This window comes from Dioscorea cayenensis, chromosome 12 (assembly GCF_009730915.1).
Source record: "Dioscorea cayenensis subsp. rotundata cultivar TDr96_F1 chromosome 12, TDr96_F1_v2_PseudoChromosome.rev07_lg8_w22 25.fasta, whole genome shotgun sequence".
In the NCBI taxonomy this organism is placed as follows: Eukaryota; Viridiplantae; Streptophyta; class Magnoliopsida; order Dioscoreales; family Dioscoreaceae; genus Dioscorea; species Dioscorea cayenensis.
Genome location: NC_052482.1, coordinates 10,337,436 through 10,409,524, shown reverse-complemented (window position 1 = coordinate 10,409,524; position 72,089 = coordinate 10,337,436). Strand labels below are relative to the sequence as shown.

The 72,089-nt window shown below is 34.4% G+C and overlaps 2 protein-coding genes and 1 pseudogene across 2 annotated transcripts; 2 read left to right on the top strand and 1 right to left on the bottom strand.

Annotated features, from left to right (window-relative positions):
• Positions 1-17,837: 17,837 nt before the first annotated feature.
• Positions 17,838-18,134, bottom strand: LOC120273149 (probable calcium-binding protein CML46). Its single transcript, XM_039279791.1, has one exon. It carries the CDS (start codon positions 18,132-18,134, stop codon positions 17,838-17,840), a length of 297 nt encoding a protein of 98 aa, XP_039135725.1.
• A 4,948-nt stretch (positions 18,135-23,082) lies between these two features.
• Positions 23,083-31,562, top strand: LOC120273148 (annotated as a pseudogene).
• A 1,317-nt stretch (positions 31,563-32,879) lies between these two features.
• Positions 32,880-60,419, top strand: LOC120273552 (RRP12-like protein). The gene is made up of 18 exons (XM_039280184.1): positions 32,880-33,561; positions 34,074-34,617; positions 44,178-44,426; positions 46,611-46,702; positions 48,007-48,217; positions 48,297-48,478; positions 48,652-48,894; positions 51,747-51,940; positions 52,308-52,401; positions 52,484-52,540; positions 52,630-52,764; positions 54,402-54,467; positions 56,443-56,556; positions 57,747-57,908; positions 57,995-58,123; positions 58,218-58,319; positions 59,489-59,568; positions 59,658-60,419. Exons 1-18 carry the CDS (start codon positions 33,004-33,006, stop codon positions 60,070-60,072), a joined length of 3,627 nt encoding a protein of 1,208 aa, XP_039136118.1. The 5' UTR covers positions 32,880-33,003; the 3' UTR covers positions 60,073-60,419.
• The last annotated feature ends 11,670 nt before the right edge of the window (positions 60,420-72,089 follow it).

The window sequence follows — 72,089 nt, the reverse complement described above, 5'->3', positions numbered from 1 at the left end:
GCATAATATTGTTAGTAATGGTGCCACCCGGAAGAACTATTGAAGGGAGTGGAGATAACATACTAGAGGAAGACTGAAAAAAGGAAAAATTTAGAGTAGGGAAAGAAAAATAAGGTGTGTCTTTAAGAAAGGTAACATGACATGAAATTTAAAGATGATGGGATAAAGAATCATAGCAGTGATAGCCCTTGTGTTCAGAACTATAGCCTAGAAAAATGCACATGGTGGAATTAGGAAAGAGTTTGGTTCACTCAACAACGGACAAAAGGACCAAACAAGTATAGCTAAAAGTGTGAAGATGACCATAAGAAGGAGAATGAGAGTAAAGACATTTATAAGAAGTGATGCGAGAAAGAGTTGGGGAAGGAGTTCTATTAATGAGATGGATAGAGGTAAGAATAGCCTCATCCGATAAATTTTGATTAACAGAAGAGGTAAAGAGAAGAGCACGAGCAGTTTCCAAGATGTGATGATGCTTGCGCTCAGCAATACCATTATGAGCAAGTGTGTAAGGACAGGATTGTTGAGAGAGAGAGAGAGTGTTGTGAGTAGAGAGTAACATTGAAAAGATGTAGGAGATACTTGCGTGCATCATCAGAACAAAAGACCTTAATGCTTTTACTGAACTGAGTATATACCATTTGTGCAAATTGAGAATAAATGGCAATGACATCAGTTCAAGAACACATCAGGTAAAGCCAGGTATAACATGAGAAATTATCAATAAAGCATATATAGTAGAAGAAACTATTAAGAGATGAAAGTGGGATAAGGGCCCCATATATTGGAGTGAATAAGATCAAAGGTAGATTCTGAAAAAGAGTCAAGTGAAGAGAATTTAAGAGTGGTGGGTTTAGCTAGCTCACAACCCATACATGGATGTAAAGAAGTAGAAAAAAATAGAATCAAGACTACCTGAACTTGTTAAGAGTGTCAGGCAAGCACCAGACAAGTGACCAAGGTGATTATGCTAACAATCGAGAGAACATATAGAGGCAACAATGTCAGAAGACTGAAGAGCTGAAAGATGAAGATGGTCTAGGTGATAAAGTCCTCAAGCTCTTTGCCCAGTCCCAATCCTCTGGTCTATAAGATGGTTCTACATAGAACAAGCAGAGAATAAAACATAACTATGAGACCATGATCAATGAGTTGGCTAACAGAGAGAAGATTTAGAGTTAATCTAGGAACATGATGGACGTCAGGAATGTCAAATGAAGTGGATTGAATATGACTGCACTGCGTGATAGGATGAAGGCTCAGATCAGCAGTGCGAATACTGGAGAATGAGTGAGGAGTAGAAATAGAAACTAGGCTAGAGGTATTGACAATCATATGATGAGTGACATCAAAATATAAAATCCAAGAGAAGGAAGACATTCTAGAGGCTCCAGACATAGCAGAGGAAGTACTGGACTACATAACACGCTGCATGGCATGAAGCTGCTCAGTAAGCTGAGCAACCTAAGATAGTAGATCAGCAAATAAAGCAAAAGCTGAAGCACAAACAACATGAGGGAATAAATGATGGTTGAAGAACTAGGCGGAGGGTGAGACTACGACTGTTGCCATTGTTGAAGGTTAGGACACTGACTCTTCACATGTCTAGAACACTTGCAGTAATGGCACATGATAAAAGATCAAGTTGGAGGGGATAACGAAGCAAAATCTGGTAGAATAGAAGAGCTAATAGATACCCAATAAGAGCATGGAGAAGACACAATGAAGACTATATCAGTAGATATAAGTCGGGGGGAGAATGAGCATAACCGGGTCTCTCAGCAATGATATTGCAAATAATATCATCAAATGAAGGAAGAGGGTCCTGATTGAGCAACTGACTATGAACAGCCTTAAAGTCAGGATGAAGACGCATCAATAACTCAAAAGTGCGCTGTGTTTGATGAGACTGAGTGTGAGTTTTTCAACATTTACATGTCAAGCAGGTAGATGCCTCCAAAGAATCAATTTGCCTCCATAGAGAATGCAACTCGGTGACATACTCCTTGACAGAGCGCTCACGTTGCTCTATGTGAGTAATATCCTGCAAAATGGCATACTGTCAAGCATAGCTGGAAAGCTAAAATTTATGACTGAAGTGTTCCCACATCACATGAGTGGTAGGAAGATGCCCAATTTTTATATGAACATCAACCTCGTAAGACTGACAAATAAGTGTCATGGTACGATGATCAGCTAGAGTCCATGAGGGGTTGGGTTCAGATGGCTGGGAAGAAGTGCCATCAACATGGTCAAGCAGCTCCAAGCCAAGTAAGATAATGAGAATGGTAGTAAACCATTCTTTATAATTGAAGCCATTGAGTTTGGCGTCCACAGGAGCAAGGAAATTTGGAGAAGATAAAAAGGAGGCTATTTTTTTTAATAAATAGTGATGGATGTCTACCACAACGTAAAAAATTAAGAGTATTGATAGATGTCTGCCACTTAGGGCCACGGGTGTCACCTAGATTAATGACACCACTGCTTGTCATCTAGCTTGTCACGGGTGCCCAGATACACTGTTTTATTTTATTTTATTTTAAAATCTTTGTCACTATGTAACAGAGAATATAATAAGAATGACTTTAATCTTCAGATCCATGGAGGGTTTTACGGATCTGGTTGGGTGGTTTTGTGGATCTAAGGTTTGGATTTATTTTTAAATCTCTGTCACTGTGTAACAAAAAATATAATAAGAATTACTTTAATTTGGGATCTGGTCGGGTAGGAAAAAATTTGTGGATTGGTGGCACCTCGGGATTGGATCGTAGGGAAAGATCATCAACCGGATCTAACATGCAGGCGGTGATAAAGTTCTTGGCATTGGATCTCGTGATGTGATCCTCACCAGGAGATGATGGAAGAAGGGATAGCACTGGAGGTTACTGTAAGGGAGAAGGTTTATCACCAACTTGATGCTGAAGAAGCATGTTATCAAGGAAAAGAGATTTGGTGAAGCCTATCATCGTCAGGGACGAGGTTAAGGATGTGGACGATGGGAAGAAGAAAATTACTATCTTCTTCAGCACTAAGACCGGACCACCAAGGGATTAACCAAGGTGTTGGCGGAGAAAGCGAGAGCTGACGAGGTTTAAGATGGTGAGGAAGATAGTGAAGTCATCGAAGCTTGTACATAAGGGGACAAGAGGGATTTTCTCATCAACAACAAAGAAGATACGGTAATCCAGATTGAAATCCATCGAGAAGGCTGCGAGGTCACCTGGCGCATGATACCATGTAAGATAATATAAGAGAAGTATATGATGTTCTTTAGGGCAGAATCCTAATAAATAGATACAAGTGTACATAGGTCAATATGTATGAAAATGATATATACAAAGTCTATATACATATATTCTATATGTATACTCTAACAGGTCATATGATATTGATATTTGTTTTTGTATTTTAAGGTTTTTGTTTTTCATTGCATTTTGTATTACATTAATGCATTATTTGTTACTTTCTTTTGAAAATTTAATACTAAATCATAATGGCATGAATTTAATATGCAAGTTAACATTTTTCATAACTAGAAAGTTACAAACATAGGTTGAAGTTTTTCAGTGGGCAAAACATGTCTATAATGTTGTTCATAATTATATCTTTATATCTACGTAGAAATTTCATTGATCTGGGAGTGTCTGAGTTGCTCAGAGTTCTAATTTAGTCTCAGTGCAACTTCTTTATAACATGGATAGTAGTCCTAATTTGCATTAGAATACTAAACAATCAACAATAACTGCCAAGAAATTAACATTTAGTAAATATTATCAAAAAATTTGTAAACATTACTTCAAGTGTCTCATTTAGCTCCTTTGCATTTGAAGTGGAGATAATGATATGAAGTGCACTTAGCTTGATGAAACCTTCCTCTACAGCTTGTTCAATGAAAGTAAGCAATGAGTTATAATAGCAATCAATGTTCATCAATCTGACCTGAAACAAAGAATAAGTTAGTCATGTTATTTTTATAATTTTAGTTGTGTATGTGTAAAATTGGAATCAAATTACCTGCTTGTTATGTATGCCTAATTGTGCCCAAGTAATCACTTCAAAAAGTTCTTCAAGAGTGCCATAACCTCATGTATAACAATCAATATTCAAATGGGTTAGTTTTTGGGTGTTTTTAGTTATTTACTTCAAGAAAGTAAAAATATAGTGATTAGTGAGAGGATTTGTGATTTTGTACATAAGGAGTGATAAAAGAGTGATAATAAAATAAAACGATGCTAAATGGGTAAAGGTCTAGTGGGGGGCATATAATAAATAATGGAAAGAAGTTAGTTTTTGTGCATTTTAAGTGATGCAAATGAGGAAAGGAGGTTGATATTTATGCAATATTGAGTGATAGGAAATAAAGGTTATACACTAACCAAGCATAACAATAAAGGCATCAAAATGTCTACTCATCCCTGTTTTCCTCTGGTGCATATTTACAATTGGTTTTACTTCTCCTATAGTGATAAAGGTGATCTGACAATAAAAATAAAAAAACAAATAATAAATAAAAATATTGTACCAAAGAATAACCATGATATATGTGGTTTAAATTTTTGTTTCTCAAGAGTTTGTAATAAAAAAAATGAATTATTTCCATGGCTCTTTACCCATTATAGTCTTGGCAATCACATTGAGTAGATGGATAAAAGATTTTATTAATATCTTAAGAAGTTTTTTATTAAATGAATGGACTTTAAATAAGTTTTTTTTTTTTTTTATAAATCTAGTAGCTCTATTTTTCTTCCCTAGCCTACTACCACAACAAACATAAATTTTCTTGAATTTGGATACACTTATTCCCTCCTTTTTCTTTTGTCTTACTAACACCACAAATTGCAGTAAATATATATCATAAATTAAGTGGGACAAATGAACATAATAATAAGAAAGGTTAACTTAAAATTGCAAGAATGATATGCATTTTCACCGCAAAAAAAAAAGTTTGACAATTAAACAATAATAATAAGGAAGGATGAGCAAAAGAAGATCTTGGATGGATTAAAATTTACAAAGATTAGAAGGATTATATGCCACATTAGATCTAGGAGAGTGATGATGGAGTGTTGTTCAGGAAGATTACTCTAGTTCTATCAGGTGTTTGTTTTTGTTGGGTGGCACACCCTTGCGTGTACGCAAGTGCACGGGTCATTGAAGTAATAAAATACCTCGGTGATTGGGTAGTCGAATCCACAGAGAATAGTTGTTCAGAAGCTAAAGTATTGCTATTTAGCTAGAGTGGAAACCAAGTTATTAATGCAAAGAAAAGTAAAAGAGAAAAAAGGACAAGCAAGAGGAGTAAGGAGAGGTAATCAATGGTAAAATGGGGTACCCGGACAATGCTCACCTTAGGACTATTGTTTCAAGTGCAAGATTAATATTATGCCTCCTAATTGACGTTTAATGAGTCGTGGAAATCCAAAGACACACGGTCCCAAATCTAAGGTCAACCGTGACTAGCCCTCTATACTATGCCCCGGTGAAAAGGGATACTCTCAAAACCTCACACTTTGTGGGACTGCTTAAGGTTCTAGGGACTCCAAGTGATTAACCTTATTCTCTAATATAGATCTAACCCTTTGGTGCAGGTGAAAAACCCCTAATCACATTTAAGCCCAGTACTAAGGATTACTTCAACACTTAACTCTGTTGCTCGCGCAACTAAGCCCCAATGGAGTTTGTCTCTTAGCACTGCACTCTATCATGATCGCAAAGAACTCTTGGAACGTGGAGGTAGGATAATTCACGTCGGAGGAGAAAGGGGGCGTTCTACTACCTCTCGACTCATCCTCTCAACCCTATTCAATCACGCTAAGTCTAATACTAATGAAGTTGTCACCCCTTCAATGGATTACCTAGATAGATTCTCAACCCTAGTGTCACTCTAAGAGAAAATCAAATCAACAAGTGCAAAAGATTGAGACTCAATTAAAACATCAATTAAAGGAAACATAATAGAAGTCAATGAAACAAAATCATTCTAGGGTTTACAAGTCCAAGTACTCACTAGGGGTTTAGCTCTACATGGAGCAATAGAAAATTAACAATGAAATCAAAAGTAAGTGCAAGCAATCCATAGAGATAACCCATTTTCTTCTGTGTCGATGGTCTTGAGGAGCCGTCTTGTCTTCTCCAAGGATTCCTTTGTCAAGCTTAGGGTACATCTCGCCGAATCAATGCCGATGAATGCTCCTCCAATAGCTCTCCTCCAAAGGAACTCAATGTCGAATGCCGTAGGAACACTCCAAAATCTCAACAAAAACCTGTACAAACCCTAGCCGCGCTCGCCCTAAAAGATAGGTCAAAGATAGGGAGAAGATCCCAAATAAAACTCTCAAATTGGTATTTATAGGGCTGAAATAGGGCATCCACATGGGCGTGTGGAATTTCCACATGGCAGTGTGGATTTTCAGGTTTTGTTTTCCTACGCGCTGTGAACAGTAATTGCTATAGTGATTTTGCCACAATGTTTTGCTACGGTAAATTGCTATAGTACTTTGCCAAAAATACTCCTGAATTCATTTTCTTTGTCGAGGCCACATGATTGGGCACACATCCATGCGGTAGATCATGTGGAATCTTCAATTAAACCACATTGATGAAGCTCTTAGAAATGTTACACAAGTTGGAACACATGAATGTGACTGCTTTTGTGGCCTTCCAATTTGTATATTCATTTGAGCATTTTGGAGGTCGGCACACACTCACATGTCTATGATCATAACCTGTGCCTTGACCCTTGTTGGATAGAAGAATTCCATCAACAATCGCGTCCACGATCTACTTTTGCTTCCTTTCTTCCAAACTTGTCTTCACAACCCTAAATGCACAAAAGAACACAAATACACACAATTGAGCTATTAAATCTGATAAAAGTGATGCTCAATGTAAGAAAAGTATACTTCGTAATACTTATACACAAACACTTATCATTGGTTTAGCTACAATTACCACACAAATGCATATATATATATATATAGATGGTTCGTTTGGGTTGTTCTTCTATGGTTATTGATATAATTCTTCAAATGACATTTTTCATATAATATTTTTTCCATCTTTAATCAGAGATATCAATGATGTTTTTGTCGGATCTTCTTTAAAGAAGAGCATATTTGGGTTAGATTTGTACAATTTTTAATAAATAAATATCTTTTAAAATGTTTATCAATTTGGGTAAATTTTTTGTGTGGTCATTAAATGGTTGTTATTAATGATTATCTATAATGTAATGATGACAGGGACGCGGTATAGTGGGGGAATAATGACGGGACGCGGTTTGGGAGGGGGGGTTGGAATTACTAAAAAAAGAGGGAATACGGGTTTTTTAAGTATTAATTCCATGAACTTTGATTAATTATTTTGTTATATATTTATTTTTTAAATGCATCTTGTTCAATTATTGTACAATAATAGCAAGCTGATATCATACCAACTATAAAAAAAAATGTGGAGTCAACATTTGTTAGTGTCACTCAAATAATGTATAGATCATCATGTATATTATACTAAAAAAGAAGAAAAAGATTTCTTATGTCAATTATAGTTTTTTAGCGTGTGAGAAAACAGGGTTTATTTTGGATTCGTATGTCTTTATGGAAAAAATTGTGAAGAAGGCATCCCATATTAATTGATTTGTATTCACTTGTGGGTTTATGTGGATCTCAAAAAAATTTTAATTTTCAATCTTATAACAGAACATCTTATATATATATATATATATATATGAAAACCAATAGAAAAAATTAGAATTGAAAAGGAAATATTTATTTATTTATTTATTAAAAATCAATAAAAAGAAATAACAAAAACCAAATTAAAATACACAAACATATAGACTACAAATAACTAAGATGACTTCTAGTGTCCAAGTAACACCATCTTCATACTCTTCACATCATATGACTACAAATAACTAAGGAAAAGTTATAAGTATATATATTGAATAAATTTAATTATATATTAAATTTCACAAAATTTTGCCTACATTTTAGCTGTCAAAAAAGAAATTATTTTTACCAACATAAAAGTCTTTCATATATGATTAGATGTAAACATTTATATTTATTTATTTTTCTAAAAATTTTATTATTATTTGAACCGAGATTAAGGAGTTATGAGAAACGTTAAGTTTTTCATGTGTGAAAACAAATTTGTAATTTACTACAAAAGAGGAAATAAAGTTTGAAATATAATTTTTTTCAAGTATTAATTCAATGAACTTTTATTAATTATTTTGATGTACGATAATTTTTTAAAATATATTTTCTTCACTTATTATACAACAATTGCATGGTGATCTCATACCAACTTTAACAAAATAGTGTGGGTATAAAGAATGTTATACAAAACTACAAAAAAATATTTATTTTTTGTATTTTTTTTCCAAAAGCATAATAAGTTTGTTGCCATCCAAATGATCTAACATTCTCAACATTGGTTAATGTCTCTAACATCAATCCGATTTCATGAATTTATACGTAAGCTTGTTCATATATTTTAAAAGACTACAAAAATTTATATATAGCAACTTAAATATTTATTGATGTAAATGAAGAAATTCCTAAATATTTTTTATGCGAGTCAGAAAATTAAGAATGTGTTTATTGCATGTTGGCCTTCATTCTTAGTAAATTACATTTTAAAAAATTTAATCTAAAACTTATTTATTATAATGACTCATAGCGTATCAGATATGAGCAAAAATGATAAATTTTTCAGGGGAATATATATTAACAGGAAGCGCAGAATTCATATTATATCTTAAATACACAATCTCCTCCAACTCAATCCCAAGGCTAGGGATTTTTTTTCTACAAACCCAGCAAACGTTAATGATCTCTTGTGTAATGATAATCCAATCATCTTACTTATAAGCATGCAACAGAATATATAATGCATTGGGTGTTGATTGATTCTCAGCAAGTGTACAGGGTCGCCAAGTAATACCTCATGTAAAGACACAATGATCGTCTTCGGGGTTAAGGATCTACTATTACTCCTTCACCACCTACTTTCTAGCCTAACTCTTAAGTGAGAGAATCTACTTAACTAGATATAAGAAAGCAAATAAAAGATAGCCACACAAATTGAAGATTTAAGCAAGCGATTGCAAAGACAACAATGATGTCCAAAAGGCCATGGATGTGGATCCCCTTAGGGGTTCATCATGATACAAGGATGAAGAACAAAAGATGCAAGGGTGATTTGGACATAGTGATTTCTAGATTAGATAGACCCCAATCTCTTGGTGGTTGAACCCTAATCCCATATAAGTGTTGAATGGAATATCTTACAAATCAACACTCCTATGATTGCATTAAGAACAAGGAAATCCCAAAATAAGTATAAACTCCTTCTAGGTTTACTCTTTAAAGTTGGAGGGCTACCAATATCTAATCTCTCTGCATGTCGATACAAACAACCCTTTTTAATCCATTCAAGATCTAATACATGTGAGTAGGTCACATCGACGTATACAACTCATAAAAAATTGCAGATATCTCCATATGCAATTCTAACATGAAGGCACTATGGATTAAATCACAAATCAAACCCAAGCAATATAATTAAGTAGTAATCATCCAAAATACATAATGAACCCCCCAAGGTTCACCGACATCCGGTGGTCTTGGCGGTCTACTGTGCCATCAAACAAATTCAAACAACAATATAAATCAAAATACAAGAGAAGTTCAAAAATGACACCCCGTAGATGAAAAGGTGATGAAGATGAGGTAGATAGGGCTAAATGAATCTTCCCTCTCCCAAGGATCGTAGAATGATGCTTCCCCTAGCCGAAGGTTACTTCCTGGTTCTAAGACTCTGACAACGCCCCTTGCTTGTGACCCACAAGTGCACGAGTTTGTCAAAGTAATAAATCCCAGGTGAGTGGGTTATCGTATCCACAGGGAATAGTGAATAGAAAAACAACGATTGCTACTTAACTAAGTGAAGATGAAACAATAATAGTGTGGATAAAATCAATGTGAACAAGACTAAAGAAAATAAGAAAGAGAGGTATGATAAAATGAGAGGAAAGGCAATCGATAGAAAGTGGAGCACTCGGACATTGCTCCCCCTAGGACTATTGCTTCAAGTGCAAGACCAACTATTATTTCTCCTAACTGATGCTTAACAAGTCGTGGAGATCCTAAAACACACGGTCCCAAACCTAAGGTCAACAGTAACTAACTCTACACTATGCCCCAACGGAGAAATCGCTCAGTCTCAACACCTCACTCTGTGTACAGTTGCAAGAAATTCTAGGGATTTCAAGTGATAGACCCTTTTCCTATATATAGATCTAACCCTTTGGTCCAGGAGAAAGATCTCTAGTCACAATTAAGCCCCAGATACTAAGAATTACTTCAACACTTCACTCTGTTGCTCGCGCAATTAAGCCCAGCAGAGTTCCTCTCTTAGCACTTCACTCTATTGTGACCGCAAAGAACTCTAGGAACATGGAGGTAGGATAAATCACACAAGAGGGGAAAGGGGACGCTCTGCTACTTCTCGACTCACCCTCTCAACCCTTTCCAATCTAGCATTGTCTAACTCTCATGGTGTGTAACTCATCCACAAAGGCTACCAAGATGAAAACTCAACCCTAGTGTCACTCTAAGCGAGAAATCATTCAACAAGCATTCAAGATTAGAACTTAATTAAAGACATCAATTAAGGAAAGCATAATAAAATGTCAATGAAACAATAACATCCTAGGGTTTACAAGTCCAAGTACCCACTTGGGGGTTTAGCTCTTCATGGAGCAAGATACAATCAATAATGAAATCGAAAGTAAAAACATGTAATCCATAAGGAAACCCCCTCGGTATTCATGTCGATGGTCTTGTGGAGTAGCCTCGTGCTCTCCAAAGGTCCTCTTGTCAAGCCTAGGGCACACCTCGCCGGATCGGTGCCGACAAAAGCTCCCCTAATAACTATCTTTGAAGAGAAACGCGGTGTCAAAGCCGTAGAACCACTCCAAAACCCCCCTCTAAACCCTAGCCGTAGGCCTCCCAAAAGTTGTAGAAAAGATCGAAAGAAGGATGAAAGATGGATCCCCAAATCAGTACAAGTTGCAGCTTTATAAAGGGCTGGAATTGGGCATCCACACGGGCATGGGTAATTTCCACACGCCCGTGTGGATTTCTGGAATTCTGATTTTCTGCTGGCTGTGAACAGTAATTGCTATTGTAAATTGCTATAGTGATTTGCTACAGTACTCCGCCAAAATACTCCCGAATCCATATTTTTCATCGAGGCAACATAAACGGGCACACGTTTATGCCGTAGATCGCATCTCTTCTTCAATAAAATGCCATATTGGTGAAGATCTTGCTAACATTGCACAAGTCGGAATATGCAAATGTGACTGTCTTTGTGCCCCTCCAAACCATGTAATTGCTTGAGCACATGGAGATTAGCACACAATCACGTATCTTCGATCATAACTTGTGTCTTCATATTTGTTTACTCCAAGACTTCATCAACACAGTACAAATACAATCTACTTTGGCTTCTTTCTTTCATTATTTGGCTCCCCAACCCTTCATGCACGAAAGTTCACAAAGACACATGTATTAGCGCTAAAATCTGATAAAAGTAATGCTCATCGTAAGAAAAGAATACTTCATATTACTAATACACAAACACTTATCAGACTCCTTTCTTCCTTGGTGGTGGATCTCCCCTTTGAAGGATGATGCTTTGTAGCCTCAAAGCCCTTGGAATCGTCTTGAAAGATTGCTGTCATTTCTAGCTTTTCTCCTCTTCTAATGGTGGCCAAGAACTCTTTTTCAACCCTAAAAGACTCCTTTTATACCCCCAAGCCATATGGGCCGTATGGAGGCCGTATGAAGACTGTACGAAGCCCAAAATGATGAATTTTCTCTGTATACCAGGTCAATACTGGGGGCATAAGGGTCATATAAGGACCCTATGGGGTCGTATGAGTTAGGCAAAAGTTTTTGTCTTGAAAAATCTCCATGTGCTACAGTAACTCTACTACAGTACTACACAGCTTGGTTTCTTCCTTTTTCCGTAATTGTATCCTCATGTTCTCCATGGCTTCTTTGTACCCTACAAAGAAAATAACATACAATTAAGCACAAAACGGACATCAGTTTTTGACAAAATATATGCTAAGTGTATAAAATACATATGAGTTTTGTAATACCCTGAACCTTTGGATACCTGTTGGAAAATATATTCAGGGTATTACTACAGTTGCAGTAAGATTTTTCTACGGAGTAATCTTGTTGAAAAACCCCAAGTGGAAAGAATAAGGACCTAAGTGTAAAAGTTTTTAAAAGATTTTGGGTTAAAGAGTAAAAGGAAAAGGATTGATATAAAATGTTTCTGGCAACCAAGGACTGAAAGGTAAGATGAAGGGATCTTTTTGAAATATTGTGCTATAATCCAGGGAGCATTGGATAATTTTAAAGGACCTTTTGAGAATACTATTTTATAATTCAGGGACCATTTATGAGTTTTTCAGAGACTGTTTTGTAAGAAATTAAGTTTTGAGGAACTAAATGTAAATTTCGGCTGAATCATAAGATTGGAGAAAAATCTAGAATTTGTTCATCTTCTTCTCTTCATCCTTCTTACGCTACAGTAACCCGTGAGAGAAAAATAAAATAAAAATGAAATTGAAAAGGAAAATGGGAGGCTTGAAGGAGTTTGGAGCTTGGAGAATGCCGGAGAAAGTTCACCGGAGTGTTTGTTTGCTTGGTAAGGATTTCTTGGTGTTGTATTTTCATGTATGTATGCATGTATGTATTTTGGGTGATTTTGGAGGAAATAATGAATTTGTTTTGAGGAAATAATGATGGAGTTGATGAGGGTGTTGTTGTGAAATAATTTTTGTGTTGAAAAACCTTGTATTTGTGATGAAATTGCTTGGATTGGTGGAGTTTCTTGCCGGATTTACTGTAGCATTACTGTAGCACCGAGATTAGGGTTTGGTTTGGTTAATTAAGTTGATGATGATGATGATTAAGGTGTTAATGATGATGGTTAGATTGAAATGGGTTGAGTTAGCCAAGTTGATTTGGTTGGATCAAACCAAGTTGAAATTGAGTTGGTTGAGTTGAATTGATTTGGTTGAGTTGGGCTTGATCAAATCAAGTTGAGATGGTTTGGGTTTGGTTCAGTGATTTGGGCTAGGGTTTTGGGCTGAACCAAGTTGGTTCAATGGATTTTTGAATAAGAATTGAGTTGGTTCAAGCTGGTTCAGTGAAATTGAGTTTGGTTCAGTGCAATTAAGCTTGGTTCAGTGGAATTAAGGTTGGTTGAGATTGATTCAGCAGTGTTTACCCTAAATTGAGCTGGTTTAAATACAATTGAAAGTCAGTTGGATTATGCAAGGTCGGATTTTAACCGATTGGAGTGAGTGGGCCCAATAGAGAGTTGATTATTATTTTTGTATTTTATTTTGGGTTTAAATGTGTTATTTATTTTTATTATATTATTCTTGTTAGGTGTTGTTCAGTCTTGGGAGGGAGTTCCAGGTCTAGCAAGGAACCCAAGGACACCAGGTGAGTTGGTAGTGGCTATTATTTTAAATAATTGATTAATTATTATTATTTTGAAATAATTATTTAATGGCTAGTATTTTTGAAAAATAATTGTTTAAGTATTTCTTTTTTTATCATGTTTAATTGGCGTATAATGTTGAGGTATACGTATATTTATTTGCCGTTGATGTTCCCCGACAATCGTATTGATACATCAATTTTTGTATAATTATATGTATTTATAAATAGTATAAAAATACATGTATATGTGATTTTAATTATTCGGTTCATGAATTTATTTTTTTGAATGGTTATATATGCTTTTGATTTGGAATGATTTGTGAAATCATATGCGTGTATTAAAAATGTTTTACCGACAATATTTGTGGGACTGGTTTTCATACTTGGCATAGGAATGGTATTTTGTATTTGGACTTTTACTTGGTATTATGCATGTATCATCACGTGAATGTCCCCGGATAAGGACCATGTGATATGATTTATACTGATTTGTATTATTCACGCATCTACATGTTGGTTTTGGATGGTGACGGCGGGCTAAGGCCCGACCATCTGCGATAGTGGGTTCCCACGGGCCGACCCTTTAGAGATGGCGCGGTGGACTCGAGTGTTGATTTGTCCGGATCGGTGGGAGCGTAGAGCCCTAATGGATTATACATCGGGATCCCGGAGTCACCACATGGGGACCGATGGGCCAACGTCAAGGGTGCGAAGACCTTGACGGCTCCCAACCTAGTCGCGACGCGGCTAAGTCGGGGAGAGTTTTCAAGCTATGGATTTGAGAATGGTTTTATATTATCGATTATTTTGACATTGATTTATGATGAATTTATGTTTCAAAAAGTTCTTTAAAAAAATATTTTGCTAGAATTCTAGTATTTTTGGAAAAGTTGGAAAATTATTTAAGCAGTTGGTATTTATATACTTTATATACACTATATTTAAGTATTTGGAATTATTAAGCCACTACCGACCAACTCGAATGTCTTTGTAGTGCAGGAGGCGGGAACCCTAGATTACTCGATCGGGTTTAGAACGAGTCAGGGTTCAGTCCAGGACTGCAGTGGGTCCCTCATTTCTTTCTTTCTTGTTATTGGTGTCATGACCTTGTAGCGGTTGTACCCGTAAATTAGAGTAATTATATTTATTGTATTTATGTATTTGAACCTGTACTTGGTGAAAAATTGTAAATTGTGATTTGTAGGTCTGCTTTTGTTTAAAACAGGGTGTCAGTTTCCAGTTAAAAGGGAATTTTAACTGATGGGTGCCACATTTACCTCGGTAGAAGGGGTGGGTGTGACAAGTTTAGACACTTATTAGGTGTGTATGTTTGTATGCAAATTAGTCAAAGACATATCACATATGATCTGATGTGAATAGTATGCAATCAATCAAAGATTCTTCATGTTTTTTTAGTTTGTTTTTTCAAACAACTTTTTACATCCATATTAAAAGTAGGGAATTTGATTTGTCTCTATCTTTTAAAGAAAAATTATATATGATAATTGCATTTTTAAAATAAATAGCCAATAAGTTTTGAAAAAAATATATTTGCTATTATTATCATATAATTTTTAATTTCAAATTAAAGTATTATGTTAAGAAGAAAAGGAAAATAACAAAACCAATCTAGTAACTAAGTATTGTTAGGCAAATTTTCAATCTATAAAATAGAAAAATAATAAAAAAAATTAATAGCTTACATATATATATATATATATATATAATACAAACAGACACCCCAATATATATATATATATATATATAATTTTTAAAAACTCAAACAATGTTAGAAATTAAAAAAAAAAAAACAAAAAGAATAAAACAAACAACAAAAAAATTAAAAATAAAAATATACAAAAATTATTTTTTTATATCTATACATGTATGAACAACAATAAGAACTATTAAAATCAAATCAAAACAAAAACATAAAATGGAGGAAGAAAGAAAAGAAAAAATAGAAGCAAAATATAATATAATAGTTTACAAATGAATTATAATTTTTTTTTTAAAAAAATTCCTCAATGGACTCCCAAACTCAAACTTGGTTTCCTTCACTAATTTCCAAAATTTTCAATACCTTTTAAATAAAAAAACCAAGCATAAAAAAGAAGAAACTAATAAAAATAAATAAATCTGTTCTCCAACCTCCCAAAAACCAGTAAAACCTAGAAATTTTGATCCCGATGGAGATTGACGGTAATCATGTTCCAATCAGTGTCCTTCGGATCGGCATCCCCTTGGTGATCATCTTCTAAAAGACAAACGAAAATCTTGTCGTCATTGCCAAGGATGATGTTGTGGTGCTGGAGGCCACGAAGCTTGCATCATTGGCGAATGGAAGCTGGTGGTTGACGCCTAAAACAAATATTAATAAATGAAAAAAAAATGCTAATTTCATTGTAACATTGCAACTCATAATTAATAAAATTCAGTAATTTTATAAATAGGAAATTTAAAAAAAAACTACAAATGAATAGCAAGTTCAAAAAATTTCTGAATGGACTCCCAAGCTTGGTTTCCATTACAAATTTCTAAAATTTTAATACCTTTAAAATAATAAAAAAAAACATCTTGCATGTCCTCATGAACAGCCTCCCTGAGTCGCTTGAGATGCATGTTGCAAGTATTGCCGTCATTCCACACAGAAGACATACCCACATTACAAATTTCTAAAATTTTAATACCTTTAAAATAATAAAAAAAAACATCTTGCATGTCCTCATGAACAGCCTCCCTGAGTCACTTGAGATGCATGTTGCAAGTATTGCCGTCATTCCACACAGAAGACATACCCACTTGGGGCTTCTTCATGTCCTCATCCGATAAACCTAATCCATAGAGGGTGCATTGATATTGGCCTTGCGATATCGGTTTCGTGATGTTGGAGCTGTAGGGATTGAGCATGAGAGGTGATGCCGCGAGCGGTGGAGATGACTTGACCTTTGGTGTGGAGACTGAGACGCGGATGGAGGAAGGACGGTAGAAAAAACAGTGGCCGCCAGGTTGGATTGTGAGGCGGCAAGGGTTAAAGCCAAAGAAGTAAAGCTTATCAAATAATTATTCATTTCATTTACCTTTTTTTAAAAAATTAAAATTTAAAAAAAGGCCAAATTAAAGGACATAACTTGATTATGATCCTAAAAACTTAGAATGAACTAATAGACATGTAATATTTGTTATAGTTATAATGATACTTTCAATATATTGTGTTTCTGTAAACTTTGTTTGCTGTGTTTCTTAGTTATTATATAACTTAAGATTAAGATTTAAAAATAATCAAATGATTAAAAAGAAACATATCGGGAATGGCACACTTGCTCCATTTTTATATTTTATAATCCAACTTCTTTTGCTTATTGAATCTTTTTGTGAAATTCACTATTAATAAATTAGTTATAAGAAATAGATTTAGGCTCACATCCCTTCAATCATGGCTCATCAATCAATTTCAATGCAATACATAAAATAAATAAAAAACCAATCAACTTGTAGCAAATGCCAGTTGGAAAAGGCTTCATGAACTATTAATCAAGATTAATATTATATATATATATGATATAATACCTATAATGGTTAGTATATATACATATGATATAATACCAGAATAGTTCCTTTATTTTTATCACTCTTATCTTTTCCTTTGTCCTAAAAATTTAATAAAATAAGTTCCTCTGTTTTTTAAAGTGGGAAAATCAAATCCAAAAATCTTACTGGAGTTAAATCTACCATTTATTTTTTGTGACATGGCATTTTCTCAATTTAAATATTATTTAAAATTTTTAAAATAAAATAATAAAATAATAAAATTTATAAAGAACTTGAAGTCACCTTCATCCTCCTCATTTTCATCCTTGTCCCCTATACACAATAGCCGCCCAAACCCAAATCCTTGCCATCATATTCCAAGAACCCACCATTGGAACGTCCATCCACCATCACCACCTCTTTCACACCCTCCACAGTCCTCTTGTGGCGTCGGTCATAACGAAAGTAGTGGCCCTACCCTACCGTACATACGCTAGAAATTTTTTTTAGTTATATTACTTTTTTTTTCAGGTATGTATTTGTTATAAATCAAATTCTTGCAACACCTAGCTCAAAGCAGAGATCATCACTATGCTCAAGAAAATTTAAACCAAAAATATATTATTAGAAGATTGAGCATCTCTTGTCATGGTTCTATGGATACAAAGTTTCAATTGTTTCTATAATATGTGCTAGACATATGTATGATCTTTCCCTTGAACATGAGTTATCTTTTACATGAAAAAATATGAGGTGCTTTCTTCTTTACATGAACTTTAGAAAACCATTGAAATCAATGTGCCCAACACAAACACCGATCATTTTCTTGCATTCATCCAAATCCATCTCTTCCATGAGACCCAGCTTGAAAAGAACCCTTTGAAGATCCCTTGAATCAATGAACCCATCCTTGTTCTCATCAAACATAGAGAAAGCCATCTTCACTTCATCTAAGCTTGCCTCGTCCTTCTTAAACATAACAGAGAATTCTTCAAAACCACTGAACTCAATCAATTGCTTTCTCTCTTGGTTGCAATGTAATCCCATCCTCTCCATAACCATCTCCACATCCTCTCTACCAACTTGAATTTGAAGTCCTCATCTGCTATATTACTTATTTTTTTTAATGGAGATGCCTGAAGCTTTTCACAGTGACAATAAAATTAGCAATCTAAGTGAGAACTTTTGCGCTCTAAACAATAAGTTGACTATTGCTATGACTAGCACCGCAAAAGGAGGGAGGAGGGGGAGAAAGGCGAGGTTGTGATACTAAGGACCTTTTCTTTGGTTTTGTCTTCCATTCTGGGTGTGCTCTATAGTATTTTGTTCAGTCTAGGGAGTATATGGTTGTAATACTGTAGCCGACATACTGTAATGGTAGCACTATATGAGGAGTACTTTAGCAGTGGTACTATAACAACTATGTAAGTCTTCTGAAACTCAAATCACGGGCTAAGAATTACATGGGCATGCACACAGGTGTGTAACCATGTACCTACTCGTGTAACTCTCTAAAAAAACTCAAAAAATGGTCAGAAAAGTACATAGGCATGTACTTGCCCATGTAACTCTATGGAAAAATTCAGAGAACTACATGGGCGTGTACATGGCCATGTAACTGTGTTCTGCCCATGTAACTCTATGAAATTCAAGAGGATTGTATTATAGCAGAAACACTTCAGCATGTTACTGCAGCATGTTACTACAGCAATTACACCGAGTGATACACGACTGTGTACATGTGATACACACAAGCATAAGGCTTTTTTAGGTGACAAAACAAGGGTATTTTGGTCATTTATCAAATCTTAACCTTTTCTTCTTTCCCCTTTCCTTTACCTTTCCTTACCTTTCATCTTCATCTTCATCTCCATCTTCATCTTCATCTTCATCTTCATCTTCATCTTCATCTTCTTTGGATGAAAAAAACCAACCTTTGATCCCCTCCATTGCTCTTAGGTTTGAAGGCTTATTCTTCATCTCCTCCACTTCGTCCAACTAGCAAGGTATGCCATCTTCCTCCACCTTATTCTCCATTCTTTTCTATGTATTTTGATCGCTAGACCTAGGGTTATAGTGGATGAGTATAAGAGCTCAATTTTTGGCCTCCATTCTTGTATAATGAGTGTTAGGAGTGGATGGAGAGTATGCATTTCTTTGTTTCCATCAATCTTGTTGAATCCATAGGCCTTCATTTTCCTTGAAATCATGGGCTACTATAACATTACTATAGTAACCAAAACCTTGTTTTGTTTCTTCCCAATTTTGGGTAGAATAATAGATTTTAGTGTCAGGAATCCATTGGTTCTTTTTTTTTTTGTGTAATTTGGACATCGTTTGAGTCCTATTGGTACTAAATTGTGTGGATTAGGAGAGCTGCACGTGTCAATTTTTGTATCCATGTTTTCATTATTTTCATGTGTTATGTTCTTACTTGCTAGATTGAATAACCTCCGAGTATGGCAAGGAGCACCTAGAGGTGTGGAAACGACTTTTTGGGAGCATTTGTTTGTGAGTGGATAATAGTAATTGCATAGTAGGATTATGGTTTTTAAAGTTCATTTGGAAATTCATTTATGCTCTTTATCGTTATATTATGGTTATGTTGCTATTATGGTTTCTCACAAGTGTTTGCATATTATTTATGATGATTATAAACAAAAATTAATTTCCGAATTATCTTCTTGTTTTTTTAAAATTTCTCTTACTTCGGATATTTGGTCTTCTCAATTTCGAACAAATTATCTTTGTGTTACCGCTCACTATATTGATAATAATTGGGTTTTACAAAATCGTAGTTTAAGTTTTTTTGAATTAGAACACCGCCATACCTCAAGTGTTATTGCAAGTTATATAACTCGGGCTATTAATGAGTATAATATTTCGAGTTCCATATTTTCAATTTCTTTGGATAATGCTTCGGCAAATAACAATGCGGCCGATATTTTAAAAATGAATTTAATGCCTTTATTTTCCGGGGCTTTTTAACATGTGCGTTGTGCATGCCATGTTTTGAATTTGTGTTAAAGATGGTTTAAAAATAATTGAGCCCCATATTAAATAAGTTCAAAATTCTATATTGTATGTTCAAAATGGTTCAACCCAAAGACATGATTTTCAAGCTTATTGTTCGGAAAGGGGGAGAAAATGTAAAAGATATATCATTGATGTTGAGCATAGGTGGAATTCAACTTATGAAATGTTGGAGTGTGCTTATAATGATAGAGATATTATTTCTATGTTTGGTAATGAGAGATTTCGCGAAGATCATGTCACTAATTATGATTGGGAAGTTAGCCATTTAATTAAGGATTTTTTGGAAATTTTTTATGCTTCAACTAATATTTTGTCCGGTGTTTATTATTCCATTTTATCTATTATTGTCAACCAAATATTTTTTATTAGTGAGGTTTTTGCAAAATATAGAGAAGACCCTAATTTTGCTCCTATTATTGCTCCCATGGAGGAAAAATTTCAAAAATATTTTGGAAAAATCGAACCACTTCCTATTTTAGCTATGTTTCTTGACCCCCCGTTTTAAAATTGATGGCACTTTTTGCATAATTAATTCTTATGATAATAATATGGGTCTTGATCATTCTTTTTTGAAAGAAAATTATCATTCTTTATTTTATGACATGTATAATGAATATCATAGAAAATATGGTGATAGAAGGACTTTCAATATGCCTCAATCTAGTGAAAGTTCCTCTTCAAGCACCAAAAATAGATCCGCCACTTATGTTGTAAATATAATTAAAAAAATTTCCATGGGTGCTTCTTCTTCTTCTAATACTAGTACTTCTTCTACTTCTCATGAAATAAATCATTATTTAAATAATAATATTAATAATTTCCTTACATCGAAAGAAATGGATAAGTTTGATATTTTGGCATGGTGGAAACAACAGGCGCATAGTTATCCTGTACTTGCCGCCATGGCTCGTGATCTGTTAATTCCACCGATGTCTACAGTAGCATCGGAGTCTTGCTTTAGTGCAGGAAAAAGAGTATTTGATGATAGGAGGAGCAGAATGAATAATCAAACAGTGCAAATGTGCATATGCTTGAAGGATTGGCTAGATGCTTAAGATAGATTGCAAGGGCAAATAGAACAATTCACCCCTGATGACGGCGGAGAAGGCATATATACTGACGTAGAAGAAATAAATTGATGAGCCTCAATCTTGCAAGATGCCAAGATTAATCCTTTATTCCTTTTTATTGTTTCAAATGTTCAAATAAAAAAAAAGATAAGTATTTTGAGTTTACTTCAAAATTCAAATAATATTAATTGTTATTTTTGTAATTTTTTTACTTTTTAGACTTTTATTTAAATATAAAATATATATTTAACTAATTTAAGTATCTTTCTCATTTCTCATTAGGGTTAGCCTCCCGGCCCTCCCCGCACTTGGCTTCAACAGCAGCCTCGTTTCCCTCTTCCTGAATGGCTGAAATGCGTTTCCGACTCCGATCCCGATCTCTTCATCACCGACCAATCTGGGCGCCGCCACAAGGGGTGCCTTTTCTTCGCCACTGACGTGCTCTCCGTCTTCTCCGGCAAGACTCCATTGCAAGCCTTTGAAGCCTTCTTCACAAGCTTCCGCGATTCCTTCTCCGATCTCTTCGGTTCCGTCATCACGGTATTCGATCGATGAGTTTTTAGGTTTCTACTTTTGCTTCTTCTTCTTGATCTCTTCTGATCTGATCGGTTTCTTGGATTTCAGGATGTGATGATCAGTCTAGGTCCGGACGGCGAGCTCCGGTACCCATCGATCCCGGCGAAGGATACTAGATCGAAGACAGCAGGCAAGACTCCATTGCAAGCCTTTGAAGCCTTCTTCGCAAGCTTCCGCGATTCCTTCTCCGATCTCTTCGGTTCCGTCATCACGGTATTCGATCGATGAGTTTTTAGGTTTCTACTTTTGCTTCTTCTTCTTGATCTCTTCCGATCTGATCGGTTTCTTGGATTTCAGGATGTGATGATCGGTCTAGGTCCGGACGGTGAGCTCCAGTACCCATCGATCCCGACAAAGGATACTAGATTGAAGATAGCCGGCCTTGGCGTCGAAGAATTCCAATGCTACGATAAGTACATGCTTGCAGATATAAAGCATCACGCAGAGAAATCCGTAACTACGACGCGATCGTGCGAATGTTCGCGAAGAACTCGTGCGGCGTTGTGGTGCCGAGAATGGGATCCAGAGAGGATCAGGTGGGAGCTTCTTCTTGTTGTTGATTTCATGGTTGTTAATGGTGATTGAGGGTTTGAAGAGGAGGAGGATGAGAGTGAGGATGAAGGAGATGGTGATGAGAATGAAGAGCCAAAGCTCCATTGTTGCTGCTGCTTTTTCTTCTTCTTGTTGTTGGCATGGCTTTTCTTTCATTTATTTAGAGTTCATCCCCATTCTCATCCCTCTCATTCTGAATGACTGAATTGGAAATTTGGAATGTTTATGTATGAATTTTGTTTAATTCATCGCGTTGGACCGTTGGTATTGATTTTACTCAATTTTGTGTTCTTAAATTTGTATTAATAAATCTCATGCTCTCTTATTTCTGTTCAAAATTGGGTTTTTACTTATTTTTCATTCTCAGAATTAGAAACCCTTTATCTTTACGACTTTACCTATGAAAGACCAAGTTCTTTTTTTTTAATATGATTTTCTTCCTTTTTAATTTTCTTTTGCTTGTATAGTTCCTCTTTACTGAAAATTGAGAATGCTTCTTGGGTTATTTGAATATTTGTGTTGATTGAACTAAGGATTTAGGCAATGGATTAAAAGTGCCTAAATGATTTGATTTCAAAGATAAATAGATAATGATAATATAGTTTTTCAATTATAGTGAAATTTAATTTATATTTATATTATTAGATAATGTTTGTTATATTTTTACTTTTTTTAAATTTTTTTCCTGATTTTTTTAGATATGTTTTTATTTTTAATATTTTATATTAAAAAAATATTAATGGGCCGGCACGGCACGAGCCCGACCAAAGTGGGCCATGTCTCGTGCTGGGCCGATCCTCCACCATTTGCGGGCTGTGCCGGCCCGGCATGACAAAGCCATAGGCCGGGCGGCCCGGACACGCACAGTTCCCGAGCTGCCATGGGCTCGGGCCGTGGCGGCCCATTTGACACCACTAGATGGTATGTTCTGTTTTGTAATAGATTTTAAGGCCTTGCATGCCTATTATGCTATGCACTATGGGTGTGCGGCTGTTTGTCAGCGCACCGGGTCTGGCGAGCCGGGTTTGGGGTGTGACACTTACAAAAGTTCATTTTGATTTTGACAGCCACATACATCTCCCTAGATTCATAAGTAAACAACATGATTAGGTTCATGAATGACATTATGTTCAATTCATATCATTCATGTGAAACCTTTCAATTATATGTGATCTGTATCCTGGGCAGGAGAAATCAATGACATGATCGGCAGTATTCTGATTCATAGAAAGGGGCTACCCAATTCAATACTGCTCAATCAACTATGGACAATGTTCCTTATTTCAAGTGTAAAGAAAATTTCTCATTATTTCAATTCAGGATTCCATTACTTCATAATTTTGTTTACCAATATATAAATTTCTTAATAAGATAAGCATGGAAAGATACAGCTTCTGAACAAAGAAAAAATTGAAAATAAAAAAGTAATTTTTAGAAAAATTAGAATAGAAGCAAACACATCATCAACAAAACCAAGGGCAACAACATCTCAATTAATTTGCAGTACAAACACAAAGCAAACATAAATTTTAGCAAGGAATGAACATACAGTTCATAAAAAATCATTCAAGGAGCACAAAATCACAACGTAGAACACATAAAAAGGGCACCCTTTGGGTAACAAAAAGATTTGATAAAAAAAAACTTTATTTGGAGTAGAGATCGGAAACTTAATCGAAGCCGAGATTTGAAAATCCTTGTTTGGAGCAATAAGGAATGAGCAGCCACGACGGTTGAGCCTCTACACAAAGAAAAAATTGAAATAAAAAATAATTTCCAGAAAAATTGGAATAGAAGCAAATGCATCATCAACAAAACCAAGGGCAACAACATTTCAAATGATTTGTAGTACAATCACAAAGCAAACATAAATTTCAGTAAGGATTGAACATACAGTTCATAAAAAATCATTCAAGGAGCACAAAATCACAACATAGAACACATAAAAAGGGCACCTTTTGGGAATAAAAAGATTTGATAAAAAAATCCTTGTTTAGAGCTGAGATCGAAAACTTGATCAGAGCCAAGATCCGGAAATCCTTGTTTGGGGCGATGAGGAATGAGTGACCCAGAGGATTGAGCACAATGAAGACATCCCAATTGAAAAGATTTTATATGAAACGGTATATTAGTCATTTTCACATCTAGGATTGCCCAATCCGCCAATTATGTGGTGATTGGGAATCCCTCACATGAGTGAGTTTCACTCCTTCCATACTACTCTCCCACTCCTATTGATGCATACCCAAGCACAGGTTTACACCCAATCATCGAGATAGCAACAGATTGGTTATGGGTAGAGTATGTCAAAACTCTTACCAGTACCCATAAGCCTACCTTGTATTCATACCCTCCATAGGTAAAAAAATCGTACCCTTACCTTAACCCACAAGGTATGGGTATACCTGCAGGGTACCCACTTACATGTTGTTCAAATTACAAAATTAAATTTAAATAATAATAATAATAATAAATTCATAATCTATTACAATATAATGTTTAAACACATGTCCATAAATTCAAAATTACATAATATATCACAAAAAGTAGTAAAAATGACATTAAAATATCCATGATATGATTGACAGAATTATTTATAATGCTAATGGTCAATATTAATGTTTTAAAAGAATTTTATTTTAATACATAATTATTAAACTTAAATTATATAATCACATAAAAATTATATGTAACAAATTGATTTATATAAAATAATAAGTTGATTTTCATTGGCATCTATTTATGACTCAATGGTAACTCTACCATTTTTTTGTTTATATTAAATATCTTGGTTTTTGTTTTAAATTTTTTCATACATCTACTATTAATACTTTATATAGTTTCAAATTTCATAAATTAATGTCTAGTGAGATTTTGAATAGAAGTACAATTGTAAATTAAGTAATTCTCAAAAGTTTATTAGCATCTTATTTTCCGGGATGTTCTTATAATTTAAAGAATAAATTATTATGACATTATTTTTTATATTTGTTTTACAATGTTTAATTTTTTTTAAATTTAATTATGATTATTAATATAAATCTAAAATTCAATTTTGATCATATTATGCTCTATCAAATATAAATATAAAAATAAAATAAAATTCAAAATATATATTAAAAGAAAATTGAAATTATTATTTTCAAATTAATAACCATGAAAATGGATCTTGGATAAATTGTGGGTAATGTTTAGCGTAATAAAAAATTATATATATATATATATATATACATATGAGGGTATGGGTAAAACCCGTACCCTCTTCAATAGGTAAGGGTACAGGTAGGGCAAGGCATACCCTTACCCCACCCGTACTCTCTCAAAAAATAACATGTAATGCCCTTACCCGTACCCGGTCAAAGAGGGTAATACCCCCTTTGACCGGGTACGAGTACGGGTATACCCATCGGGTAGGGTACAGATTGCCATCTCTACCCAATCAAGTCATGACAACTAAACGCCTCTATTAGAATGAATCAGCAGGATTTTCCACCAGGAAAGAGATAAAGAATGTCAATTTCCAAGACCTCAATCGCCAAACAAATGGACCGCATTGACACCAATTGCACAACCTTTCCTAACTCGTTGAAATCAAATTATAATTATTTTAAAGGAAAATTATTTATTAGTTCTTGCAACTTTTCAAATATCCCCTGCAGTCCCTCTGACATTTCAATTTCTCAAACAATCCCTACTTTTTCAATTTACTTATTTTTTAGTCCCTGCAACTCATGTCTTCAGTTTATTTTATTTAAAAGGTATAATCACCAAAATAGTCCCTGTACTTTTCTCTCTCTTCCCTTTTGGTCCCTCTACTCAAAAATGCTCCCGACTAGTCCTTCTACTTTTGAAAATGTGCCCACTTAGTTAAAAATGCTCCCAACCAGTCCCTCTACTTTTAGAAATGTGCCCACTTAGTCCCTTTAAGTGGGCACATTTTTAAAAGTAGAAGGACTGGTTGGGAGCATTTTTAACTAAGTGGGCACATTTTCAAAAGTAGAGGGACTAGTCGGGAGCATTTCTGAGTAGAGGGACCAAAAGGGAAGAGATAGAAAAGTACAGGGACCAACTAGGGTTTTTTTTCCCCGCTTACAAAATGTACTTCATGTTTATTAAGTATATTTTTTTATTTAACATTATTTGTTTACATGTAACTATATAAGTTTTCATTTAATATGTATCATTTTTATTTAGTATTTGTTTTTGATGTTTAATATCTTATTTTTTGTTTACTATTTTGTGTTTCTGTTTAAAAATGCTCAGGGGCATTTCAGTCAAAAATACTGAAAAATAAGTTGTCAGAGGGTGTCAGAAAAGGAAGGACTTTTTTGAGATATGAAATACTCTAAGGATTTATTTATCAAGTGAGAAAGTTAGAGGGATGATGGGAACAATTTCTCTTATTTTATGTTTAAAAATAAAACTTTTAAATTCACATTTAATTTTTTTGGTCCTACATACTTATCACCTAGCTTGTTGCATAGCTTGTTTTTTTTATATGCCATGATATCTATCATTCCAAAAGAAATATAATCTTTATATAAAATTTATATAATTAGCCAGTTAAATTATCTCCAAAAGTTTTTAAAAATTTTAAAGAAATAATCCCTAAGATCCTATACAAAAGGGAAGACCAAATTAACCATTTTGTGCATAGGTAGTGGATGAAAATAAGTATTTTTTATATAAACAACTAAAATAAGCAATCTATAATATTAGGACCACTAATGGATTTTTGGTTAAAAATATTATATTATATTATTATTATTATTAAATCTATATACCAAAAAAAGTTTGATACATAAAAATAAGGGAAAATTACTTTTTTGTCACTGGGAAGTTTCATTCTTCATGTTCAGTTCCTTTGACTTTTCCATTTTCAAGAAAGTTCCTCCTTTATTGTTTCCATTCCTTTTCAATCCTTACCATCAAAGACGTCAGTTAATTGGCTATTAAATATCAAGCTTTCCCTTGTCTCAAAAGCAAACATTGGAGGGATTTTTCCCTCCATGTCACATTCACTTTTGGAGAAAAGTTAAAAGCAAATCCCAAAGAAGTGTACAATGTCAGAACTTTTTCAATTTTTTTGTCATCTTCTTCATTTTCTTATTCTTCTTCATCTTGTTCTTCTTCATCTTATTGATGAAGCTTCCCTTTGTTTGCTCTCCTTCGATTCTCCATTGTCCTCGTTGTTATTTTACACCTTCTTGAAGCTCAGTAAAGAGCTTTCTTAGATTCGTCATTGTCTCATTTTTTATTCTCCATCTTGTAGAGGCCGTGGGGAAAGTTTTTTGAGGTTCTTCATCTTCTCATCTGTTATAGTAAGTAACAACCAATAACCTTTGTAGCTTTTTCAAATTACATGCAGGTGTTCATAATCAATGGAAACCTTTTGTGCCATGGTGTGATACAAAAGAGGGCGTATGCTTCAATTCACCGTATTGAATTCATGGAAAATAGTAATGGGTGACATATGTGAGTGGTGGGCACTAGACATTTCTCGGGTAAGGGTGAAGTTCGTGACACCTGACTCGTAGAAAACGCTTTGCCAAATTGAGTGTTAGTTACCTTTAGTTTGTATGTTTCTATGTAATTAAATGCTTTTATGTGTATTAAATTAGCTTCATGTGTTTTCTGTAGTACTTGTTGTGTAATATTAGTACTTTATGTGTAATATTATGCATACATGTGTAATATTATTCGGTTCTGTGCAATTTTTAAGTTTGGCACGTAATAAACGTTGTTACTGATATTGTCTGTGTTATGCATTGTCATGCAGGGACTCCTTCTCAACAAGCATGAATGCTGATGTTGAAACTTTTCTATCCCAACATCCTCCCGCGGGGACACTTAGTATTGCCATCATTGAGAATGATGGTGAGCAATTTAAACACGTGTTCTTCTCATTTCGGGCTTGTTTGTTGGGATTCAAGCAAGGGCATAAGCCATTACTTTTTGTTGACGGAACACATTTGCTTGGTAAGTACGTTGGGATTCTACTAGGTACAACCGGTAAAAATAACAATGATGGTATCCTCTATGTAGCATTCACTGTGGTTAACAATGAAACAAATGAGAATTAGACTTGGTTTCTTTCTACTCTCGGGGAGGCATTGTATGGTTAAGACCACTACGCAGAAGTTATTACAGTCATCTCAGATCGATCCAAGGGTCTTGTGAACGTAGTTGTGAGAGTCTTCCTCTCATCGCCGCATGGTTATTGTCTGCGCCATTTGGAGGCTAACTTCATGAAGGTCAATGGCAGACTTAGGAAATCATTGAAAGAACAATGTTCGGCACTAATTGTCAAAATTACGTATGTATACACATTTAAGGAGGTCAACGATGTAGTTAGTGAACCTGCATCTACTTCGGCCGATGCACAAGCTTGGTTGTTACACAGGTCTAACTATTTGTTCAAGAGTACACAGTGGTGCGAGATGTAGTCGAATGTAGCAGAGTCTTTCAATGATCATAGAGGCAAGACATCCACAGGTTACGAGTATTGTCGATTCTATAAGGTTAAATTAAATCTACAGTTTAGTGTTTTTCTGTGTATTAGTAAACATTAGTGTGTAAACTGATTTGTTCCCATGTAGTACTAGACGGTCATGTGTAGATAAAACTCTTAATGTGTAATACTTTTCATAACTGTGTACTACCTAACGTTAATGTGTAAACTAATATATTCCTATGTATTATTATAGGTTTGTGTGTATGATATTACGTTCATGTGTAATATTATCACTACATGTATAGTAAATATAGTTCATGCGTAAAATCATACATTACTATGTATTATTATTGGTTTGTGTGTAACATTAATTGTTTATATAAATTACCAACTTTTAATTAGCTTCTCGCATATTAATGCGCATGTTTAAACTTATGAACATGCTAGCTGAGTGGTGCGAAGTGTCGGCCAGGTAGGATACATACTTTGCCCTGAGATTTGCAAGAAACTTGAATAAATTGTCGAAGACAGTCAATTTTTGCAGGTGGACCTATCAATTGATGACACTTATGAAGTGGTTGGCGATCACAACATTGTCGTCAACCTAAGGGTCCATAAGTACTCCTACAGGAGATGGGACATAATTGCCGATCTTGTAATGCAGTTATTGTGTACTAACAATCAAAAATCCTTTATGCAGTTATTTTACCTATTTTGAAGTTTTGTACTATCTACGTGTACGTTTACATGTAGGTGTATTTATACTTTATGTGTTTCCTATGTAATAACATGTGTTTCTGCGTAATGTTAAATGTTCTTGTGTAGTATATAGAGTTCCTGTGTAATTATGTTTGTTCATATTTAATTGTGTTTGTTCCTGTGTAGTTATAGCTGTACTTATGTGCTATACGATTTTTCAGTTTACGGTTCTGTTTTCCTGTGTATATGTGTTTCCTGTGTTATGGATTTGTATTTGCAGAAATGTTTACATGCTGAAATAAAGATTTTACCCACAGGAGAATAAATAATAAATAAAAAATAAAGTAATAATAATAATCATAAATAAATAATAAATGATAATAATAATAATAAATAATAATAATAAATAAATAAATAAATAAGATAAATGAATAATAAAGAAAAAGAAGAATTAAGAATAAAAAATAAATAATAAATAAGAAGAAAAAAAAGATGGTGGGTAATCTCGTCATTTCATGCGACTGATGAATTTTCTCTATTCAGAGGAGTACGGTAATTTCCACTGCCACTTAACTTTATATTTCATATCGTTTGTGGAATTTGAACTGAAAAATAAAAGCTCAATAAATGAAAGACTTTTAAAAAAAATGAAAAACTAGGGACTAAACGGGAAAGTACAAACTTCTCGGAGACTATTAAATACTTTCCGCTAAAATTAATATCAGTAATTTATTACTAGAAATAGCGTACTTGTCCATCGTCATGCTCCAAAGATATTGTTGTACTATTATTTGATAACCAACTCCTCCCTCCTGCCTTCTTCCATAGTAATACATACACCTTGGCTAATTGATCACCACCACTAGCACCATTCCATGGCGATCCCATTCGTGAAGCTCCCACTTCTCCTTCCTGTCAGTCATCCCCATCATCCTCTCCTCCCTCTCCATCCTTCTTCATCTCTCTTCCCATTTCCTCCAAAACCACAGCTCCTTCGCAAACCCAATCATCTCCATCCCTCCCGCGCAAACACAAAAGACAAACTCCTCCCTCACCTCCCTTCTCTCCGACCTCCAAGACATTGAAGCCACCGAAGAGGTCAAAACCAGATTCTCCCCTCTCTCTCTCCATGAACATCTTCCTTCCCGTTGGCCAGAGATCCACGGTAGCAATAACTGGTCGAACCTTCTCAACCCCATCGACCCTCTTCTCCGCTCCGAGCTCATCCGCTACGGTGAATTCTCCCAAGCCTGCTACGACACCTTCGACTTCAACCCCTTCTCCCTCTACTGCGGCACCTCCAGGTACTCTATGGACAACTTCTTCTCCAGCCTCAACATGGACTCCTGCGGCTACGAAGTCTCCCCCTTCCTCTACGCCACCTCCAACATCAAACTCCCCAATTTCTTTACACGATCTCAAGCGAATGAAGTCTAGAGCGAGCTGGGCAACTGGATAGGCTGCATTGCTGTCTCCTCTAATGCTACCATCGCCCTTCTCGGCCGCCGTGACATCGTCATCGCCTGGCGCGGCACCATCACCAAACTCAAATGGGTAGCAGATCTCATGTCTTTCTTATGCCCTGTTTCACCGAAGGCCATCCCTTGCCCAGATTCATCCATCGAGGTCGAGTCAGGGTTCATAGATTTGTACACAGATAAGGACACTTCCTGTCGGTTCTGTAAGTACTCTGCCCTCGAGCAAGTGCTTGCTGAGATGAAGAAGCTCATCGACCACTACGCTGTTAAAAACGGAGAAGAAGTGAGCATCTTGGTGACCGGGCATAGTCTCGGCAGTGATCTTGCGACGCTCCGTGCGTACGATCTGGTCGAGACCGGGGTGAACGAAGGAAAGACAGTGTGCGTGTTCTCGTTCTCGAGACCAAGGGTTGGGAATAGAGCTTTCAAGGAGAGGTTTGAAGGGTTGGGGGTGAAGGCGTTGAGAGTGGTGAATGTTCATGATACGGTGCCGAAGGTGCCAGGATTTTTGTTCAATGAGAATGTGCCGGCGTTGCTGCAAGGGATGGTGTCGGATAGCTACAATCAGGGGCGGCTCAAGGCTTATAAAGGCCTAAAGCCCAAGCATAAAACTGACCTTAATTAGTTAATAAAAAAATTATTAAAAAAATATTGAAGCTACATTTTTTTGAAATAGATTTGTTTGTTGGGAGTAAAGATAATTAAATGTGTATTGAAGCTACATTTTTTTGGAAATAGATTTGTTTGGTGGGAGAAAAATATAATTAATTATACATCAAAGTAAAAAATTAAGAACTTAATTTATTAGTTTTTATTTTAAAAAGCTAGTTGATGGAAGATTTGAAATTAGTGCAGAATTAAATAAAAAGGTTTAAATATTAATTAATTATACAATAAATAATTATTATGATTTCAAGGATAAGATTTTAAAAATTTTAAAAATTTAAAGTTAATAATGAGACCACAAATTAAATTTTGAAGCTATTATTTACCCCGTACATAGTTATTATTATAACCATAATGATAAGATTTTAAAAACTATATTGATTTAAACTTAGATGAGGCCCCCAATTTTCAGGGCCTAAAGCGGTTGCTTGATTGGCTTTACCCTTGAGCCGCCCCTGCATCTACACCATCTCTTTCCCTAACAAGTAACCCTTCTCCCAGAGCAAACGAATGAAGTTCCCAAAGCTCTTCTCTTTAATGGCTTTGATGGCTTACCTCATCACCAATGATATTTCCTTCACCAGTCATTTCTAAACTTTTTCGTAAGAAACTTGAGAAAGAGAAAACCGGTTGGCCACCTTGGTCTTGCCCAGGTTGCCAATAGTAACGACGAGATGGTTTTGAAAAATACATGTATATAATAGGGTAAGATAGTAATTTCAACAAAATTAGGGATGAATGGGGTTTTTTTTGGAGGAATGACTTAGGTGAAGTTAGATAGGTATAGTTAGTGTAGTTCACCATTGGATGTTTGACACGTGGCATGAGATGAGTAATTTTTTAAAAAAAGTAGAGATATATGAAAGTTATTATATTTTTATATATATTTGGGACACGTGTCACAATGTCAATGGTGAACTACACTAACTACACCTATCTAACTTCACCTAAGTCATTCACTTTTTTTGGTAGGCACTGGGAAACTAATAGGAGGCGGGTTTCTTTTTTTTTTTTTAAATTTGCTAGGACCTCTATATTATTTTTTAAAAAATAGCATTTAAATTTTAAAAAAATTAGGGGCAACGAATGATCTTCTGTGTTGTAAGTTTGTAACTCTATTATTTTGACAAATTGGAGAAAAAAAATAAAAAATATTTCCAAAAAACATTGTGCTATTAATTGATTAAATTATGCATAAAAAAATTATTCTGATTTCAAGGTATTTCCTTTACTTATTAAGCTTGAATTTCCTATACCCGCCACCAAAAGGGTTTTTGAGTGAAATAGTTACGTTTTGCAACCCTCCATGAAATTTCTATTCACTCTTCTAAAACCCTAATTCTCTCCTTCTTTCCCTCCTCCTCAAAAACCATAAAAAGTCTCTCGATTGGGTGGTAAGCATGGAGAAATCCGGAAGAGGCATCGAGGTTGATGACCATGAACCAATCGAAGAAGAAACGGCAGAGCTTGACGATGGAGAAGAAGCCTCTCAGAGCTTTCTCCAATTAGGAGATTGTTCGGACGTCTGCAAAGCCATCATGGAACGCTATGCGCGCTCCTCCGCCCCTCAGCATCGCCACCTTTGTGCTTCGGCTGCCGCAATGAGATCCATCCTCCTAGATGAGGGCCTTCCACTCACACCTCCTGCCTATTTCGCCGCCGCCATCACTGCCTTTCTTGATTCCGACTCTGATTCCACTGCCGCCCTTTCTGCATTCATTGCTATTCTTATTCCTCACATCTCTGCGGAGTCTCTGACGCCGGTGAAAGCTGGAGAAGCTGTCGTTGTTCTTGTGGAGTTTCTCAAGGACCCTCCGAGCGGTATGGCTACTGGGACTGTTCGGTCTGTTATTAAGTCATTGGGTTTCTTGGCTTTGCGCGTTGATTTAGAGGACTGGAATGCTGTTCAATTGCCACTTGATACTCTGCTAGCATTCTCCATGGACAAGCGTCCCAAGGTATTCAGACTTCTTTTCTTTTCATATTGTATAATATTCTTTCAGACACAACCTACGGATTATTGGTAAAGATTGAGTTTTAGGCTGAAATTGGTTTATTTATTTATTTCTTTATTGTTTCATGATATAGTTGTGAATAATTGATATTTTCTTGGAATTCATTGGCCAATGGTAAAAAAAATCCTCTCAAAATGCTTTACTTACTTTAGTATTTGACAGTTCCTGTGAGTCATATTGAATTGTAGATTCTTTCCTTTGCAAAACTTGAAGGACATAAACTCCGTCTAACGCACAGAGAACATTGACCTTGCTATTCTTTATTGATATTAGATCCATTCTTGATGATTGTCTGGTATTTTCCACGGCAAAAAAGCTTCCAATAAAATTGGAAATCTTAATGAGTATTGTGATTTACAGCATTTTATATGTATAATACATGCTGATGAAAATTGGAGACCTTTAAAGTGTCATTATGGATGAAACATCATAATGATTATTTCTCTTTATGGCAGGTTCGTAGGTGTGCTCAAGTATGTGTTGAGAAGTTAGTTAAGACATTTCAATCTTCTTCTGTAACAAAAATGGCAAGCAAGGCTGTGCTCTATGTATATAATAGTTGCATTGTTTTGGCAAAAGAACAAAATCTCTTTAAACCAGATGTACCTCGAAATAGACTGGTGTCAGAAACTGGGCAAATGAAAATTCTTCACTTGCTTACTGTCTTGAAACAAATCATTCCTTATCTTTCTAGGAGGGTTAATGCAAAAATCTTGGCAGATGTTTATAGTCACTTAGCTTGTCATTTTACATTCTTCACAAGGCATATCCTTAGCGTCCTTGAGGCACTGGTGGAACATTGTAAAGTTGATGTTCTTGTCCACCAATCGCAGGACATTATATCTTCTCTTACATTATATTTATCTGTTGGCAAGAAGAACCCTGTTGGTACTGTTATTTCTGCATCAACTTTATTGCGTAATCTTCTGCGGAAGCTTCATGATACAGAATCAAACATGTTTATGAAAAATCTTCCCGTAGTGGTCACCTCCATTGCAGGTTTGTTCATGAATTATTTATTTATTTATTAATTTTTCATTTTGCCTATTCATTTTATGAAAGATGGGAGTTATTTGTGGTTAATCATCATATGATAAAGTCATCTGAAGTTTATTGTCTTGCCTTATTTTTATGTTTCATATTATAAAAATCTGCCATCTTTATCATTACATAAGTCTTAACTTTTCGGATGTTATAGCTTCCCTTTAGTTATATACACTCTAATCCTTAAGTTTGTTGGAAAGTGTACTTCATTGGTCTAAATGCCTAACTTTGCCTAATTTGAAATCACATGGAAGAATTAAGGTGCATTGTGATGGTACAGAGAGTCGAAGGCAGTCTATTATACATGTATTTAGACAATGTCTGTACATTTACTTAAACTTCAACAGTTTGATTTAGCTTAAAAATTCAATGCCAATGTTAGCAACTGTAAGCTGTGAAATTGTTTTAAACTGCTTAGATAGAAACTCTTCGTTATTCTTTATTTTCAATATGTATTTTTATTGCAAGAAACATTACTTGCTTAACCTTTTTACATGTTAGCATTAATGCATGTTCCTTTGGAATACAAGCACTGTATGAAATACGTGTATCTAGTGCTTGATAGCTAACTCAAGTGCATGCAATATTTTTAGGTTCGGTCTTAAATTCTAAACACCAAATTGGAATTTGGGTATGAAGTAGGCAACTTTTCCTAGCATTTGATTGATGTGGTCGGAGAAAACATTGTCTAAGGAGGTAATTTTGATGTGGTATGATATTGAGATTGGTTTAAGTAGAAGTTTTCGATATTTAGGCTCTGTAATCCAAGAGGATGGGGGAACTATAGAAGATGTCACAAATATGATTAAGGCAGGTTGGGTAAAATGGAGGTAGTGCTTTTGGAGTTTTATGTAATTGCTGAATATCTCTTAGATTGGAAGGTAAGTATGTTGGAGTTGAGAATGTTGAGATAGATGTCAAGTGTTATTAGAAAGAATTGATTAAGAAATGAATTTATGCGGCATAGATTAGCAGTGATGTCTATCACTAATGAGTTAAGCGAGAATAGATAAAGAAGGTATTGGCATGTCTTTACATGACCCGTAGGTGACTTTATAAGAAGGTGGGAGCTCTCGAAGTGGAAGCCGTAGAAGAAGGTAAATTTAAAAACTGTTTAGCAGAGTTTTACATAATGATATGGTAGAGTTTGGTTTATCAGGTATTTTGACCATTGATAGAGCAATGTGGAAGGGAAAGATTCATATAGCTGACTCCAAATAGTTAAGAGGACTAATTGCTTGTTGTTGTTTTAATGACAGAAATTGACCATGCTATATTCATTTATTCTATAATAGGGGCCAAATAGATTAAAGTGAAACAAGGATAAAACCAAAACAACTTTTTCCTTAACATCGCTAGTTGCTCTAATACAAACTATGAATCACATTAACAACATTTGATTGGGCCGAGTTAATTTCCATAACACCCTGTTGCACAATCGCAAGCGTACGATTTTTCACCAAGTAGTAAATAAGTTATTGATCCCACGAGGACCAAGCGCGATTACTAATCTATTGTAACAATAGGATATTGTAGAAAAATGGTATACAATAAAAACACATAGAATAGTCTACATGTACAGATCTTATAGGAAATGTAAGATGCTAAAGAAGGAAACAAATCAAGCAGCTAATTCTCCTAATATTATAGAATTGACTAAGCCATAATTTATGGCCCATCAATCCCTACAAATCTGTCATACAGTTCATAAATTCCTAAAGATCTGCCATAATTTCTGAAGATCAGCTGCACATCATTCTTCTTTTTTCACACTCCCCCTCAAGCTGGTTTGAATATGTCTTCCATAGCCAGCTTGCCAATTAGCTTCTCAAATTGTTTCTTAGGAAGTCCTTTTGTACGAACATCTGCCACTTGTTCACCAGTAGGTATATAATTCATACAAATCAGTCCATTCTCTATCTTTTCTTTGATAAAGTGCTTGTCTACCTCAACATGTTTGGTTCTATCATGAAGAACCGGATTATGAGCTATCGAGATTACAGCTTTATTATCACTGTACACCTTTATGGGAGAAGCACTTATGACTTTCAATTCATCTAAGATCCTTTTTATCCACAGCACTTCACAAATTCCATGAGCAATTGATCTAAATTCAGCTTCTGCACTGCTTCTTGCCACTACATTTTGTTTTTTACTTCGCCACGTAACAAGATTTCCTCCAACAAAAGTACAATACCCAGATGTTGATCTTCTGTCAATCGCACTTCCAGCCCAATCTGCATCTGTGTATACTTCAATTTGTAGATGACCATGTCTTTCAAACATTAAGCCTTTCCCTGGTAAACCTTTTAAGTATCTTAGAATTCTGTACACAGCCTCAAAGTGTTCTGGACCTGGTGAGTGCATAAACTGGCTTACCATGCTCACTGCAAAGGCTATGTCTGGACGAGTATGCGATAGATAAATTAGTCTACCAACCGATCTTTGGAATTGTTCCTTTTTCTTTCCTTCTTCTGTTTTGGCATGTTGGAGCTTCTCATTTGAATCAATAGGTGTTTCTGCTGCCCTGCATCCAAGTAGGCCCGTTTCTTTAAGAAGATCTAGCACATACTTCCTTTGAGAGACAAAGATTCCCCTTTTAGATCTAGCAAATTCCATTCCAAGGAAATATTTTAAAGCTCCCAAGTCCTTGATCTCAAAGTCGTTTGCAAGAATCTTCTTAAGACTTTTGAGTTCATCAAAATCATCACCTGTTAATATAATATCATCAACATAAACAATCAAAATAGCAACTTTTCCCTCCTTTGAATGTTTATAGAACATTGTATGATCTGCTAGACTTTGTGTATATCCATGTGCCTTTACAGTTTTCCCAAAGCGTTCAAACCAAGCTCTAGGAGATTGTTTGAGTCCATACAAGGATTTTTTCAGCCTGCACACTTTCCCTTCACCAAGATTCTTTTCAAAACCTGGTGGTAAACTCATAAAGACTTCCTCTTCCAACTCCCCATTTAAGAATGCATTTTTTATATCTAACTGCTGTAAAGGCCAGCCAAAACTCACAGCTAATGAAAGCAAGACGCGGATTGAATTAATTTTCGCAACTAGGGCAAAGGTCTCTTGATAATCAATGCCATGTGTTTGTGTAAATCCTTTTGCTACTAAATGGGCCTTGTACCTCTCTATACTACCATCAGCTTTGCACTTAACTGTAAACACCCATTTACATCCTACCACTTTCTTCTCCTTTGGTAGATCAACTATCTCCCATGTCCCATTCTTTTTCAGAGCATTCATCTCTTCCAAAATTGCTAAATTCCAATTCGGCCTATCTAAGGCTTCCTGAATGGTTCTCGGGATAAACAGATTAGAGATGTTTGAGGTGAAAGCTTTATGCGAAGCGGAAAGACGATGATAAGACACAAATTTAGCAATGGGATGTTTAGTACAAGTTCGGACTTCTTTTCTAAGTGCTATAGGTACATCAAGATCAGCAATAATAGGAATTGAATTTGTCAACAAGGAAGGATCAGAATTACCTGAAAAGGTGGATGAACCATCGCCCGAAGATAGTGGTTGGTCTTGTACTAGAGTTGTGAATAAATCTTTACTTCGATGAGTACGTCTTCTAGCATAAACACGAAGCTCTGAGGTAGGATTAATAAGTTCCTGTTCTAGTATTTCTTTCTCTATTTGTGAATCATCTATGTTTGACATTGGTAGATTAGTACTTTCTTTTTGTTGATTATCAATTGCTTGATCACTATAGGAAGGAAAAAATATGTTGGGCAGTGGAATAGATGTTTCCCAAAAACTATCTTCATTTCCTATCTCCCCCTTAAGACAATTTTTTCCAAAGTATGGTTGATTTTCAACAAATGATACATCCATAGTTACAAAAAACTTTTTTGTTTGAGGATTATAACATTTATACCCTTTCTTATTTGGAGCATATCCAACAAACAGGCATTTTTCTGCACTAGGATCAAGTTTAGATCGAAGTTTGCAAGGTATGTGGATAAATACAGTGCACCCAAAGATTTTTAAAGGTAAATCAGAAAAAAGTCTACAATCTGGAAATTTTTTTTTGAGACACTCTAAAGGTGTTGAATATTTTAACACGCGAGTAGGCATCCTATTTATTAAGTAGCATGCTGTTAAAATTGCGTCTCCCCATAAATATTTTGGTACATTCATTGAAAACATAATAGCACGTGCAACCTCAAGTAAGTGCTTATTTTTTCTTTCTGAAATGCCATTTTGTTGAGGAGTGTCATTACAAGTAGATTGATGTTGAATCCCTTTTTCTTTTAAAAAATTCCCCAACAAATGATTGAAATATTATGTTCCATTATCAGAATGAATAATCTTTATCCTTGTTTGAAATTGATTTTCAACCATATTAAAAAAGTTCTTGAAGATACTTTCCACTTCAGATTTATCATTCATCAAATATATCCAACACAAACGAGTGTGATCATCTATGAAAGTTACAAATCATTTTTTACCTGAAAGTGTGGTGATTCTAGAAGGGCCCCATACATCACTATGAATTATATTAAATGGTTTTGAGGCAAAATATGGTTTTGGTTTGTAAGTAGAACGATGACTTTTTGATAATAGACAATTTTCACATTTAAAAGATGAACAGTCCAAATTTTTAAATAAATCTGGAAACAAATATTTCAAATATGAGAAACTAGGATGTCCTAATCTAAGATGCCAAATCATAATTTTGTCACGAACAGAAAGAGAACTCATACTCGTACTCAAGCCTTGAGCTTGTTTATTCTTGAGAAGATTGTTTTCAAAGTAGTAAAGACCATCCACCATTCTAGCACTGCCAATCATCATCCCCGTGCTCAGGTCCTGAAATTCACAATGACAATTGGAAAATATAACACGACAATTAGAATCTTTAGATAGTTGACTCACTGATAAAAGGTTACACGCAAGATTAGGGACATAAAGAACAGATTTTAGGATTATTTTTTCAGAAATCTTTACAGATCCTTTCCCTGCAATAGGTGTGAAATTTCCATCTGCAATTCTAACCTTTTTATCATTAGGGCAAGGTGAGTATGAAAGGAAAATATGAGAAAGATTTGTCATGTGGTCTGAAGCACCTGAATCGATAATCCAAGGTGTGGAAATAGAATGGCAGGAAAAAACATTATATTCTCTACCTGTTTGAGCCAGTGAAACACTAGGAATACCAGATAAGGAATTGGTCTTTAGCAGTTTTAAAAGATGATCCATCTGTTCTTTAGTGAAGGGACTAGAATCAACCACATTTGCACGAGCAATTTTATCTCCAGGTTTGTTACTCTTCCAATTGGTAGGTTTTCCATGTATTCTCCAACAAGTTTCACGTGTGTGACGAGGTTTGTTGCAGAAATCACACCATACACGTGGCCTGTCCTCTGCTCTGCGCTGGTTGTTGGTTGTCACGTGTGTAGATTGTTCGGGTTGCATTTGCATCAGCTGCAACCAAGGCAGAATTTTCAACCAATCCCTCAGATTCCCTTTTACCAAGCATGACACTCCTGCGGCTTTCCTCCCTTCGAACTTCAGCAAATATCTCTCCAAGTGAAGAAAGTGGTCCACGACCAATTATCCTTCCTCTTACTTCGTCAAATTCTACATTCAGCCCAGCAAGAAATTTGTAGATACGATCATCCTTCACAGTTTTCTTGTGGTGATTGAAATCATCCATAGACTTCCATTCATAGTCATTGAAAACATCTAGATCTTGCCATAGCCTTTTAAGGATATTGAAGTACTTGGTGACGTTATCTCCTTCTTGTCTAATCTCCCTAAGTTTGAGCTTCAATTCATACACTTGAGATTGATTACCAAGGTCTGAATACATCTGGTGAACATTTTCCCAAAGCTCCTTGGTAGTTGAGTAACACATATAATTTGGAGCAATGTCTTCTTCCATGGAATTAACAAGCCATGCCATAATCATGCAATTTTCAGCATCCCAAGTGGCAAAAGATGGGCTTTTCACATCTGGCATCTTTGTATCGCCAGTCAAATACCCAATCTTTCCCCTCCCCCGAATATACATCCGTACTGATTGTGACCAACGCAAAAAATTATCTCCATTGAGACGTATGGTGGTTATCTGAACAGAATGAGATTCAGAGATGGCAACCCTAAAGGAAGAAGGGGTTGATTCAGACATTATGACAATCTAGGGTTTTAATTTTCGATAGAATATGGTGTGGAAAAAATCAGGAACTTGGCTCTGGTACCATATAGAAAAATGGTATACAATAAAAACACATAGAATAGTCTACATGTACAGATCTTATAGGAAATGTAAGATGCTAAAGAAGGAAACAAATCAAGTAGCTAATTCTCCTAATATTATAGAATTGACTAAGCCATAATTTATGGCTCATCAATCCCTACAAATCTGTCATACAGTTCATAAATTCCTAAAGATCTGCCATAATTTCTGAAGATCAGCTGCACATCATTCTTCTTTTCACATATCTAGGCAATTAAAAGGTGTATGGATGGAATACTAAAAACAGCTAGCAAACTAAACTACACAAATGTAAATGCAGAATTGCAGGGCTGTGGACTGAAGATCAGGTTTGGTAGGCCTAGGTTAGGGAACCTGCCACAAAGAGTAATGAAGATGCGCTTAAATTTCTACTAGATTTAGGTAGATCAATTGAAGGATAATAATCCTTAGCTACTTGTTACTTTCTTTCAAGAGATAACAAGTTGGTTGAGATTAAGCCACCCCCTACTTTCGTGGTAAGTGACCTCTCTCAAAACCCTATTAAGCTTGATGAGTAAACTACAAACCCTTAAGAAACATCTTTCAGTGATTTCAGGACTGACTAGGAAATTCCAAGATCTAGAATAAGCTCTCAGTAACTCTTGACCCCTAAGATAAAGCAAGCAAGGCTTTCACACTCACAAGCTGTGCAACATAAATCCATAGTCAATTCAAATTAAACTACCATTAACTCATAAAAGATCCATACAAGCACATCATTCATCACTACCTTGGGCTAATCCCCAAACTTAGAGAAAGTTTTACACTTCCATGTCTTGATTACAAAAGAAAATAAGAGAAGTAGCAATCATGCAAAAACACAACACAGGAAGGCTTGGAAAAACCCCCTTTGTTCTGTCCACCAATTTGATCTCCAGGTCCCTCAGCTGTTCTTCTTTCCTTTTTGGCTTCCTTTCAGGACCTTTAGAACTCCTTTTCTTTTCCCCAGCCGCCAGCCTCTTCTTTTCTGCCTTTTTCCCTCTTTTTCCACCAGAAACCCTATCTTCATGCCCTTTTATACCCCCTGTGAGGAACTGGGTCCCAGGAACTTTTACCTAGCACATGCGGGTTGTGTATCCTGGAAAGGCTGGCCCACCTAGCAAGTGTTGTCATTGTCCTTTGTGCCTTTGGAACATCCTCAATTCAGTTAAGTTTTGGGCCAACTCCAACTTCCTACATGCAAAGTGACTAAAAGAAGTAGTTTGTGCACAAGGGTGAATAATTTATTACTAAAGCTAGGAAAATGCATGCTAAATGAAGAACAAACAGCTGAATGCATGGTTATGAATATGCAGTTTTTATAACAACACATCCCTCATAATTTGGGTTTAAACTTTTCTTCCTTAGCTACTCTAGCTTTTAAATCTAGATTTTAAATTAATTAAAATGCAAAATAACACGGGTGATCATTACTAATAAGTATTATGATAAATTGCTAAAATATCCCTGATTTAAAGGAAGTCTAACACCCTTGTCCTATGAATTGAGAAGTAATAAACATAATTGAGTAGGTTAAGTCAAAAACACCCAATTATAACAAAATTGAGGAAATTTTGATATGAAGTTTGAAGTAATTTGTTGTAATAGCTAGAGTTTCAAATAAGATGGAAAGTTTGAAGATGGCAAATATGAAATCAGATCTGGGCAGTCTCACATTGCCAATGTGATGGTTGCACACCACAAGCGACTTGCAGCTGCAACCAAGAATATTATTTCATCAAAATAACTACCTTGTCATCCAAAAGAAAATTAATAGCCCTAGAATAACTCAGTCAACTGGGCCAGACAGCTGGGACCGCCAAGCAACTAATTACCTGAATAAATACTCCTAGCAAGCATAAAATAGTTGAAAGATAAACATGTCCCCAACTACTGGGCCCGATTTAAGAACATAATGTAAGCAATAATTAAATCTTAATAATGCTGCGTCATATAATTAGCATTAACAAATTTTAGACATGGTAAACAAGTTTGGAATAGATAGAGATAAAAGTTTTCCATTTAAAAAAAAAAAAGATTCAGAAACAAATTTTTATGCATACCTTTTTAAACCACTACCAAACACTACCTAAAGGATTAGGATTTTGTATTGTAAGTTGGGTAATATGTTTATTTCGGGTTAATAGAACCAGTATAAATTATGATTGGAAGGAATTATTTTTTATATTTTATTTTTTTGGCATGTAAGAGGCTAAAGAATGAGTAGGGGAGAATGCTCAAAAAATGGAAGCAATTATTAAGCTAAACAAAGAATACAAAATTAACATAATTAACATAACTAGTGGCTTTACCCTCATATTTGATCAAAAGAGATTGTTAAGTAGCAATTTGGAGTTAGATCAAGTGATATAAAGTATAGCTTATGGAGAAATGGATAGCTTGGATGCTATGTTGGATTTTGTTTTGGCTCATGATGTGATTACATCAAAGGGGATCGTTAAGTACAAGTCTTCTTTGTGAGTTTCAGAATGAACTTTCATTAACTTCACATGAGGTTTTCACCCTAGGGTAATTTTCTTATAATGTGTGACATTTGATTATACTTTTACATCTTAGGAGAAGATGAATGAATGGTTTGACTGGTACCTCTCATCATAAAATTTTCAGAGCCAAGTATATCATGTTGGACTTGTTTTTTGAATCCTAAATCAATTAGTCCATGGAACCCTTGCATAAATCTGCCACATGGATGGTTTCCTGTTTGCTGTGGTCACACCAACTGAAGGTTCTAGTTTCTAATACTCCTTTGCCAAGTTAAGAAACCCTTTGCTAACTGAAAAAATTATCTTTTCATTGTCAACCACATTATAACCATGGTAGCTTCACAGACAAATATTTACACTTACTGGAATTAGGCTGCCATAAAATCCCTCTAATTTGTAATGAAGAAAAATGGACATACCAATGCCAATTTCAATGTCCGAAGTTGATTTTCACTTGGTAGTCTGTCATCTCGCACCTAGTTTGATGTGACAGTACCTATCAACTTCTTTATTCGCCCTTTTCATCACAAGTCATTTTTCTGTGCTTATTGTTGCAAAAAGATTCTGATTTTCAGTTATTTTATGTCATGTGGTTGAGTATTTTAGCTTGATTTATTTTAATTGGTACCAAGATTAAATGTAATACAAGAAAGTTGTGGGATTTCAGAATTGTTTACTAGTTATGGGCATGCAGCCTTTACTTTTGTTCATCTGTATTGATTAACAGTTGGTTAATTTGTGGATTATAATATTCGTTTTGTGGAAATTTTCAGGTTTTTTAAATTCTGATGCCAACACATCGAAGCATGCTGCTGGATTATTGCAAGATTTGTTTAACTGTCTTCTTGATGAGAGAGTCTTACAGCTTTTTGCAAGCCATTCAAGTGATAATGGGAGAGACAGTTCACTTGAGATGATTGCTATTACTTCTGCCTGTACTATGTTGGACAAAATGTTCACCTCCTTCAGTTTTCCTTCTGAGCATGCGTTAGCAGTTATTGCATTTTTGTTTCTCAAACTTGGTAAATTCTGTCTCATAGAGTATATATATATTTTGAATATCTATTATTCAATGTCATGTGTTTATTTGCCATTCTATTTTAGCTGTGTTTGTTTTGTTCATACTGAATGATTTGAAGGCCATATTTATTGCTTGTAGTTAGATTCAATATTTCTTTTACGTTTATTTTTTTTTGCTGAATCTTGCTGCAGGTAAGGTGAGGTCTAGCGCTGTAAAAGTTTATTTATATTGTCATTCTATATTTGAGGTTTTTTATTTTATTGATTTTCTAATGAACTGCAATTCTCGTTGTGCCTGCATGCACTGAACCACAGATGGCAGCCTTGATTCTCTGCTGCACATGGTTCATTATTCCTCATTGTGAACCTGTCATGCCTACCTCATTGTGGCACCTGAAAAGTTGACTCCATAGGGCATGTGATTTTTGTGAAAGACAAAGTGAAGCCTGATCGGATTTTTTAAGTGTAGATCATGGCATGCTAGATCTTCTTTAAGCTGGTGTTACTGTAGATCGTTGGCAAGGTTGCTTCCTAACTTTAGTCCTGCTCAATTTCTTAATTTGAGCTTGAAAATCCTGTAGCTACCTTCTACCTCTCCCAATCTTATCCCTAATTAAGATTGGTGGATTGCACCATTTTCACTAAGAGATTATTGTCTACACCAGGTGATATCTCTTTGCTCTTTCTAAAACAAATGAAGAGCATCAACAGATGTCATGGGCATCTCACATGGAGCTCATTGAATTTAGTTATTTCATTTTGGAGACCAAGCTACTATGTGTGAACGGTTTGCTGCTTAGCCGAGAGTTCTTGATGAAGATAATAAGATGTTTTAATCTGCCTCCCTGCTAAGTTTGATTTTTTTTCTTTTTTTCTTCTTTTTTATTTTTTTTTAACTATTTGAGGACACGATTTAACCCAGCTTTGGATCATGTTCTAGTTTCCTTTTTCTTTTTCTAATTATTTTTATAGTAAACTTTGCCTTTTAGCCTACTTCCCTTTTTATGATCTCATGTAATCTAGTTTTTCTTAATCTTTTCTTTATTAGGATGATTACAAAATCCATTACTTGCTTGGAGAACAAAACCCATCCTAGAAGGGAGAGTGGGTTTTAAAAGAGATTTAAATTAAGGATACATATAGGGGAGAACACTAACATTAATCATTTTATTCCTTCTACTTCTTCCACTCTCTTGAATTATGGCAAAGAACAGAATGCTGAAGCAATCCTAGTCATTTTATTCATGAATCCAAGGCAGCTATTCATCTTCTTCTTCATCCTTTTTTTTTTCTTACACAGCAGATTTTTCTTTCATCTAGTATATATCTTTAAAAAGTTTCCTTTTTTTTTTTTGGGAAACAAAGGATTTTCACAATTACCTACAAATGCCTCGATTTCAATCCTTTGTTATCAGTCACTACTTATCAAATAGCCAATAGTTCATCAGTGAAGCTCGTAATCCCTAAGCAAGCCTGTATTTGTTTTTTTATTACAAAGTTCCTCATTGTTTTCGGAGGATCATATGCTGAATTTTGCTGAACTAACCATAGCTTGTTTTTGACTGGTTTGACTTTCTATTCCCATAATGACAATGCCATGATTGATCTTAGACACTCTGTAGATTGACTTTTGAGTTCTTTTTTTCCAGCATTAGTTCATATCATATAGGATGCTGCAAGGCCTAAATCTATACCAATAAAAGAAAAATCTGAATAACGGAGATGAACTTCATAAATCAATTATACATGCAAGGGTTTTTGAAAGCAGTTTAGTTCCAAAATCAATTGCTAAGGATGTTTGAATGCTTTGTAGCTGCAAGCTGAATGTTTGACATACTAATTTTGGTTTGTTGTTTGTCAGTTGGATATAATATTGAAAAATAAATGACAAGTTAGTTAAGTGGTATCAGTTTTTTCACCTTTCGAAGTAATAAAGTCCTTTTAGTGAGATGTGTCTTTGATTCCAATAAGTTTTGGACAAACAATACTCAATGATGAACAACTTGAATATTTTGCACGCATAACAGTGTTCATCATTGGATCTCCATTTTTGTGAACATGACTGCTGATTTGGAGTCATTCTTTCATCCATTTTGGTGCTATTTGCAGTTTCTTTGTTTTATTAATTCGTGGAAATTATTATTAGTATTGTCATCTGATATATATTTATATATCTATCTGTACAGGGGAGTCATCATATTTCTTCATGAAGGACATTTTGCTCAAACTATCACAGTTGACTATGAATGAAAATGAAGATCTTCCTAATATGAAGCATGTGAGTCTCAATATGTTACCTTTCTAACCTCTGGTAACTTGACTTAAAAAAAGATAACGAACTGAGGTTTTCATGATGTAGGGTCCTCAACTTATTTGGTTATAATCTTCATTTTTATGGAAATGGTTGCGACAAAGTCTATCTTTTGGCTTGCCATTTAGGATTTGGAGATTGCTTCTATGCAATTTGTATTTTGAACTCCAAATTTGATGGAAGAAGATTGTTGTTTATTTATAAATTTCAGTGAATAATAGAGACTTCGTTACAATTAACAAATTGGATAAAAATATGTAGAACTTAGATTTAGTAAGAACCAAATGGACTGAGCAGAGATCATTCATACTAAGAAGGTGCCCGGTGACGTTTTATTGTTATATCTAATTTACAGCATTACATGGATTTAGCTCATGAACCAACAAGAGATTGCTTCAATTCTGGCGGAATTAGAAAAAATTACTGAATCTTCTGGGTTTATTGCTGAAAACGCTTTTGTGTCGGAGAGATTTTGTGACAAAGCAATGCAAATGTTGGACTCCATGAGATCAGACACGAGTCCTTAAGTTAACTTGAATTAATGCTTATGTTGAGACATGTGCAATGTAACTACTCTTACATATCAATTTCAAAATGTGGATTTTTGTAAAATGGCTATGCTAATTACACTCACTTGATTGCATAAAAAATTACATGGTGTAGTGAATTTATACAATAGAACTATGTTTTGGGAGGAATCATATGGCATTAGCCATTTATCAAATGATTACAATTGGTAATTTTATTTGTTTTGATCATATATAGTGACAAAGGAGAGAATCTGAGAAAATAAAATCGGTAGGACAGTGAATACACACTGTGAAACAGAAAACTACAGAAAGGAGCTCAATGAAAATACAGTCTGGCCTCTCAAGAAGAGAGCCTCTTAAGTCTAGCTGAAGGCTAGGACATTTTCTGTTGATTTTTCCTTGAATGAGTTCTTCTTCAGTAGCCCAGCCGGTAGAATCAATCTTTCTTTTGCCACTGGAACCCTGTCAATGACAATTCAGAGAATTTGATTTGGTTTCAAAATCTGCTGACCATGCAATAATATGCTTCTGCTTTGTGAACTATTGTTGTATTGTCTTTTCTGTTAGTTGTCGTCGGCAGTCATTTTTCACAGTTAGATGTTTTGTTTATGGGGAATGATGGCTTTCTATCCAATGTGCCATTCTACATGTATACATTTATAGCCTAAATGGTTAACCTTGCACTTTGCAGAATGCTGGATTTCTTTTTTCATTACAAATCTTTTCTCTGTCTTTCTTCAGCTTCAGGAATGTATAGGGGCTGCCGTGGTTGCTATGGGACCAGAGAGGTTACTTTCTCTGATGCCCATATCTCTGGATAAAGGAAACTTGACTTGTTCAAATACCTGGCTAATAGCCATCTTGAAGAAATTTGTAATAGGAGCATCTTTGCAATTTTTTATTGAGCATGTTGTACCCCTCGCAAGATCTCTCCGGAAAGCCTATGATAAAGGTATGGTGATTGATTGGAAACAAGATTTACATATTCATTTCAGAATGTAATGTGTTAAAAGTTTTATTTTACTTTCCAGCTAAGAAAAAAAGATTGCTCCAAAATTTGAAATCTTGCTCACGTGATCTGTGGGATCTCCTACCTGCTTTCTGCCGTTATCCGACTGATACGTCTCAAAGTTTGGCATCCTTGTGTAAGATACTAATAGTTGCCATGAAGGAAGATCCATCTAAGCATGAAACAGTGGCTATTGCTTTGCAGGTTTGCTGTTTTTTGTGTGTCTTGGAATTTTAATGACTCAATTAATTTCCTGAGTGACTATGTTAGACTTTATTCCACATCTGAATTGTTTTGTGGTGGTTTATGTGTTTGGTTTAATTTAAGTCTCTTTGTTGTGTGTGTTTTTATTTTAAAGAGTTATTGTTTTCCTTTAGGAGCTTGTGAATGGAAACAGAAGCATACTCAAAGATAACCAACATGCAAAGCAAGGCTCATACTTTTCTATTTGTGCTGTTCTAGAATTTGTTAATATTGATCTCGCAAGCTTGCCATTGGATTTATCCAAAAAATCAGCATCTAGGAACATTGAGGCATTGGGTGCTAGTTCAATTGATTTCATTCAGATTCTGACGGACATATTCTTTGATTCTCCTCCAGAAAAGCGTACTTACATTAAGGTACAAATCTTTCTTTTATGGTCTTTCAATTTGCCTTTAGCAGAGCTTTGATAATGAGCTTTGTTTTTTATTTTTATTTTTTAGATGTGGGATCACAACTGATCTGTTCTGGGGGGAACTGTTCCTAAAGCATTTTAAATTTCACAAACTCAGGCACTCTGTGTGTGTGTTTGTTTTCTGGACCTGTTTCATTATTCATGTGTAGATTTATGCTCCTTGTCTTCAGTAACATATTTTTAAATCAAATATTCATGGAAACCAAAACAATTTCCAAAATGGTGTTTTTTTTTAAATTATTATTAATTGGAGTGGAAATGAATTTTGGAACCAAATTGTAGAACTGTGGATTAACTATGTCATAACTTTTCCTTGCCCAATCTTCCTGTTGAAACGAGTCCTTCCAAGCTCGCCACCCCCTTTTGTCTGATGCAATAACCATTCCTTGCTCCTTATCCCCTAATTTGGCTTCTTAGTGATGCACTTTTGTTTACCTAAGAGTCATTTAGGGCTTCCAAGTAGCTTGCCCGTAGCTTGAGCTTGGCCCAATTATTTTTGGTCTCAACTTGCTTATGTAATATGCAAGCTGGGCCTAAGCATGATAGTTATTCTTGGCATTAATTTTGAGCAAAGCTCAATCATAGAGTTTCTCATTGGAGCTTAACTTGAAATAGCATAGTTTATTTCATATCATATTATAGAAACTGTGCATTTTATTGTTACTTATGTAAATTTCTATTAGGACAAGACAAAAAACATACTATGATTATTGGAAAATGTTTCATAGATGCTCATTCTCAGCAAGTGTCTTAGTTTGACCACTGGAAAAACTGTGCTGTTATTCATATAGCTCCCTGAAGAAAGCTGAGAGCCCTACTGAAGCTCAACTTGGTGAATTGGCTCAGGGAGAAAGCCTAGTCCAACCTGAAATGCTTGAGCTTGCATCAGGTCTGGACGAGCTTAGGATTATCCTGCCTCTTAGGTGTAATGGTAGCTTGACATAAGCTCCATCTGACTGAAAGCAACTTGAGCCAAACAATTTGCTTGCTTAGGCTTAACTTGCGACAACTATAATGAAATATAGGGAAAAAGCGACTTCCACTACAATTTGCATGAAAGTGGAGAAGTCCCATTTGTCCTCATATTCTTTGCTCTGTTTTAAATTGTTGGATGGATTGAATAAGCAGTTTGAAAATTTCCTTGCTGGGGGCGTGTTAAGCATGTAATGTAATATCCAGACTTTTCCTTGAGGACTTTGTAACAAGGGGGATGACTGCCTCTAAGAAATTAAAACAATTATTGTTTGGTCAGAATTATGCATAAAATCTGAGAGAACTATCCTACTTGAGCAGGGGGTATTAGCAATGCTGGAGAAGGGCTTAAAAAAAAAAAGAAAAGAAACTGAACCAAAACTGAATAACCAATATGAGAAAATTGGTTAAGCAAACCTATTGGTTGATTTTGATTAGAATGTTTTTAATATTCAGATTTTCTGTTTCTCTTTGGTTCATCTAAAATTTTTTTCCCATTAATATATTACATTGTAATAATACATTTAAATATATAAAAATTATAAGAAACCGTCATATGTTGGTTATCCTGTGTTTCCACTGCTCACACCTAGTTGCCCGAGGTCCGGGGTTCGAATCTGGCCATGCACTCTGTATATATATATATATATATTTTATTTTTTAGTCTTTTGTCATATAGATTTCCTTTTTTTCCTTTTGATTTTTACTCTTTTATCTTAAATTTCTAGATAAGCCACCAAATGTTCATTTATGGTTGAAATATTCAAAACATTGATTTGGGCATAAAAATTGGCTCTTTATGAAAAAGAATTAATATATAATACAGAAATATATTTGTCTAAAATTTGTGTATTTACAAATACAAACCATGGAGGCCTAAAATCACTACAATTAGATAACAAAGATGCTGTGTGGAAATAAGAAAATCAAAAGATGCTAATTTTTTCATATTGAAGACAAGAATAAATCATTTCAATCCAAACACGCTCTAGATAACCAAGCCAAGTAGTATCTTGAAGGACAATGAGTTTACTTTGTGATGTTCATTTTGAATCTAAGAGTGAATGAAGTAATTTAAACTTTTGTCTATTTTTTGGTGTAATATAATGGTCTGTGTGTCATGATTAAACATTTACTATAGAGTAATAAACTTGATTAATCATAATAGTGGGGTTTTTCAGTGAAGAGGTTAAATCTATTTAATAGATCTAGTCTTTCTTTATATATATATATATCTTGTATTTTTTTTTTTATTATTGTTCTTGATATAATGTTGGAAATAAAATAAACCAAAAATTGCATAATAGACCTGGATCGATTAACCTGTCCAATTGTTTCTGTTTCACTTCTGGTTTATGAAAACTGAATGAATTGGTTTGGTTCAGTTAACCAGACGGTGCTTACCCCTAACTAATGTTGATGAGATGGGGGAACTAGTTGCTAGGGATCTTCAATCAGTTGACATGGTGTATCAATTTTAAATGCACGAATCTGTGATATTTCAGTTTTGCACATCTCACAGCTAATGGCTTAGCAGCTCAAAACATTTAGGTTGGTTTATTAATCTAATCAAATCCAGACTATATTCACACATAAAATATTAATTCCCACATAAATTTATGCCATATTTACAAGCACAATCTTAAGTACATCATATTTAGCAACTACAACGACTTGGTAAATATATCAGGCGATGTTAATTTATATTTTTAAATATTCTTATAAGCTATATTTCTTCTCATATTAGAAGGTTTTGCATGATTTGTTGACCATAAATCTACTTCGTATTTCATAAAAAATTTCTCATGTTATTCTACTTTTCAGGAAGCAATTAGATGTTTGTCTTATGTTACTGAGAATGCATCCATGAAAAATTTCTTCGTGTTATTGCTGGAGAAACTTGACTCACTGGTTAAAAAAAGTGTAATCGGGTCTGAACCATCAGTTGGCCATGCTCAAGTTAGTGATAAGAAGGAAGATGCAAGGATGGCAGTTGAACAGAAATGTGAGAAAACAAGGTACCTTGACTTGCGATTCTTTTACATCTCTGCACTTGTAAGCCATCTTTCTTTTTCTCATGTTGTTATTGTTCGTAATGTTTTTTAATTATGGACGAGACTTCCTCTGTCACACATAGTGAATGAATTCTGGAATAGCAATAAGATGTCTCTTAACCTCTAAAACTCCGATGAAGGTGATCTCAGTTTGTCCTCAGTTTCTTTTGTTTTGAAATAGTGGAGGGTAATTAGATGGCTTGGTTCACATTTGCCTGGTTGTATTGTCTGTTATATCTATTTTGTAGACTCTATCTATGTCATAAAGCTATGTTGAGCTTTGTATTTGAAAACAAGACACGAAAGTTAACATAAGTTGTGTCTAGTGCAGGTGTCTGGTTATGGAGCTTGCACCGGCTTTTGTTGAAGCAGCTGATGAAGACCTGATTATTATAATATTTGATTATATTAGATCTTCTTTATCTGTATTATACTGTATCACTGACTCTTAACTTTTTCATGAATGACCATATAGTCTAAATTATTTGCTGATTGCTTTGTTTTCAGGCTATTGATGAGCCTAGTCAGTGCAAGGCTTACTATGCTTTAAGTACAATATTGAAGGTATAAAGGACATTCGTTGCTATCTTGTTGTCCATATGCATGTTATTTGTATTGTCCCAGTCTGACTTTCGTATTTTTGTTACATATAGGAGCACAGTTGGTTTTGCTCAACTCGGACTGATGATCTAATTGACCTGCTTCTCAGCATAAAGGGACCTGCTGATCATGAAGTTCTGAAAAATCGTTTCTTGTGCTTCCATTATTTACTATTCAATCTACTGAAGGTAGTCCATATTATTTATTACGGCTGTTCGATGCTCATCTATTCAAATCTGGTTTATTGTTTTGAGCAATTTGTTGTGTTTTTCAAGATTGGAACATGATGCCAACTTTATTATGTGCACTACTTATGGGAAATTGTTTCTCTGCGGATAAAAATTGTTTGTCTGGGTTCCTCTATTGCTTGCTTTTCATATTGAAGTTTATGATCCTTCTTTTGCAGCAACCTTTTCTTGCCATGTAAAGTTTACCGTGTTAAATATGGGATGATGGAGTTTCTGTTGTATGCTTGAAGCAAGTCTTAATGATAAGCTATGCTGTTTAACTTGTGATGTAAAGTTATTATAGTTCTGTGGTAACGAAACTTACAATCACTAGCAAAGTGCTTTTTGCATAATTGATTTAATTTAGGACTAGAGAAGAAGGAACCACATGTAGTATTGCTTTGGTATTACTTTGAAGAAATCACCAGTAAAATATTTTTAGTGCATTTATGGAATGTGTCCCGACTGACTGGTCTATTGGAAGTCATGAAGAAGTGGAAGAAAAAATGGAACTACATGAATTGCAAGGCTATATAGAGAATGTACATTTCATTCCTTGTTTATAATACCTTAAATGAAACCTCTGAATTAGCTCTAAGTTTGGTTTTATTCGATCAGGTATTGATTCTAGGTATCCTATCTCCATCTTACAAAGAGTTGGTTGCTAAATTTTGCCTCGGGACACCTTAATTTGGAATGCCTTGACATTTGTAGTGTCATGTATGCGGTAGTTGATATGAACGGAAACACACACAAAAAGATGTATGCAATTCGATGACTCTGATGCTTTGGTTATCCTTTTAGTGTACTCTTAGTTGATCATATGGATGATATCTTATCGTATAAAGTTACATTATCTTTATCATTTTTTTATGTTTGTTGACTCAGGCACAGAAGCTGGTGCCTTAAGCAATCTAATGGAAGATAGCAATCTTCAATGTTGCAGTTGTCATTTTAACTTTTGTCTATGTTTAATGGCAATCCAAAACCCTAAACCCTATTTTACCAGGAACCCAGTTGAGTGTTGAATGCTCACTTGGACTTGCTTATGTCTTACTAAAATATGTTAATTTTGTCTCATCCATGGTATGAATTTTCTGTGCAGTAGTTATCATAATTTTATTTATGTTAATGCTGTGCTTATTTTGATTGTAATAATGTCTGTACAATAATGTTTCTGTTCAAGTCTGATTTATGAGTTTTTGAGATAAGACATCATCTAGTTAAAGTTGGCATGCCTAGTTGCACTCTTCAAAGGCAAACTTTGACACCAAGAAGGGTGTCATTTTTTGTTTGTAAATTGAGATTAATGATTAATATCTATATTATGGAGGTGCATGTAAAACCAATGAATTTTGGATGTTGCTTGAAAATACTTGGGCAGTTTTGTTTTCTACTGAAGGATATCCACAGTGGCTTTTATTCTTTTATGTTTTCCTGCACTACATTGTTAATTATCACTCCTCTGAAAATTTATAGGCAAACTTTATAGCGAACCTTATCTGTATGTTATTGTTATATTTCTTTTTTTTTTTTCAACCATGTTAATAGCCTTATGGTAAGTTTTTATAACATTTACTTTTTTACTTTTCTTGCAGGGCAAGGAGGAGAAAACATATATGAAAGCATTTTTAGTTCTAAATGAGATCATACTCACACTGAAGGTTTCTCAGCTTCTTGTCATTTTATGACATCATAATTAATTTAATATTAAGATTTAACATGACCATAATGAATTTACGTCTTCTCATTCTTTTACAAGTGGATTGTTTTCTGCGTGTTTATTACATTGCAATTTTGCTTTTTTTTAATCATCAGATAATCCAAGTCATAAATGTTGAGGTAGTCATATTTATCGGTCTAGAAAGTTAGCTTTTTATAAGCCATGGGTCAAGGTTTAGAAGTTTGGCTTTGATATGGCACATAAGTTTTGCTTCAGTTTTAGTAGAATTTATTCTTTATCACCTTAAATAACTATGATCCTAATAATTTGAAATAGAATATAAATATGGATTTGAAGCATTAAAAGTATTTGAAAGTTAAATAAAAGTAGATGGGAGCTTACCACTGTTAAATTTATGTTCATTTGGGTTTGACTTGTGCTTTTGTAACATTTGTTTTTTAATCACTTGCATAGCTGAGCTATGGGTTTAGTTTTTGTTTTATTAACGTTCTGATTAAGGCTCCTCATCAAATTGCATGAGATTATATATTGAATGACCAATTATCATACAATTGTGGTACAAGTCAATTGCTAGGCCACAGCTATTATGAGTTTAATGATTAGCTTTTCAACTAAATAAAAAAGGCTGTATTTTTGGCGCAATGCAGGCAATCAGATGAATTTCCAAATTTATTGATCTGATTAACATCAATTAAATATAACACTTTTAATTGGGTCATTGTCATGTTATTCTCCTGAAAGGATCTAATTGAACTCGATCTTTTGGTTTTGATCTATTACTATATCTAGGTTCAGAACAAAAGGATCCACCTTTAGAATTTAGGTGCTCCTATGCAAGCCTTACGCTGTTAGTTCATGATGATATTTGAAACAAATTTATCAGAAAGCAACTATTCAGTCAACTGAATTGCATGCATAACATGTCACCATTGTATATTTAGCCTTTTGTGCAGCACTTTTATTCAGTAGTAGTCTTTTTATCATTTTTTAAAATTCATATATTAATTAATGTGAGATGCACATTTTCATTTCATCCTCGCCAGTAGTGTCGGTAATTAGCAGTCACAACGCTAGTAAACATAAAATTTAAAATATATTTATTAGAAGTAGAATAGGATTGTGAAGATCATAAATAATTTCGTCATCTTTGTGACTGTACTAGATATTTTCATCTTCCGCTGCATTGCCATGGAAGTACGACTACTCAGTTTCTTGCAAAAATGACCTTTCCTTGAAAAGCTTCTATCAATTTACTCATTGATCCAAATTGCTGATTTACTGTTCTAACCATTTCTTTTCCCCCATGTTAGCATTTTTGAGGAAGCATTATCTGCTAAGTTAGCATCATATATTATTACTTTTTCTTTCATCCATCATATCCTCAATAATCATTTTGTTTTTCTGGGTTTTTGGCACTTAAATAATCAATATAGTGTAATGTAGGTTAATATTTTCTGCTGTTGAGTTAAATAGATGATTTGAAATTATTGATTCTCTGTATAGAAACACGAGGCTTAGCTTGTCATGATAGAGTATGTAGAGCACAAAGCTATATCTTTTGGTAATATACACTTTTATTCAGAACTACATTTCTCTCTGTGGTGTAGCTATTGATTTTTCGTTCTCCTGGAAGCTTGAAATATTGAATTTTATGTTTCTTACCCTCTAACGTTATGAGAGAAAAGTGCTGAGACTTATGTTTCCTTGCCAACTCAATTCTAGGCTAAGTATAGTTCATTGGATCTCGTATTTTACCTTGTTAGGTTCTACAAGAATTTAAGAGTTGTCTGCAATTCTGAAGTTTTCTGTCTTCATGCTTACACGTGCTAACAAAGTCTGAAATAAGTCCCTTCTTTCATCATTGTTTTCATTACCATGAACATAAGTTTCACTGTTATTCCTATAATGTTCATGCAATCTATCTTTGTAACTGTTTTTATGCTTTGTATATTCAGTCTAAGAAAGAATCAAGAAAGTTGGCATATGATCTTCTTCTTAATATAAGTGCTAGCTTGAAGAATTCAGAGTCTTCCATTGAAGAATCAAATCTTGAGAGACTATTTTATATGGTAGGTATTGTATATTTTATGATTTCCAACATTTGAATTCTATGCCACCTTGGCTCCTTCAGCTGTGGTTGTTGTTAGTATTATTTACCAAATACCTTTCATCATATAATAATCTTGCATGTCTGATAAAACATTTTTGGAAGAAGGTACACAATGGCATAATCGGTATTAAATCACATGCCACTCGAACAGTTTAAACACCTCTCTGTGACCACTTTGTAATATTGTGCTCCTATAATCCCTCAGTGTTTAAAATCCATACTTGCGTACATTTGAGGAATCACATACTACATTTTTTTCACTCCTAGGAGATGCTGCTGTAGATGCTTCATTCTTCTCATGAACTATATAACATGCTCTAAGTGCCCTTGTCCTTGGGTATCCAATTTTTCATATATAAATCCTTGTTTAAAGCTCATACATAGTTTACCAAACAAAAGACCTTCCACCCTGTGTCATTTATAACTATCAGAACTTGATCTATATCCCAATGGTGTATTGGTGGCCTTGCCATGTGTACTACTACACTGCTAGTATGCCTTCTGCAAGAGCTAATGAAAAAGATTTGAACTTTAGATTATCTGTGGTTTAGATGCAATTCCAATCCCATTTCCACCTTTTGAAGCTGAGGCTTATCAGTCATAAGAAATCTTGTGATTGCATTAATTTTCCTCCACTCACATGTTCTCTTTTTCTTTTTTTAATTTCTTATACCTTTGTTTTAGATCTTTCTTGGGGAATACTGATATCTATGGCATTTATTATTTAGTTGTACACTAGTAAATTGATTGTTTTTAAATCTTGATTGCTGTTATAATTTTTGTGGACAAGGGCATCTGCAAAATTCAGAGCATAATCTGAATGTTATAATCTCAGTAATTTCAGTTTCTGCTGGAGATGCTTGAGCAACTACCATAATGGCTAATAAGAATCTTGGTTTCTTATGTTCTTGTTTTATCTTCCCATGATAAAGCGGATCTTTTTCCTGCTTTAACTTCAAATTAAGGCATTTCCAAGGATGTGTATCAAATGCTAAATAAACTTAATTCCTTGTGGTTGACCATCCCCAGTTTAAATATGGTATTGCAATTACATTTACAGATCCTGGCCTCCAGATAATATTTTGCCTGTAGAAAGACTGATGGTGGAAGAACATGAGTTATTCTTTCTTAACTTTGTTTTGTGTACAGGTAATGGGCTATCTTTCAAGTTCATCTCCTCATATAATGAGTGGAGCAGTTTCTGCACTTTCATTGCTTATATACAACAATCCTTTGTTCTGTCTTACGGTGCCAAACCTGGTTACATCAGTTCTGGCTTTACTTGAAAACAAAGACAATGAAGTTATAAAAGTAAGCTTCTGCATCTTAGAATTACTGCCAAGTTATTATGCTTATATGCTATTGTCAAATCTTACTAGTTTATTCACTTGGTACAGGCAACATTGGGATTCATCAAAGTTTTGGTATCATCTTTACAATCCAATGACCTACTGGAAATCCTTCCTGATATTGTCACTGCGATATTGCCATGGTCATCAGTTTCAAAGCATCACTTCAGATCAAAGGCACTTGCTTTCTCCCAAATAATTGGCTTTGCCTTTTTGCTTTTCTAGATAACTATTCATATTTTTATGATTAAAAACTCTCCATAAATGGCAGGTTGGGATCATCCTTGAAATTTTGATGAGAAAATGTGGGTATGATGCTATTGATGCAATAGCCCCTGCAAAATACAAGGGCTTTGTTAAAAATATTACTGAGGTAAATTCTTTGATAGTATCAAAAATTGTACAATCTCTATATTAGTATGTCTCTTCTTCCATCGGTTCAATTTAGTTGCCTCTGAGTTGCCTTATCAGTTTTAGTTTAAATTATGTGTAAATTTGGTAGGTGTTTTTCACATAAATAGTAGACGCTCTATCAGCTAAGCCCAACTCTGCCTTTTAGATTTACAACCTCAGGCAAACAATGGAATGCTGATGCAAGTTCAGAGAAAAGAATGATAATGGTATTAGAGCATGCAAATGGATTGTATGACAAACAAGAAAACATGTATACTTCTAATTTATACATAATATGCCTCGCAATTCATCATTAATTGTCAATTTGTTCTTTTCAATCTTCAGTTAGGAATTTCCTGAGACATCTTGAAAGAGATTGATCTGTGTGCCATTTCTATGGTTCATGCTAACTCATCATCCAGATGAAATTGTTTTTAGTTTTTGTACCTTCAGAGACCAAGATAGAAATTCTGATAGTTTAACTAATGTATTCCCTATTCTGGTATTTGTATTATATACATCCCGTTAACATCTACATAACATTCCCTAGCGTGTGTCCTGGACTAATGCATTTCTTATGCCTACAAATTACAAAAGATGTAGGAGATATTTTTTCAAGTTGCTTGTACTTAATATGTTACTGCTTGCCATGAAGTCCAAAAAAATGAAAATAAAAAAAGAAAACAGAAAATAATTAGGTCGCTCAAAATTTTTATCTATCTAAATCAAACTATTATGCCAGATAGTTTGAGTCTAGGATGACAGTGACATCAATTGTATTTGACTTTGTGCATAGGCTTTTTCTTTAGTTTCAGGTGATTTTATATTTTTAATTTAGCTTGCAATACTGGGACTATTGTGAAGGTTTAAATACCAACTCTAATGAGATCCATTTAACTTTTGATTCACAATTTTTTTTTGTGGAGATCAATAGTTTGATGGTAGAGTCGATTAGAGAACCAGTACTCGATCAATAGTTTGATGTAGATTCGATTAGAGAACCAGTACTTGATCAATAGTTTATTTATTTATTTTGATAATATTTAGGATAGGGATGTCTCGAAAGTTGCTGCAGTATGCTACTTACAGTTTCCTATACCAAAAAACTGATGTCTTGTTTTTAACTTTCATACCACTATATATTTGTAGGCACGGGAAAGCAGGAAGAATCCTAAGGAAATTGCCAAATCAGACACACCTCAAGAATCAACTGATTCCAAAGCAGATAGGTTCAAGTCATAGATTTTATGTTTACACATTCTATGGCCTGCATATTTTTTTTTTCCAAATCTCATGCTTATGTTTTTAATATTTGCAGAGGGAAAAGGTTACGTGCAGACACACCCAGGTCATTCGAGAAGCAATCAGGAGCACGTAAAATCCAAAAGGTCAAGCCAAGGAAAAAACATCAAACAGCAAACTCCGGTGCTACCAACTCCAATCCTGCTGCGGCTAAAAGTAGAAAAAGTGAATCATTGGATAGAGGTGACTCTTCTGTTTCTGAGATTCGTTTTGGAGGAAAAAGATCTGGCTTGAACAAGAACAAGAGGGGAAACCCCAATGAGAAACCTAGGCAAAAATACAACAATAAGCGAAAGATCAATCACGGTAATCTTAACGGCGCTGTGACTTCCCCTATTTTGTCTCAAGAACCTAACAAGCGTAGGAAACTAAAGCATCCTAGAAGCAAAGGTAGGGCTTTTAAAAAGGTCGAAAGGATAAGTCAGAGCTAACGATTTTCTTCGTGAGCATATGAGGACATGCTCTTAAGAAGCTTTCAGATGGTTCTTCGATGCAAAAAAACCTAAAAATGGTGCAGAGAAATGTTCCACAAATTCAGAAAATGCAGTACAGATTTTCGGCATTTGGAAATGACATGCATGACTTCGTCTCTTGGTTGCGCGCTCTCATTTATATTTTGTGGTTATATCACTGAGGAATGTATTACTGTCTGAGCCTTAAGAGATTCTGTGGTAATATTTTATCATTGTTAGGCCACTGGTTCTTAAAATCATCTGGTTTTGTAATGAGTACTTAGCTCTTTGCAGAGTAATTTGCAAGTGTTCTAAAATGTTTATGATGCGTTTTGATGGTAGTCATTTTTCATATTTCTGGATTACTGTACTATTTATGTCCCATGATATCATGGGCAGGTATGTATTAGAAACCATCTTCATTAGATTGGGTTTATTGATTTTTAAATTTTCAAGGAGTAATGAAATTTTTATGTATTTATATACACTTATGGTCTTTAAATAAAATAATAAAATACATGTAGAAAGATTTGTAAGTTGAAAAAGTCATGTACTTTTATCCCCCTACTAAAAATGGAAAAGTTTTTTTTTTTTCTCTAATTTTCTTTATAATTTATTTAAGCTTTCCTAATTTCTTTAATCTTTTATAGTATGTTTTATTTTTTTTAGATATTCTTTTTAATTTTGATGTTAGATATCTATGTTTATTTAGAACAAAAAGGTTCATTTCCTTGTCTTCTGGTAAGTTTATTTATTATATGATTGGATGAATTTCTTAAAAAAATGGGTGCCATTAATCAATTGTCAAAAAAACATAATCAACGTTTGCTTTTTAAATGATCAATCAGATGGAGAATATGATTATGGAAATATCTGATTTAATTAAATTAAAGAATATGATTATGGAAATATCTGATTTAAATGAATTAAGGTTGTAACGCAAAAAGGATAAACACCCATCTTGTATTGTATATATTTTTTTTTATGAAATTTGTTTATAAAATCAGTTAGTTAGAAAGGAAAAAATAACAAAGTTATTGTAAAATTGAAAATTGACTTGAAATTGAATTTGATAACCAGTTCGTAAAAATTAATATAAATTATATAAAAGGTTTGGTGCAGTTTGGGTTATGCATATGGCCCATGATGAATTGTGGATATGTTATATGATTGGATAGAACCTCCACAAAACAAAAATAAGGGTGTATTAATAATTGAGGAGAGTATTGATTCATTGTCATAAATCCTCTTTGCCTTTTTGTAAACTGTCTGTGAAAATTATGACAAATAATATTTAATTTAGTTTTGAAAGCAATTTCATATGACTGTGTCTGACTGTAATTTTTAAAATAATTTTGATTAGTATTATTTAGCACTTCAGTAGTTTTTATATTCTTTATCTTTACTTTTTAGTTCTCTCTTATATCTCAAAATATAATTAATTTTAACAAGTTTGCTATAAAAATAATTTTATCTAGGTTTTTTTTCATTTTAGGCACAAAGATACCATGGAACTTTCACTGTTTAATAATATAAGCGCTCTTAAGACTTTACAATGACTGTGCAATGTTCATCACACAACCATGCTTCTAATCTATGTGCACGCAAATTTCATTCAACAACACATGTTATTAGTATTATCATCCTGTTGAAATTAAGGTATTTTTTAAAAAATAAATTAAGATAATTTTGTTCCCATTTTGGTTTGCCACAATTTGAGTGAGAAAATTTCATGGTACTGTGAGAGGATTTTAAAAATGAAAAGATATTAATATAATAAGCACAACTTGTAAGACAACTAATGAGAGCTTATCATTTGTAATTTCATTAATTAATGAATGATTATTTTATCCTATTTGAAAAGATGTCTAATTAATGAAATAGTGTCTCATTAGTAAAGTGGTGTGTCTGTTTAATGAAGTGGTGTCTCATTAATGAAATAATGTGTCATTTTATTGAAGTGGTATAATGAAATGATGTGTCTTTTTAAATGACACTCATTATCGAAGTGGTGTGTCTCTTTACTAAACACCACTTCATTCCTATAAAAAAATAATCTCCTACCATCATTCAAGATCAATTGAATGACAAACAAACTCCTCACAAAGTTCATTTGCTTTGTTCTTTGAGTGCACAAAAAGATAGAAAGCAAACTTTCACTTTAGTAAAAGCCATTGTTGTCTTTGCTTGAGTTTGGAAGTGCAAACCATACTCAAGGGTCTTCATTGTATCCTAAAGGAAATTCGCCATTCAATCCATTTTGCATCCAAGGTTTGAAATTAGGTGGAGGCGAATTAAGCTTCAAAGGAAAAGTGTTTCCCACGCTCGAAGACTTGTGCACTACTTTCTTTCTAATCTCTTCCTCTTTATTCCTCAAAGAACCATCTCCCACCAACAATCTTTAGGCTTAATTCCTCTTGCAAACAAAATGGCTTCTTTTGAAGGATTTAACCATGAACTTTGTGAAGTTGGAGAGGTTTGAAGGCGGAAACTTTCTAAGATGGCAAAAGAAGATGAAATTTCTCCTCATTACATCGAAGGTGGCGTATGTTCTCACTACTTCCAAACCCAAGAAATAGAAGGAGAGACCGCTATGGAAATTAGAGAAAGGCAAAAAGTGGGAAAATGATGATTTCATTTGCATTGGACATATTCTCAATGGGCTTAGTGATGCACTTTTTGATGTTTATCAAGACTCAATCTCGGCAAAAAGAACTTTGGGGAGAAACTAGAAGCAAGGTACATGCAAGAGGATGCAACAAGTAAGAAATTTCTTGTGAGTCGTTTTTAATAACTTTAAGATGATTGATGGAAAAATCTATCATGGAACAAATGCATGAAATTGAACATATTTTGAATAACTTCAAGCAACATAACATGCATATGGATGAGTCTATCATTGTCTCCTCAATTATAGACAAGCTTCCTCCATCATGGAAAGATTTCAAAAAAAAATCTCAAGCATAAAAAGGAAGATATATCTCTTGAGCAATTAGGAAATCATCTTCGCTGGAAGAGGAGTATAGAAAAACAAGATGATACAAAAAGATATCAAGGCTCATGAGAAAGTACATGTATTGGAAGAAGGGGAGTCCCACAAAAACTCCAAGAAAAAGAAAAAGTACAATGGAGAGTTACATGCACAAGATGGCCGCAATAACAAGAAAAAGAAAGGAAGTTGTTTCTTCTGTAAGAAGGTTGGCCATTACAAGAAAGAGTGTCGCTTTTACAAAAAGATGCAAGAGAAGAATTCCTCCTCAAAAGACAATCTTGTGGCCGTGATATCTGAAATCAACATGGTTGAAGATAATGAATCATGGTGGGTTGATTCTGGTGCAACTCGTCATGTGTGCAAAAATAAAGATCTCTTCAAGACACTCAAGGAAGAAGATGAAAATGTGCTCTACATGGGAAATGCTTCAAGTGTCCAAGTCAAGGGCAAAGGGATAGTTGAAATTGAGTTTACTTCTGGAAAGGTTCTTACTTTGAAAGATGTGTATTATGTACCAGAAGTTAGGAAGAATTTAATTTCTGTACCTTTACTTAATAAGTTTGGGTTTAAGTCAGTCTTTGAGGGAGATAAGTTTATTCTCTCTAAGGGTGGGATGTTTGTGGGCAAAGGTTATTGTTGTGAGAACATGTTCAAGATGAACATTGCTAAAATTAATAATAATAGTTATAATTCTGTTTACTTTGTTGACTCTTGTGATTTATGGCATTATCGTTTGGGTCATGTTAATTTTCGCAAATTAAATGATATGATGAATCTTGATTTAATTCCAATGACTTCTAAACAACATGAATCTTGCACTACTTGTATGTTAACTAAGATAACAAGACAATCTTTTCTTAGGGTAGAAAGAAATTCTAAAATATTAGAATTGATTCATTCTGATGTTTGTGATTTACATGGTTGGCCTACTATAGGTGGCAAAAAATATTTTGTGACATTTATTGATGATTGCACTCGATATTGTTATATTTATTTAATGCATTCAAAAGATGAAGTTTTACAAAAATTTAAGATTTTTAAAACTGAAGTAGAACTTCAATGTGAAACTGTTATTAAATGTTTGAGGTCGGATAGAGGAGGTGAATACTATGATCCAAAATATTTTGAGTCTATTGGCATAATTCATCAAGTAATCGCCTCCTTATTCACCACAACAAAAATGGTATAGCCGAAAAGGAAAAAAATAGGGTGTTAAAAAGAAATGACAAATGCTTTGCTATCTTACTCGGTTTGACAAGTGGATATTGGGGTGAAGCATTGCTAACTCGCATGCTATATATTAAATAGGGTTCCTAATAAAAAGGAACAAGATAACCCCATATGAACTTTGAAGAAAAAGAAAACCCAATCTTAACTATTTTTAAAGTTTGGGGTTGTAGGGCAATAGTTAAAAGTTCCGGAACCCAAAAAGGAAGAAAAATTGGTGAAAAAGGAATTGAATGTATCTTCCTAGGATATGCTAAAAAAATAGTAAAGCATATCGGTTCTTAGTAATTGAACCAAATGATTCTTATCCTATAAATACGCTTATTGAATCAAGAGATGCTATTTTTTTCAAGAAAAATAGATTTAATTCTATTCCTAGGCCAAAGGACATGTTATATTCAAATAACAAATGCAATCTAGAGGATAATATTTCTTCTAATGATACATTAGAAGAAGTAGAACCTAGAAGGACTAAGAGGGTTAGGAGGGCAAAAAAACATATGGCCTCGGATTTCTTCATGTTCCTTATTGAAAGGAACAAGTGAAAAGAATTCAAAGTCATGCACCAATTTGTTTTTAATATAGAAGGTGATCCTCGAAAACATTTGAAGAGGCTATGAAATCTCAAGATGCAGCCTTTTTGGAAAGAAGCCATACAAAGATGAAATGGACTCAATAATGGGGAATAAAACATGGAAACTAGTTGATCTCCCACCGGTTCTAAACCAATTGGTTGTAAATGGATTTTCAAAAAAAGAAAAATAAAAAGTAGATGGAACTATTGATAAATTTAAAGCAAGATTAGTTGCTAAGGGGTTTACACAAAAGGAAGGAATAGATTATTTTGACACATATGCACCCTGCTGCAAAGAATTACTACTATTAGAGTGCTTATAGCAATTTCTTCAATGTACAATCTTGTAATACATCAAATGGATGTTAAAACAACCTTCCTTAATGGAGAATTGGAAGAAGAAGTGTATATGAAACAACCGGAAGGGTTTGTTGTTCCCGGTCAAAACACAAAGTATGTAAATTAATTAAGTCTCTTTATGGGCTTAAGCAAGCCCCTAAACAATGGCATCAAAAAAATTTGTTGAAGTGATTCTAGCAAAATGGGTTTAAAAATTAATGAATCCGACAAATGTGTCTATAGTAAGTTTAATTACGGAAAAAGGTGTCATAATTTGCTTATATGTAGATGACATGTTAATATTTGGCAATCGATATCAATGAAGTTATGAAAAACAAAGAAATTCTTGTCTAACAACTTTGACATGAAAGATATGGGAGAAGCTAATGTCATTCTAGGCATTAAAATAATTAAGGATAACAATTATCTTAGTATGTCCCAAGCTCATTACATTGAGAAAATATTAAAGAAGTTTGATTATTTTAATTATTGTCCTATTTCTACACCATTTGATTCTAGTATCAAGTTGGAACAAAATAAAGGTTGTCCTGTGAGACAACTAGAATATGCTAAAATAATTGGATGCTTGATGTATGCCATGACATGTACAAGACCAGATATAGCTTATGCTGTAGGAAGGTTAAGTAGATACACAAGTAATCCAAGTAAAGACCACTGGCATGCTGTGTATAGAGTATTAAAATATTTGAAAGGAACAATAAATTATAATCTAATTTATAGTGGTAATCCTTTAAATTTAGAAGGATATACAGATGTTAGTTGGGTAAATCACACTGAGGATCATGCTTCTACAAGTGGATGGGTCTACACACTTGGTGGGGGTGCTATTTCTTGGGGATCAAAGAAGCAGTACATGTATTGCGACTCCACCATGGCATCTCGAGTTTATAGCATTGGTCGCATGTAGTAAGGAAGCGTAAATGGCTTAGAAACTTATTACTTGAAATTCCTATATGGCCCAAGCCAATGGCACCAATATCTATACATTGTGATAATCGGCCTACACTTTCAAAGGCTTATAGCCAAGTTTATAATGGAAAATCCCGACATATTGACTAAGACATAGCTTTGTAAAAGAGTTGATTATAAGTGGGGTAATTTTCGATTAATTATATACTGGTCTGAATTAAAATCTTGCGAATCCTTTGACGAAAGGATTGACAAGGGATATGGTGTTAAAAACATCAAAGGGGATGGGATTGAAGCCCATAAAATCATAATTACTAATGGTGGAAAACCCAACTCACACTTGAGTAACATCAAGTCTTGAGTTCAATGGTGAAAGTACACTATTAGAGTAATTGCAAGTACTTGATTTTGTATACATCCCAAGATTGAAAAGTACTTGGTTACCATGAGTTTACAAGGGGAAGGTTGAGCTTTAGCTCTTAATAGACCTATAAGCATATATTTGTTGGAGTGCTCGTCATGGTGGTGCTCTTGATAGAGTCTACCCATGTGAGAGTGAAGTGGGGCCGCTTCTTGGAGTCTAAGGGCTTGACTCTAAAAGCTCTCATGAAAGGGATACTAGACACAAGGCCATCTTAATTGTGTCAACTTCAGTGACATACAATGGTTCGAGATCTTATGCGTAAGGCATGTACACCTGTTTAAATGGGATAATTGGTTCAAAGCTTGTCTACCATATTATTTCGGATGGGTGAAACTATGTTTTGCTAGGTGAAAGTTTAAGTCTTAAAGACACATTTACTAAAAACATGAGATTTCCAAAGTGATCGGAATTTGTCTTCATTTTCAAAATGGTGGGGGATTGTGAGAGGATTTTAAAAATGAAAAGATATTAATGTAATAAGCACCACTTGTAAGACAACTAATGAGAGCTTATCATTTGTAATTTCATTAATTAATGAATGATTATTTTATTCTATTTGAAAAGATGTCTAATTAATGAAATAGTGTATCATTAGTAAAGTGGTGTGTCTGTTTAATGAAGTGGTGTCTCATTAATGAAATAATGTGTCATTTTATTGAAGTGGTATAATGAAATGATGTGTCTTTTTAAATGACACTCATTATTGAAGTGGTGTGTCTCTTTACTAAACACCACTTCATTCCTATAAAAATAATCTCCTACCATCATTCAAGATATATTGAATGACAAACAAACTCCTCACAAGTTCATTTGCTTTGTTCTTTGAGTGCATAAAAGATAGAAGCAAACTTTCACTTTGTAAAAGCATTGTTGTCTTTGCTTGAGTTTGGAAGTGCAAACCATACTCAAGGGTCTTCATTGTATCCTAAAGGAAATTCGCCATTCAATCCATTTTGCATCTAAGGTTTGAAATTAGGTGGAGGCAAATTAAGCCTAAAGGAAAGTGTTTCCCACGCCTTGAAGACTTGTGCACTACTTTCTTTCTAATCTCTTCCTTTTTATTCCTCAAAGAACCATCCCCACCAACAGGTACTGCAATATATAATTAATATATTGTGATTATAAACAAATAAATATTTTATCTTTTATATTAGGTTAATCCAAGTATATGATCATCATATTTCAGTTATTTAACTGCTTTGATGATGCACAAAGCAATAGGTAAATATATAGAAACTTGTAAATTTCGGTGTTCTTCGTGCTGATTGCGCCTGAATTTACTTGCTATTTGTGTGTTTTGTTATAACAATTTATAATAGTTATCTAATGTGAATATTATATATACGTGTATATATATATCGAGAATTACTTTGATTAGAAATGGAACTCACAGACAACTTGAATTTGCTAAAATTAAAATTGATAAAATTGCCAACATTTGCTTAATGAAATGGGAGGCACTTGTCAATGCATGAGTAGATTTGTATATTGTAGCAAAACTATTCATGTGCTGATTATTAGGTCTCGCTATTGTTTATTCATTGTTTACTATATTAGTGTGGATTCTATATGGAGGAGCCATATTCTCCACTTCTCTAAAATTACATGATAGAAAATTTCACTATTATGGGATTATGGTTCCTCATATATCATCTTGGGCGTACATAATAGGGCTTCATTGTCTTATATGTTAGCTCACCCCATATAGTGAAAAAGGTCATTAAGCTATTATAATTAGTGCATTTATGTGATATCGTTATAATTATACAATAAGGTCTTAATTCAAAATATAAAATCATTATAATAAATATTATACTGTATATTTGACAGATTTATAATATAAAATTGAGCAATGGCTAAAGTTGTAATTTAAAATATAAAATAATTAAAACTATTGATTATTTTTCAATGTCTACATTGTAAAGCAATATCATTATGACGAATAATTAAAATTTCAATTATACTGTGTATTTGATAGAGTTATGATAAATGATTATATTTATAATTTGTAATATTTTTATTAAAAATGCACAATATAATCTATATGAACAAGTCAGCATTCATGTGTGTAAATATATATATGTACTTGACCATGGGACACCATCAGCTTCTAAACAATTTGAAATAAAATTTGAAATAAAATTCATACTGTTATTCATATAAATTTATTTTAAAAAGTCATTGAATAGCATGATTAACCCATATAATTATAAAATATTGAAATTAAGATAATTACATGCATAACTTTTTTGTGGTCCTGATTTGGAATCTTGGATAGAGAATATTTTCCTATCATTCGAAATAGATGAGAACAAAATTATGGTCCCATCAATTCTGTTAAATAGTTTTTTAATTTTTTTTATACTTATTATGATTTTTTTAATAAATTAGTAACAAAAATAAAGCTATCAGACAACATTTTTTATATCCATCCCTAATTAATTATTTATTAGTGCTACACAGTACTTTAGAAGAACTATGACATTTGGATTTTTTATTATTTTAAAAAATTCAAAATACCAAAGTGCCGTTCACTTTGGAATTGTGTTAAAATTTTCAGAGTATTATTTCGCGCTTCTTTTATACATTAAAGAATCAAAAGTATTAATAAATTAATATAGGACTTGTAAGTTTTTAAGAATATTCAGGATATATTTGTAATTTCTTTTGCATATTAACTCCAAGCATCAACAAATATGATGAAATTATTATCTTAGACCGAGTACATAAAAGTTAGGAAAAATTATTTATAAGTCTCTGGTAAGTTTCATTGTTTCTATTCAGTCCCTCTAACTTTTCAATATTCTATATAGTCCCTTATTTTTTTAGTTATTTTTCTTTAAGTCCCTATCGTCAAATTCATCAGTTAGTTTGATGTAAATTACCAAAAATGCCCATAAAAATGAATAGCAAATATTGGTGCATCCGCCTGGTCTTATCAACTTTTATTTGGTGTATAATCAAAATCCCAAACAAGCTTCCATTTCAGAAGCTTTTGATTTTCTCCTCGTTCTTCTTCATTCTGTTTTTCTTCTTCTCCTCCTTTTGGGATTCTTGGTGACACTTCAAAGGTGGTTTCTCTTTTTTTTTTTTCCTTCTGTTCCTTTTGTTTCTCTTCTTCTTGTTCTTCTTCCTCTGTCTAAAGCCGTGAAAAGTGCTTTCTTATGAAAAATTTTAAATTTTATATTCTCTCTCTCTTAATTTTTATAGTAAGAGTGGTACTAACAGTTGATAACCTTAATAGCTTTCCAAATTTCATGCAGGTGTTCATCATCAATGGAAACATTTTTGCATTGTGGCACGATACATAGGAGAAGGACGTGTGCTTCAATTCACCATATTGAGCTCATAGGAGACACTCATGGGTGAGATATGTGAGCATTGAGCACTGAATGCTTTTCAGGTAAGAGTGAAGTTCATGACATCTGACTTATACAAAATGCTTTGCTCAATTGAGTTGGATATGAGCTTTCAACGCATGTGCCATATATACCATACTTTCAACAAATTTGTAATGGACATCACTATCGAGGAGGCGAGTGGGTCTGCGGATGGAAACTTCGGCTTCTTGATCCTATCGTAATACAACAATGAGTGCTAGTGCGGGTTATTTTTCGTTTGTGTTCTTCTGTATTAAACGACTTTCCAATATATTATTATTTTTCCCTATGTATTATTAGTTATTTTTGTGTATTTTTTGTGTTTTCTATGTATTGGACTTTGTTTATGAATTGTTCTTCTTTTTGTGTTATGTGTTTCCACGCAGGGATTTCTTCTCAGACATCATGAACGTCGACGTAAAGACTTTTTCTCTCCTACCATCCTCATGCTGGGTGGCTCAGTATTACTAGGTGTTCTCAAACATAAGCTGGATTGACATTAAAAGTAGGCCAACTGTTTGACAATACAGACTAGCTCAAAGATGCCCTGCAAAGCACCGCTACAAAATTTTGACTTTATATTTATAAAAAATGATAAACTTTGGGTAATTGTCAAGTGGTTGCTCCGGATTGCTAGTGGCGAGTGCATGCGGTGGAGATATTGGTATAACAACACATCCGAAAGCAAGCAAGAAGGGTCTAGTTAACCCTGTCGCGGAAGCCTTCCCCTCATCACCACATGGTTATTGCTTATGACATTTGGAGGTGAACTTCATGAAGGGCAACGCTAGACTCGGCAAAGCACTAAGAGAGCAGTGTTGGATAATAATTGTCAAAATTGTGTACGCTTACACATCGAAAAAAAATTCAATTATGTAGTTTGTAAACTGCATCTATATCGGGCAACATGCACGCTTGGTTGCTTCACATGTCATGCATTGATCATTGATCGAACTTTAATCATTGCTTCACAACACCTACGAAGTGGTTGATGACCACAATAGTGTTGTCAGCCTCTACATCCGGAAGTACTCTTGCATAAGATGGGAAGTGCGTGGCCTCCCGTGCAAACATGTATGTGCCTCGATCATGCAAATAGACACGGATGTGCATTGTAACATAGACGATTATTTCATAGTCGAATGGTATTGTCGTGCATATGCGGACCTAATATACTAGATTCCTGACAGTGACAAGCCATTTAATGACAAACGTGAACTTCAAATACGGCCACCAATATCAAAGAAACGATGCGGCCGTCCACGAAGGAAGAGAATCAAGTTACAGGCTTTTGATATCCACGATTTACATTGTAGTCAGCGCCATCAAATTGGACATAATTGTTTATCATGTAACGCAGTCATAGCGGACTTAATGGTCTATGCATAATGTGGGTGGGGGTTATCTCTTTTTTATGTGGCACGGAGCGTTCCTGTGTAATATTAGCCTGAACTATGTACATTTTGTTGTTGTTGTTGTTGTTGTTGTTGTTGTTGTTGTTGTTGTTGTGTATTACCTTACGTTTCCATGTATTATTTCTTCTTCTTGTGCTTTACCTTACATTTCCGTGTATTATTTCTTATTCCTATGTATTATAGATGTTTCCACTGTATTATTTGTCCTTTCCTGTTTAGCATGATACAATTTTGTTGTGTAATATTCGCATTTGCAGACTATTTTGCAATAATTCATATATCAAATGTTTTCATTTACAAACAGGGTAAAATACAAGTCTATCTACTGAGACCAAAGTTACGTTAGTACTATTGTTGATGACCATACATGAAAGAGGAATGCAGCAATATTAGCACTTCTCGGATGGGTCGGCATCAAACCTCGTCGCACATATGGCCATGACATTGACGTTAGGTGTGGCATTTTAGTCCACCATTGTGTCCTCCTTCCAAATAGCATTTTCCTGCCTGTTAGCTCCCTCTTTCCCAATGGGCCGTCTTCTCTGGAAGCCATCTGTACAGGTTATATACTCGTACTCATCCCTCCAAATAACGGAACTATATAACATCGTTACACAGGAGTTGATAAGAATACACATTAAACACATATTCTATGCATGAAAACAATGTTATACACATGAAAGTTATTTGTTACACAGGAAACATTAAATGTACA

Excerpts from the sequence above, each read along its gene's own strand:
- LOC120273149 (XM_039279791.1), bottom strand. The coding sequence starts at position 18,134 with ATGGTTATGGAGAGGATGGGATTACATTGCAACCAAGAGAGAAAGCAA.
- LOC120273552 (XM_039280184.1), top strand. The coding sequence starts at position 33,004 with ATGGAGAAATCCGGAAGAGGCATCGAGGTTGATGACCATGAACCAATC. Across the intron at positions 51,941-52,307 it reads CAGAAATGTGAGAAAACAAG|GTGTCTGGTTATGGAGCTTG; the intron begins GTACCTTGACTT and ends TGTCTAGTGCAG. Across the intron at positions 56,557-57,746 it reads TTGAGAGACTATTTTATATG|GTAATGGGCTATCTTTCAAG; the intron begins GTAGGTATTGTA and ends TTTTGTGTACAG.